Below are 72,089 nucleotides of genomic sequence, written 5' to 3'. Positions count from 1 at the left end.
TGAAACATGATTACTAACTCGAACTGTCACTCGGTCGAGCACTGGCTCGAGTTGAAGGTCGAGTCGACTGAGATGAGAAGTCTATTTGAATCCGGCTTCTGACTCGATCAAGTACTCGATCACTCACTCGGTTGAGTGGTGGTCGAGTGGGTGGTCGAGCTGGTACCTGAAACTCAATCACAGACAAGCAGAAGAAGAAACAAGATCAGTAGTGAACAAGGGGATTAAGGAACTTAATCTTAGACTAATATAGACCCTAATTGTCACAAATAAACACTCAAATGGGCAACAGCGCCAAATTGAAACTTGTATCTTTCTTGGTGTGTGAAATGGAATGTGAATGAATGATATGATGATAAACAATGGTGAAAGCAAGGTGATTCAATTCCCCTTATGCAATTGTAGTATAAGAGGTATCAGGATGTGCATAAATGTCTAAGTCAAGCCAAATGTAAAGGATGTTTGTCACTAACAATCCTATTGCAGAAATGTAAAATGCAGAAAGTAAAAACTACTAAGATAGATGCCAAATGTAAAGAGAACAGACAAATCAAAGCTATGATGAACCAAGAACAGAAATAGAACTATGATAATGCAAGTAATGAACTAATGCAAGACAAGTAATGAACAGGACACTAAGTGAATGCAGCAGAAATGCAACTAAAATGAAACAGGAAACAAGAAAGGACAACTACAAAGCATAAACAAGAATTCTGGGGATGAACTCGAGCAAGCACTCGATCGAGTGTAGATCGAGTTCAGGGTCGAGCTGGACAAATCCGGAAAACAGAGCAATGCAAGAAAAACAGAGCAATACAAAAGCAAATCAAACAACTATCAAACAACAGGATTTAAGCTAGGAAATCAATAAACAAGGAAAGTCTTGAGGAGGGATTCATGGGCTGGACTAATGATTGAGGTCATCTAACTTGGCCAACAAATCTCAAACAACTTGAGCTAATCTCTAGACAATAATTTCTAAGAACATGTTTAATCCACTCTCATGGCAAAAAACAATCAAACTCATATATTTCTAGACTTGTTCTCACAAAGTAAAGAACCTATGCAGGCAAGCATTAAGCAATATGTCAAAAATCAAACAAGACTTCTAATCTCTTAGCAAGCCTAATGATAGTCTCTAGATCTAGCCTTATCTATGCTCCTTAGACATTGGTGTGATGCTAAGATGCTTGAGATCAGATCCTACCCTCTCGGTTATAGGACCAGCATTAAGAACATCTAGCCTAGAAGAGATCTACAATAATCAAGCTTGACCATATCAAACAAACCTCAAATACAACCCAGCCTAACCTATCCTCAAGATCCTAAGCAACTACTCACAAGAACACATGATGAAGAACAAAGTAATAAACCCAGCAAATACCGAAACTTGCATCAATAGAAAGATAAAGGAAAGATCTACAATATTGAAGAAGGAATCAAACACGAATTCTTAATATCTTGAAAGTTATGGAACCAACAAAATCCAAGAATCTTATGTTTTTCTCCTTCAAGAAGGTACAAGATCTAAAAATAAAAGTGCAAAAGGAATAATTCCCAAAAGGGTAAAAACTAGGTTTTAGACTATCTAAAAAGCTGGACTCCTGGTGGATGCAGGGTACAAGGCCTTTAAATAGAAAAAGTAGTGGAAGCCCTAAAAATGCTAAAAGACAAAACAGCCAGGCGGCTCGGCCAACTCGACCCGGTGCTCGGTCGAGTGACCAGTCGATTTGGCTTTTCTCGTGCTCCTTCCACTCGGTCGAGTCACTCTCAGCACACGGTCGAGTGTCTGGTCGAGTGGGCACTCGAGTTGGACTCCGGACCTTGGTTCTCCAGCCTTAACTCCTTTGCTTTCTCCTCATGATTGCTTCACTTCTCCTTAGCATTGCTTCCATGCTCCTTAGGCTCCAAAATCACCTGTTTATGCAAGAAAAGATGCAAATGCAATGCAACTACACTCTAATGCAAGAACAATCCTAAAACTATGCAATAATGGTCAAAAAGGATAGCAAATGATGCAAAAGATGTGAATATATTAAGGGAAAACAGAGTAAAATATGTGAAAATCAGTGTAGTTGAGGTCTGGTTGGTGACTTTGAGGGGGAGATGGAGGCAACTCGAGGATGGGAATCGACTGGCACTCGGTCGAGTGCATGGTCGAGTGGGGGGGTCGAGCTGGGCTGCGAGTGCCAAAACTCTGACCTTGCTGCTGGTAGAACTGGTGCAAGAGTGCTGGATCCATGAAGTACTGGGATGGGAAGGGAGGGTAACCTGGATAGTTTGGATAAGCAGCTGGAGCTGGGAAGCCATAAGGTGTTCTGCGCTGGAACTCGGCCGAGTGCATTTGGGGTGCTCGGTCGAGTGGATGCTCGAGTGACCCGGTCGAGTGCCTTGAAAATTGTTGTTCTCGGCTACTTGAACTCCTCTTCCTCTGAATTGGCTCGTACATGGAGGCTCTAGCTGGTTCCACAGGGTTTTCAACTCTTGAAAGTGCTCTAGTTGAGCTACTCCTCCGCAAAGGGCTAGATGGTGTTAGTGAAGTATTTCCACTTTTCAACTCAGCAATCTCCTTCTTTAGGCTCTTGATGGACTTAGACATACTGTCCACCTTCTTCTTTAGCTTATCAAACTTCTTCCCATGCCACTTGTTCCACCTTTGTAGGAGTGTCAACCTCTTGCTAGTCTCCCTCACACCTCTACTATCTCTTGGGTTGGGCTCATAATCCTCAAAGTAAAACTGCTCCTCCCCATCAGCCATTTGCACATCTCCGGCTTCATCAACTCTAACTTGAACTATCCCATCAAACAAGAACTCATCAGCTGGCCAAAAGTCAATGTTTGCTCCTTCTTGAATGGTGGTGAGCTCTTGGTTATGTAAGATCAACTGTTTTTTCCCAACTGTTGGAAGCTCAAAGTTGAAAATGTGATTTCCTTGATGCATTTCCTTGGCCAATATGAGAGTAGAGGTGAGGTAGCTTGAGTCAATCCATCTTGGCAAAACCTTCTCTCCTCTAAGTGGGACCTTGGCAGCTTGTAGTATTGGAGTGATGATGCCTCCAATGGCTAAGGCTCCTCTTGACCCTTTGTTTTGTAGCTTGCCTACCCAACTTCTCAAATATATCATGTGGTCAATGAGCACCATTGCAAGGTCAGTCTCCACAGTGGTCCCAAGAATGATGGTTCCATCTCTTGCCTTAAGGATGATTCCATTGAGAGCCATATCAATCATCTTGAGCTCACCCTCATTGAGATTTTCAGTTTCCTTCCTAGCAAAGAAGGTTTTTGCTAAGGCCTTGTGGAAGTACCTTAGGACTGGGCTTCTTATCTTTGAACTCTTGGTCTTGTAGGATGAGTAAGTGATGTTGTCTCCAATGGTTTCCCAAACAGCAAAGAGCTCTTCTCTTGGTATCATTATGTTCCTATTACTCCAAACTTCAAAGCCAAAGATATTGGCTATCTTCTTCATTGGAAGCTCATACTTCTTCCCCTTGATAGTAAAGGCAATATGACCAGCTCCCAACTCATCATCCTTCCTTGCATATGTGTGCAACTTGACTGTGGCTAGAAACTCACAACTTTCTTCCTTATAACCCTCCATGCAAAGCCCCATGAACTTGGTTAAGTTGCTCTTTTTAAAAAGATACTCCACATCTTCATCAATGGCTAGCTTCTCCATGGTTTCCTTGTGTGGATATCTAGTCCCCAGAAACTCCATTCTCATGATGGCTTCATAAACTTGCCTCTTTGTCAAACCACAAGATTCTGCTTCTCCATCATCCTCTCCCTCTTCTTCTTCATCTTCTTGTTCACTCTCACTCTCAACCTCCTCTTGTTCAATCTCAACTGCTGGCCTCTTCACTTTGGTTTTGTTTCTCCTCATGAATTCCATAAGACTTGGCTCTCTTTCTTCTTCACTTTCAGTCCTCTCAGGATCTTCCTCAGCTGACTGGTTCCTTGAACTCGGCATCTGACTCGACCTACCACTCGGACGACCACTCGGTCGAGTGCTTGCTCAAGTGGATCGTCGAGTGGTTCTTCCAGTTTCTCCTCTTGATTCATGACTAGCATCACGACGATCCATGTAGCTTTCAGCCGCTTGTTGAGACTTCCTAGTAATCCTTGAAGACATTTTCGAATAGAACTGAGAGGAATAGACTCAAAGCTTAAAGTTAATAGGTTAGTGACCCAAAAACTAAAAAAAGCTAAGCTTGAGCAAAAAGATGAACTTTGAGAGAGATTTTAAACTTGAATTTAATTGTTTTGAGCAAAATGAGAGAGTGTGAGAGATACATGATCGAATCAAGCTCTATTTAAAGAAGCTAAGGGGACAAGGAGACAAGAGTGGAGCGTCCATACCATTCAAAATTAGAAATGGGAATCTTTGACCTGCTTTTTGCTGCCACTCGACCAGCACGTGGTCGAGCTCCGTGACCAAAGTTTGAAAATTCAAATTTTTCTTCTTTTTCTTCCCTCCACTCGATCATTCTAGAGAAATGGGAATCGAGTGGGCCTTAGTTCTTTGCCAAGTCGGTCGAGTACCACTCTTGGGCTGGTCCAGTGGGCTTGCGAGTCTACTTTCCCAAGTCCAAATCTCTCCATACCCATCTACACTTTTATTGAAAGGCCTATCCAACACAAACATAAAAGAAAACACATCAAAAGTACAAGGAAAATAAAGCTTATTTACAAAGGATACCTTAGGGACTTCCTCCCTAGTGAGCTTGTTTAGAGTCACTAAGCTTGACTTTGGTTGCCTTCTTAGGCTTTGTTTAGATACCAAGGAGGTGATAAAATCCTCCCTGGCACTTCTTGATCACTGTGAGTCTGATCCTTGATCACCTCACCCTTAACACACAAACCATATTTCTTCTTGATTTTGAGCTTTGGTCTTGCTTTCCTCAAAGACCTCTTGTTTAGCTTGACTTGGAGATCCTTAACCATACCAGTCAACTCTTGAACTGACCTCTTAAGCTTTTCCACATAATCTTCTTGAAGAGAGAGATTGTCCTTTGGAGTTGCCACTTCACTTAAACCTTCATGACCACCTTTTTCCTTGATAGTAAAAGGTTGATCATCAATGTTAGGAAGGTTGGTTGGGTTATAGATGTTAAACTTCATAGCTATACCCTGAGCAATGTTAAAGGTCACAAGACCTTCCTTAACATCAATAACAGCTCCAACTGTGGCTAAGAATGGCCTCCCAAGAATGATAGAACCTTCAGGTTCCTTGTCCATCTCCAATACCACAAAATCTGTATGAACCCTTGCTCTTCCTATCTTGACTGGAATATTCTCCAACTTGCCAACCACATCTCTGTTTGAACCATCAGCTAGGCATATATGAAGGTTGGTGGACTTGAAGTCAGTGTGCCCAAGCATTTGTGCTATAGAATAGGGCATCACACTGATAGATGCTCCCAAGTCACATAAGCACTGGTTGTAGTGAAGATAGCTAATTGTGCAAGGCAGATAGAATGGACCTGGATACTTAAGCTTAATTGGGATGATAACTCCTCCAAGGTCTTCAAGATCCTTCTCATCTTGAGCTTGATCCTTCTTCTTTGACAAATCAAGCAAAAAATCCTTGTAGAGAGGATATGGATCATACTGTTCCAAGGCAGGTCCTCTCTCTTCTTCTTGGTAAGCAATGATAACCTCTTTTATGGCCATCACTTCCTTTTTCTCAATCATAACTTCTTCCTTCAAAGCTTGCACTTCCTCTTGTTGCAAAGCCATCATTTCTTTTTTCTCAATGATCTCCCTTTGTTCCTTATGCTTCTGTGCCTTGAAACGCCCTGGGAATGGTAGTGGAGGCTTGTAAGCAGGAGGGATGTACTTAGCAGGCTTGACAGCTTCTGACTCTTCAGCTCGATCGACCACTCGAACACTCACTCGGTCGAGTGCTTGCTCGAGCACCTGGTCGAGTGCAATACCGGATTCAGTCTACTTTGCACAAACTTCACTCTGAGCTTCTTCTTCAAATATATGAATGGCTTTGGCAATAAACTCCCTTGGGTTTTGAACTGCTTTTCGAGGGAGTTGGCTGGGCTTAGGAGCTGAAGTAGAGGCAAGGTTGCTCTCCATAAACTTCACTCTAGAGTTGAGACCTTCAAACTTCATGTTCAGATCATTGTACTGGGATGTGAGCCTTTGGTTCAACTCAGCAAACTGTTTGGCTTACTCAATCTTTCCATTGGTTTGCCCAATCAATAGTTGTTGTATCATTGCTCTTAGGTCTTGTTCCTGGCCTTGGTTAGTCTGAAACCCTGGTGGGGGACACAATTGGGGCTGGAACACTTGTTGCTGCTGCTTGGGTGCATAGTTGTTCTGTTGCTGAGGCTGAGGAGGTGGATAGACTTGGTCTTGAGGGTTGGCTACATTGGTGCTCCTATAAGAGAGGTTGTTCTGCTTGAATCCTCCACCTGGTTGTAGCCTTTGTATCCTCCTCCTTGGTTCTGCATATAACAAAACTCAGCAAACTCCCTATCTCCTTCTTGCACTGGAGCTTCTTCTTCACCAATGAAGTGAATGGTTTTTGATTGGCTTAGGAGAATCTTGTCAAGCTTCTCATTGACCATCTTTAAATCCTGCTTGAATTTGTCCTCTTGATCAGTGGAGGTGATCCTTATGGTTCTATCATAATCTTCATTATAATTACCATCTGATTGAGCAAGATTCTCTACCAACTCCCAGCCTTCTTCCACATTCTTGTTGAGAAAGTTTCCATTGGAGGCTGTATCAAGTAGCATTCTAATCTTGGGTAGAACTCCTCTGTACAAAGTGTTGAGCAAAGACTCATTGCTGAATCCATGGTGGGGACACTGAGTTTGGAATCCTTTAAATCTCTCCCATGCCTCACAAAAACTTTCATTATTTCTCTGTGCACAACCTGAGATTTCATTCCTCAACCTAGCAGTCCTTGCATTGGAGAAGAACTTGGCCAGAAAAACTTTCTTGCATGCATCCCATGTGGTTATTGCTCCACTAGGAAGAGTCTTCTCCCAGAGATGAGCTTTGTCTCCAAGGGAAAATGGGAATAGCCTTAATTTGAAGCCATCTTCACTTACTACATTGATTTTTGTGAGTCCACATATCCTGTCAAACTCATCAAGGTGATCTAGAGGATCCTCCATTGGCAACCCATGAAATTTGTTGGCTTGTATCATGGAGATCAATCCACTCTTGATTTCATAATTATTATTGGCAACTCCAGGAGGCACAATACCAGCTCTTTGGTTGTGTGTGTTAGGTGCATCCCCAGCACCAATGTTCCTTGCCCTTGGAGCTTGTTGATCTTGTTGCTCCATTAGCACTTGTTGTTCTTGTTCCTGATTAACTCTTACAATTAGTCAAATGCATTGGTTTGTCACACATTCTGGCCCTAGTAACAGTAACAAAGCTGTTTACTGCTTTGAATCAATGTTTTCTCAGTTTTAGCCTGTTCCGGGATAAAATGGGTATAAGTGATGTCTAAACAATCCAAATTCATCCCAAATCTTACAATTAGTCAAATGCATTGGATTGTCACACATTCTGACTGTATAAACTATAACAAAGCTGTTCACTGCTTTTAATCAATGTTTTCTTGGTTTTAGTTTGTTTCGAGTTAAAACGGGTATAAGTGTTGTCTAAACACTCCAAATTCATCCCAACTATTACAATTAGTCAAATTCATTGGATTGTCTCACATTATAACCCTAGAAACAGTCACAAAGCTGTTTACTGCTTCGAATCAATGTTTTCTCGGTTTTAGCATGTTTCGGCACAAAATGGGTGTTAGTGGTGTCTAAACACTCCAAATTCATCCCAACTCTTACAATTAGTCAAATGAATTGGATTGTCACAGATTCTGACCCTAGAAACAGTAACAAAGCTGTTTACTGCTTCGAATCAATGTTTTCTAGGTTTTACCCTGTTTCGGGACAAAATGGTTATAAGTGGTGTCTAAACACTCCAAATTCAACCCGAACTATTAAAATTAGTCAACTGCATTGGATTATTATATATTTTGACCCTATAAAGAGTATCATAACTGTTTACTTCTTCGAATCAATGTTTTCTCTCGGTTTTAGCCGGTTTTCTCGGTTTAAGCCTGTTTTGGGATAAAATAGGTTTAAGTGTTGTCTAAACACTCCAAATTCAACCCAAATTGTTATAATTAGTCAAATGCATTGTATTGTTACATATTTTGACCCTAGAAAGAGTAACATAGCTGTTTACTGCTTCAAATCAATGTTCCTATCGGTTTTAAATTGTTTTCTTTGTTTTAGCCTGTTTCGGGACAAAATGGGTAAAAGTGGTGTCTAAGCACTTCAAATTCATCCTGAACTCTTAAAATTATACAAATGCATTGGACTGTCACACATTCTGATCCTAGAAATAGTAACATAGCTGTTTACTGCTTTGAATCAATTTTTTTCTCGATTTTAGCATGTTGTCTCGTGTTATGCCGATCTTGGGATATAACAGGTTTAAGTGTTGTCTAAACACTCCAAATTCATCCCAAACTCTTGAAATTAGTCAAATGCATTGGTTTGTTACACATTCTGACCCTAGAAACAGTAACAAAGCTGTTTACTGCTTCAAATCAATGTTTTCTCGGTTTTAGCCTGTTTCGGGTTAAAACGGGTTTAAGTGTTGTGTAAACACTCCAAATTCATCCCAACTCTTACAATTAATCAAATACATTGGATTGTCACACATTATGACCCTAGAAATAGTAACAATGCTGTTTACTTCTTCGAATCAATGTTTTCTCGGTTTTATCATGTTTTGGGACAAAATGGGTAAAAGTTGTGTCTAAACACTCCAAATTCATCCTGAACTCTTACAATTAGAAAAATGCATTGGAATGTCACACATTCTGACCCTAGAAATAGTAAGAAAGCTGTTTACTGCGTCGAATCAATGTTTTCTCGGTTTTAGCTTGTTTCGGGACAAAATGGGTATAACTGGTGTCTAAACACTCCAAATTCAACCCAAACTCTTATAAATAGTAAAATGCATTGCATTGTTATATATTTTGACGCCACAAAGAGTAACATAGATGTTTACTGCTTCGAATCAATGTTTTCTCTCGGTTTTAGCTTGTCTTCTCGGTTTATGCCGATTTTGGGATATACCAGGTTTAAGTGTTGTCTAAACACTCCAAATTTATCCAAACTCTTACAATTAGTCAAATGCATTGGTTTGTCACACATTCTGGCCCTAGAAACAGTAACAAAGCTGTTTACTGCTTTGAATCAACGTTTTCTTGGTTTTAGCCTGTTCCGGGATAAAATGGGTATAAGTGGTGTCTAAATAATCCAAATTAACCCTGAACTCTTATAAATATTCAAATGCATTGGATTGTCACACATTCTGACCGTATAAACTATAACAAAGCTGTTCACTGCTTTGAATCAATGTTTTCTTTGTTTTAGTTTGTTTCGGGTTAAAACGGGTTTAAGTGTTATCTAAACACTCCAAATTCATCCCAAATATTACAATTATCCAAATGCATTGTATTTGTCACACATTCTGACCCTAGAAACAGTCACAAAGCTGTTTACTGCTTCGAATCAATGTTTTCTCGGTTTTAGCATGTTTCGGGACAAAATGGGTGTAAGTGGTGTCTAAACACTCCAAATTCATCCCGAACTATTAAAATTAGTCAAATGCATTGGATTTTTATATATTTTGACCCTATAAAGAGTATCATAACTGTTTACTGCTTTGAATCAATGTTTTCTCTCGGTTTTACCCTGTTTTCTCGGTTTATGCCGATTTTGGGATATAATAGTTTTAAGTGTTGTCTAAACTCTCCAAATTCATCCCAAACTCTTACAATTAGTCAAATGCATTGGTTTGTTACACATTCTGACCCTAGAAACAGCAACAAAGCTGTTTACTGCATCGAATTAATGTTTTCTCGGTTTTAGCCTGTTTCGGGATAAAGCGGGTTTAAGTGTTGTCTAAACACTCCAAATTCATCCCAAACTCTTACAATTAGTCAAATGCATTGGTTTGTTACACATTCTAACCCTAGAAACAGTAACAAAGCTGTTTACTGCTTCAAATCAATGTTTTCTCGGTTTTAGCATGTTTCGGGATAAAGCGGGTTTAAGTGATGTCTAAACAATCCAAATTCAACCTGAACTCTTATAAATAGTCAAATGCATTGGATTGCTATATATTTTGACCCTTTAAAGATTAAATTAGCTGTTTACTGCTTCGAATCAATGTTTTCTCTCGCTTTTAGCCTGTTTTCTCGGTTTAAGCTTGTTTTGGGATAAAACGGGTTTAAGAGTTGTCTAAACACTCCAAATTCATCCCAAACTCTTCATATTAGTCAAATGCATTGGTTTGTTACACATTCTGACCCTAGAAACAGTAACAAAGCTGTTTACTGCTTCTAATCAATTTTTTCTCGGTTTTATCATGTTTCGGGACAAAGCGGGTTTAAGTGTTGTCTAAACACTCCAAATTCATCCCAACTCTTACAATTAGTCAAATGCATTGGATTGTCGCACATTCTGACTGTATAAACTATAACAAAGCTGTTCACTGCTTTTAATCAATGTTTTCTTGGTTTTAGCCTGCTTCGGGATAAAACGGGTTTAAGTGTTGTCTAAACACTCCAAATTCATCCCAACTATTACAATTAGTCAAATGCATTGAATTGTCACACATTCTGACCCTAGAAACAGTCACAAAGCTGTTTACTTCTTCGAATTAATGTTTTCTCGGTTTTAGCATGTTTCGGGACAAAATGGGTGTAAGTAGTGTCTAAACACTCCAAATTCATCCCAACTCTTACAATTAGTCAAATGAATTGGATTGTCACAGATTCTGACCCTAGAAACAGTAACAAAGCTGTTTACTGCTTCGAACCAATGTTTTCTAGGTTTTACCCTGTTTCGGGACAAAATGGTTATAAGTGGTGTCTAAACACTCCAAATTCAACCCGAACTATTAAAATTAGTCAAATGCATTGGATTATTATATATTTTGACCCTATAAAGAGTATCATAACTGTTTACTGCTTCGAATCAATGTTTTCTCTCGGTTTTAGCCTGTTTTCTCGGTTTAAGCCTGTTTTGGGATAAAATAGGTTTAAGTGTTGTCTAAACACTCCAAATTCAACCCAAATTGTTATAATTAGTCAAATGCGTTGTATTGTTACATATTTTGACCCTAGAAAGAGTAACATAGCTGTTTACTGCTTCAAATCAATGTTCCTATCGGTTTTCGCTTGTTTTCTTTGTTTTAGCCTGTTTCGGGACAAAATGGGTAAAAGTGGTGTCTAAGCACTCCAAATTCATCCCGAACTCTTAAAATTATACAAATGCATTGGACTGTCACACATTCTGACCCTAGAAATAGTAACATAGCTGTTTACTGCTTTGAATCAATTTTTTTCTCGATTTTAGCATGTTGTCTCGTGTTATGCCGATCTTGGGATATAACAGGTTTAAGTGTTGTCTAAACAGTCAAAATTCATCCCAAACTCTTGAAATTAGTCAAATGCATTGGTTTGTTACACATTCTGACCCTAGAAACAGTAACAAAGCTGTTTACTGCTTCAAATCAATGTTTTCTCGGTTTTAGCCTGTTTCGGGTTAAAACGGGTTTAAGAGTTGTGTAAACACTCCAAATTCATCCCAACTCTTACAATTACTCAAATACATTGGATTGTCACACATTATGACCCTAGAAATAGTAACAATGCTGTTTACTGCTTCAAATCAATGTTTTCTCGGTTTTATCATGTTTCGGAACAAAATGGGTAAAAGTTGTGTCTAAACACTCCAAATTCATCCTGAACTCTTACAATTAGAAAAATGCATTGGAATGTCACACATTCTGACCCTAGAAATAGTAACAAAGCTGTTTACTGCTTCGAATCAATGTTTTCTCGGTTTTAGCTTGTTTCGGGACAAAATGGGTATAACTGGTGTCTAAACACTCCAAATTCAACCCAAACTCTTATAAATAGTAAAATGCATTGCATTGTTATATATTTTGATGCCACAAAGAGTAACATAGATGTTAACTGCTTCGAATCAATGTTTTCTCTCGGTTTTAGCTTGTCTTCTCGGTTTATGTCGATTTTGGGATATACCGGGTTTAAGTGTTGTCTAAACACTCCAAATTTATCCAAACTCTTACAATTAGTAAAATGCATTGGTTTGTCACACATTCTGGTCCTAGAAACAGTAACAAAGCTGTTTACTGCTTTAAATCAACGTTTTCTCGGTTTTAGCCTGTTCCGGGATAAAATGGGTATAAGTGGTGTCTAAACAATCCAAATTAACCCTGAACTCTTATAAATAGTCAAATGCATTGGATTGCTATATATTTCGACCCTATAAAGAGTAAATTAGCTGTTTAAAGCTTCGAATCAATGTTTTCTCTCGGTTTTAGCCTGTTTTCTCGGTTTATGCCGTTTTGGGATATAATAGGTTTAAGTGTTGTCTAAACAGTCCAAATTCATCCCAAACTCTTACAATTAGTCAAATGCAGTGGTTTGTTACACATTATGACCCTAGAAACAGAAACAAAGCTGTTTACTACTTCGAAACAATGTTTTCTCGATTTTAGCCTGTTTCAGGATAAAGCGGGTTTAAGTGTTGTCTAAACACTCGAAATTCATCCCAACTCTTACAATTAGTCAAATGCATTGGATTGTCACACATTCTGACCGTATAAACTATAACAAAGCTGTTCACTGCTTTGAATCAATGTTTTCTTTGTTTTAGTTTGTTTCGAGTTAAAATGGGTTTAAGTGTTGTCTAAACACTCCAAATTCATCCCAACTATTACAATTATCCAAATGCATTGTATTTGTCAGACATTCTGACCCTAGAAACAGTCACAAAGCTGTTGACTGCTTCGAATCATTGTTTTCTCGGTTTTAGCATGTTTCGGGACAAAATGGGTGTAAGTGGTGTCTAAACACTCAAAATTCAAATGCATTGGATTTTTATATATTTTGACCCTATAAAGAGTATCATAACTGTTTACAGCTTTGAATCAATGTTTTCTCACGGTTTTAGCCTGTTTTCTCGGTTTATGCCGATTTTGGGATATAATAGGTTTAAGTGTTATCTAAACACTCCAAATTCATCCCAAACTCTTACAATAAGTCAAATGCATTGGTTTGTTAAACATTCTGACCCTAGAAACAGCAACAAAGCTGTTTACTGCATTGAATTAATGTTTTCTCGGTTTTAGCCTGTTTCGGGATAAAGCGGGTTTAAGTGTTGTCTAAACACTCCAAATTCATCCCAAACTCTTACAATTAGTCAAATGCATTGGTTTGTTACACATTCTGACCCTAGAAACAGTAACAAAGCTGTTTACTGCTTCAAATCAATGTTTTCTCGGTTTTAGCCTGTTTCGGGATAAAGCGGGTTTAAGTGTTGTCTAAACACTCCAAATTCATCCCAAACTCTTACAATTAGTCAAATGCATTGGTTTGTTACACATTCTGACCCTAGAAACAGTAACAAAGCTGTTTACTGCTTCGAATCAATATTTTCTCGGTTTTAGCCTGTTTCGGGATAAAGCGGGTTTAAGTGTTGTCTAAACACTTCAAATTCATCCCAACTCTTACAATTAGTCAAATGCATTGGATTGTCACACATTATGACCGTAGAAACAGTAAAAATGCTGTTTACTGCTTTGAATCAAATTTTTCTCGGTTTTCGCTTGTTTCGGGACTAAATAGGTATAAGTCAAATGCATTTGATTGTCACACATTCTGACCCTAGAATCAGAAACAAAGCTCTTTACTGCTTCGAATAAATGTTTTCTCGGTTTTAGCCTGTTTCGGGACAAAATGGGTAAAAGTGGAGTCTAAACACTCAAAATTCATCTCGAACTCTTAAAATTAGACAAATACATTGGACTGTCACACATTCTGACCCTAGAAATAGTAACAAAGATTTTTACTGCTTCGAATCAATGTTTTGTTGGTTTTAACCTGTTTCGGGACAAAATGGGTACTAGTAGTGTCTAAGTTTTCTCGGTTTTAGCTTGTTTCGAGATAAAGCGGGTTTAAGTGTAGTCTAAACATTCAAAATTCATCTTGAACTCTTACAATTAGTCAAATGCATTGGTTTGTCACACATTCTGACCCTAAAAACAGTAACAAAGCTGTTTAGTGCTTCGAATCAATTTTTTCTTGGTTTTCGCCTGTTTTAGGATAAACGGGTTTAAGTGTTGTCTAAACACTCCAAATTCATCCCGAACTCTTTCAATTAGTCAAATGCATTGGACTCTCACACATTATGAACCTAGAAACAGTAACAAAGCTGTTTACTGCTTCGAATCAATTTTTACTAGTTTTTAAACTGTTTCGGGACAAAATGGGTATCAATGGTGTTCTTACACTCCAAATTCATTCCAAACTCTTACAATAAGTCAAATGTATTGGATTGTCACACATTCTGACCCTAGAAACAGTAACAGAGCTGTTTACTGCTTCGAATCAATGTTTTCTCGGTTTTAGCCTGTTTCGGGATAAAGCGGGTTTAAGTGTTGTCTAAACACTCCAAATTCATCCCAACTCTTACAATTAGTCAAATGCATTGGATTGTCACTTATTCTGACCGTAGAAACAGTAACAATGCTGTTTACTGCTTTGAATCAAATTTTTCTCGGTTTTAGCTTGTTTCGGGACTAAATGGGTATAAGTGGTGTCTAAACACCCAAATTCATTCCAAACTCTTACAGTAAGTCAAATGGATTTGATTGTCACACATTCTGACCCTAGAAACAGTAACAAAGCTCTTTATTGCTTCGAATCAATGTTTTCTTGGTTTTAGCCTATTTCGGGACAAAATGGGTAAAAGTGGAGTCTAAACACTCAATATTCATCTCGAACTCTTAAAATTAGACAAATGCATTGGACTGTCACACATTCTGACCCTAGAAATAGTAACAAAACTGTTTAGTGCTTCGAATCAATATTTTGTTGGTTTTAACCTGTTTCGGGACAAAATGGGTATTAGTGGTGTCTAAGCTTTTTCGGTTTTAGCCTGTTTCGGGATAAAGCAGGTTTAAGTGTAGTCTAAACATTCCAAATTCATCTTGAACTCTTACAATTAGTCAAATGCATAGATTTGTCACACATTCTGACCCTAGAAACAGTAACAAAGCTGTTTAGTGCTTCGAATCAATTTTTTCTTAGTTTTAGCCTATTTCAGGATAAATGGGTTTAAGTGTTGTCTAAACACTCCAAATTCATCCCGAACTCTTACAATTTGTCAAATGCATTGGACAGTCACACATTTTGAACCTAGAAACAGTAACAAAGCTGTTTACTGCGTCGAATCAATTTTTACTAGTTTTTAACCTGTTTCGGGAAAAAATGGGTATCAGTGGTGTCTAAACACTCCAAATTCATTCCAAACTCTTACAATAAATCAAATGCATTGGGTTTTTACACATTCTGACCCTAGAAACAGTAACAAAGCTGTTTAGTGCTTCGAATCAATTTTTTCTTGGTTTTAGCCTCTTTCAGGATAAACGGGTTTAACTGTTGTCTAAACAATCCAAATTCATCAAGAACTCTCACAATTAGTCAAATGCATTGGACTGCCACACATTATGAACCTAGAAACAGTAACAAAGCTGTCTACTGTTTCGAATCAATTTTTACTAGTTTTTAGCCTGTTTCGGGACAAAATGGGTATCAATGGTGTCTAAACAATCCAAATCCATTCGAAACTCTTACAATAAGTCAAATGCATTGGATTGTCACACATTCTGACCCTAGAAACAGTAACAAAGCTGTTTACTTCTTCGAATCAATGTTTTCTCAATTGTAGCCTGTTTTGGGATAAAACTGGTTTAAGTGTTGTCTAAACACTCCAAATTTATCATGAACTCTTACAATTAGACAAATGCATTGGACTGCACACATTCTGGCCCTAGAATAGTAACAACGTTGTTAACTGCTTCGAATCAATGTTTTCTTGGTTTTAGCATGTTTCGGGACAAAAAGGATATAAGTGGTATATGAGCACTCCAAATTCATTCCAAACTCTTACAATAAGTCAAATGCATTTGATTGTCACATATTATGACCCTAAAAACAGTAACAAAGCTGTTTACTGCTTCGAATCAATGTTTTCTCGGTTTTAGCTTATTTCGGGACAAAATGGGTATTATTGGTGTCTAAACACTCCAAATTCAACCAAACTTTTATAAATAGTAAAATGCATTGGATTGTTATATATTTTGACCCTATAAAGAGTAACATAGCTGTTTACTCTCGGTTTTACCTTGTTTTCTCGGTTTTAGCCTGTTTCAGGACAAAATGGGTAAAAGTGGTGTCTAAACACTCCAAATTCATTCCGAACTCTTACAATTATAAAAATGCATTCGACTGTCACACATTCTGATCCTAGAAATAGTAACAAAGCTGTTTACTGCTTTGACTCAATGTTTTCTCGGTTTTAGCCTGTTTCGGGATAAAACGGGTTTAAGTGTTGTCTAAACACTCCAAATTCATCCCGAAATCTTACAATTAGTCAAATTCATTGGACTGTCACACATTATGAACATAGAAACAGTAGCAAAGCTGTTTAGTGCTTGGAATCAATTTTTTTTAGGTTTTAGCCTATTTCGGGACAGAATGGGTATAAGTGGTGTCTAAACACTCCAAATTTATTCTTACAATAAGTCAATTGCATTGGATTGTCACACATTCTGACCCTAGAAACAGTAAAAAAGCTGTTTACTGCTTCGAATCAATGTTTTCTAGGTTTTACCCTCTTTCAGGACAAAATGGGTAAACGTGGTGTCTAAACACTCCAAATTCAACCCGAACTATTAAAATTAGTCAAATGCATTGGATTTTTATATATTTTGACCCTATAAAGAGTATCATAACTGTTTACTGCTTCGGATCAATGTTTTCTCTCGGTTTTAGCCTGTTTTCTCGGTTTAAGCCTGTTTTAGGGTAAAACAAGTTTAAGTGTTGTCTAAACACTCTAAATTCAACCCAAACTGCTATAATTAGTCAAATGCATTGTATTGTTACATATTTTGACCCTAGAAAGAGTAACATAGCTGTTTACTGCTTCAAATCAATGTTTCTCTCGGTTTTAGCATGTTTTCTCGGTTTTAACCTATTTTGGGATAAAACGGGTTTACGTGTTGTCTAAACACTCCAAATTCAACCCAAACTATTTTAATCAGTCAAATGCATTGTATTGTTACATATTTTAACCCTAGAAAGTGTAACACAGCTGTTTACTGATTCGAATCAATGTTTTCTCTCGGTTTTAGTCTGTTTTCTTGGTTTAAACATGTTTTGGGATAAAACAGGTTTAATGGGTATAACTGGTGTCTAAACAATCCAAATTCACCCCAAACTCTTACAAATAGTAAAATGCATTGGATTTTTAAATATTTTCACCCTAAAAAGAGTAACATAGATGTCTACTGCTTCGAATCAATGTTTCTCTCGGTTTTAGCCTGTTTTCTCGGTTTATGCCGATTTTGGAATATACCAGGTTTAAGTGTTTCTCAACACTCCAAATTCATCCCGAACTCTTACAATTAGTCAAATGCATTGGTTTGTCATTCTGACACTAGAAACAGTAACAAAGCTGTTTCTGCTTTAAATCAATGTTTTCTTGGTTTTAGCCTGTTCCGGGATAAAATCGGTATAAGTGGTGTCTAAACACTCCAAATTCAACCTGAACTCTTATAAATAGTCAAATGCATGGGATTGCTATATATTTTGACCCTAGAAAGAGTAACATATCTGTTTACTGCTTCGAATCACTGTCTTCTCTCGGTTATAGCCTGTTTTCTCGGTTTATGCCGATTTTGGGATATAACAGGTTTTAGTGTTGTCTAAACACTCCAAATTCATCCCAAACTCTTACAATTAGTTAAATGCATTGGTTTGTTACACATTCTGACCCTGTAAACAGTAACAAAGCTGTTTACTGCTTCGAATCAATGTTTTCTAGGTTTTACCCTGTTTCGGGACAAAATGGGTATAAGTGGCGTCTAAACACTCCAAATTCAACCCGAACTATTAAAACTAGTCAATGCATTGGATTTTTATATTTTTTGACCCTATAAAGAGTATCATAACTGTTTACTGCTTCGAATCAATGTTTTCTCTCGGTTTTAGCCTGTTTTCTTGGTTTAAGCCTGTTTTGGGATAAAACAGGTTTAAGTGTTGTCTAAACACTCCAAATTCAACCCAAACTGTTATAATTAGTCAAATGCATTGTATTGTTACATATTTTGACTCTAGAAAGAGTAACATAGCTGTTTACTGCTTCAAATCAATGTTTCTCTTAGCTTTAGCTTGTTTTCTCGGTTTTAGCCTGTTTCGCGACAAAATGGGTAAAAGTGTTGTCTAACACTCTAAATTCATCCCAAGCTCTTACAATTATACAAATGCATTGGACTGTCACACATTCTGACCCTAGAAATAGTAACAAAGCTGTTTACTACTTCGAATCAATGTTTTCTCGGTTTTAGCATGTTCCGGGACAAAATGGGTGTAAGTAGTGTCTAAACATTCCAAATTCAACTCAAACTCTTATAAATAGTTAAATGCACTGGATTGTTATATATTTTGACCCTAGAAAGAGTAACATAAATGTTTTCTGCTTCGAATCAATATTTTCTCTTGGATTTAGCCTAATTTCTTGGTTTATGCCTGTTTCGGGTTAAAACGGGTTTAAAAGTTGTCTAAACATTCCAAATTTATCCCGAACTCTTACAATTAGTCAAATGCATTGGTTTGTCACACATTCTGACCCTAAAAATAGTAACAAAGCTGTTTACTGCTTCGAATCAATGTTTCTCGGTTTTAGCTTGTTTCGGGACAAAATGGGTATAAGTGGTGTCTAAACACACCAAACTCAACCCGAACTCTTATAATTAGTTAAATGCATTGGATTGTTACATATTTTGACCCTAGAAAGAGTAAAATAGCTATTTACTGCTTCGAATCAATGTTTTCTCGGTTTTAGCCTGTTTCAGGACAAAATGAGTAGAATTAGTGTCTAAACACTCCAAATTCAATCCAAACTCTTATAATTAGTCAAATGCATTGGATTGTTATATATTTTGACCCTAGAAAGATTAACATAGCTTTTTACTGCTTCGAATCAATGTTTTTTCTCAGTTTATGCCGATTTTGGGATATAACAGGTTTAATTGTTGTCTAAACACTCCAAATTCATCCCAAACTCTCACAATTAGTCAAATGCATTGGTTTGTTAAACATTCTGACCTTAGAAACAGTAACAAACTTGTTTACTGCTTCGAATCAATGTTTTCTCGGTTTTATCCTGTTTCGGGACAAAATGGGTATTAGTGTTGTCTAAGCACTCCAAATTCATTCCGAACTCTTACAATAAGTCAAATGCATTTGATTGTCACACATTCTGACCCTAAAAATAGTAACAAAGCTGTTTACTTCTTCGAATCAATGTTTTCTCAGTTTTAGCCTGTTTCGGGACGAAATGGGTATAACAGGCGTCTAAACACTCCAAATTCAACCCAAACTCTTATAAATAGTAAAATGCGTTGGATTGTTATATATTTTGACCCTATTAAGAGTAACGTAGCTGTTTACTCTCCGTTTTACATTATTTTCTCGGTTTTAGCCTGTTTCGAGACAAAATGGGTAAAAGTGGTGTCTAAACACTCCAAATTCATCCCAACTCTTACACTTAGTCAAATGCATTGGATTGTCACACATTATGACCCTAGAAACAGTAACAATGCTGTTTACTGCATCGAATCAATGTTTTCTCGGTTTTAGCATGTTTCGGGACAAAATGGGTATGAGTGTTGTCTAAGCACTCCAAATTCATTCCGAACTCTTACAATAAGTCAAATGCATTTGATTGTCACACATTCTGACCTTAAAAATAGTAACAAAGCTGTTTACTGCTTCGAATCAATGTTTTCTCGGTTTTAGCCTGTTTCGGGACAAAATGGGTGTAAGTAGTGTCTAAACATTCCAAATTCAACTCAAACTCTTATAAATAGTTAAATGCACTGGATTGTTATATATTTTGACCCTACAAAGAGTAACATAAATGTTTTCTGCTTCGAATCAATATTTTCTCTTGGATTTAGCCTAATTTCTTGGTTTATGCCGATTTTGGGATATAACGGGTTTAAAAGTTGTCTAAACATTCCAAATTCATCCTGAACTCTTACAATTAGTCAAATGCATTGGTTTGTCACACATGCTGACCCTAAAAATAGTAACAAAGCTGTTTACTGCTTCGAATCAATGTTCTCTCGGTATTAGCCTATTTCAGGACAAAATCGGTATAAGTGGTGTCTAAACACACCAAATTCAACCCGAACTCTTATAATTAGTCAAATGCATTGGATTGTTACATATTTTGACCCAAGAAAGAGTAACATAGCTTTTTACTGCTTCGAATCAATGTTTTCTCGGTTTTAGCCTGTTTCGGGACAAAATGAGTATAATTGGTGTCTAAACATTCCAAATTCAACCCAAACTCTAATAATTAGTCAAATGCATTGAATTGTTATATATTTTGACCCTAGAAAGAGTAACATAGCTTTTTACTGCTTCGAATCAATGTTTTTTCTCGGTTTATGCCGATTTTGGGATATAACAGGTTTAAGTGTTGTCTAAACACTCCAAATTCATCCCATACTGTCACAATTAGTCAAATGCATTGGTTTGTTACACATTTTGACCCTAGAAACAGTAACAAACCTTTTTACTGCTTCGAATCAATGTTTTCTCGGTTTTATCCTTTTTCGGGACAAAACGGGTTTAAGTGTTTTGTAAACACTCCAAATTCATCCCAACTCTTACACTTAGTCAAAGGCATTGGATTGTCACACATTATTACCCTAGAAACAGTAACAATGCTGTTTAATGCTTCGAATCAATGTTTTCTCGGTTTTAACTTGTTTCGGGTTAAAATGGGTAAGAGTGGTGTCTGAAAACTCCAAATTCATTCCGAACTCTTACAAAAAGTCTTTGATTGTCACACATTCTGACCATAGAAACAGTAACAAAGCTGTTTACTGCTTCGAATCAATTTTTTCACAGTTTTATGCTGTTTCGGGACAAAATGGGTAAAAGTGGTGTCTAAACACTCCAAATTCATCCCAAACTCTTACAATTAGAAAAATACATTGGACTTTCACACATTCTGACCCTAGAAATAGTAACAACGCTGTTTACTGCTTCGAATCAATGTTTTCTCGGTTTTAGCTTGTTTCGGGACATAATGGGTATAACTGGTGTCTAAACACTCCAAATTCAACCCAAGCTCTTATAAATAGTAAAATGCATTGGATTGTTATATATTTTCACCCTACAAAGAGTAACATAGATGTTTACTGCTTCGAATCAATGTTTTCTCTCGTTTTTAGCATGTTTTCTTTGTTTAAGCCTATTTTGGGATAAAACAGGTTTAAGTGTTCTCTAAAAACTCCAAATTCAACCCAAACTGTTATAATTAGTCAAATGCATTGTATTGTTACATATGTTGACCCTAGAAATAGTAAAATAGCTTTTTACTGCTTCAAATCAATGTTTCTCTCGGTTTTAGCTTGTTTTCTCGGTTTTAGTCTCTTTCGGGACAAAAATGGGTAAAAGTGGTGTCTAACACTCCAAATTCATCCCAAACTCTTACAATTATACAAATGCATTGGACTGTCACACATTCTGACCCTAGAAATAGTAGAAAAGCTGTTTACTGCTTCGAATCAATGTTTTCTCGGTTTTAGCATGTTCCGGGACAAAATGGGTGTAAGTAGTGTCTAAACATTCCAAATTCAACTCAAACTCTTAAAATAGTAAAACGCATTGGATTGTTATAGATTTTGACCCTAGAAAGAGTAACATAAATGTTTTCTGCTTCGAATCAATATTTTCTCTTGGATTTAGCCTAATTTCTTGGTTTATGCCGATTTTGGGATATAACGGGTTTAAAAGTTGTCTACACACTCCAAATTCATCCCGAACTCTTACAATTAGTCAAATGCATTGGTTTGTCACACATTCTGACCCTAAAAATAGTAACAAAGCTATTTACTGCTTCGAATCAATGTTTTCTTGGTTTTAGCCTATTTCAAGACAAAATGGGTATAACTGGTGTCTAAACACACCGAATTCAACCCGAACTCTTATAATTAGTCAAATGCATTGGATTGTTACATAATTTGACCCAAGAAAGAGTAACATAGCTGTTTACTGCTTTGAACCATTGTTTTCTCGGTTTTAGCCTGTTTCGGGATAAAATGAGTATAATTGGTGTCTAAACACTCCAAATTCAACCTAAACACTTATAAATAGTCAAATGCATGGGATTGCTATATATTTTGACCCTCGAAAGAGTAACATAGCGGTTTACTGCTTCGTATCAATGTTTTCCCTCGATTTTAGCCTGTTTTCTCTGTTTATGCCGATTTTGGGATATAAGAGGTTTAAGTGTTGTCTAAACACTCCAAATTCATCCCAAACTCTTATAATTCGTCAAATGCATTGGGTTGTTACACATTCTGACCCTATAAACAGTAACAAAGCTGTTTACTGCTTCGAATCAATGTTTTCTAGGTATTACCCTGTTTCGGGACAAAATGGGTATAAGTGGTGTCTAAACACTCCAAATTCAACCCGAACTATTAAAATTAGTCAATGCATTGGATTTTTATATATTTTGACCCTATAAAGAGTATCATAACTGTTTATTGCTTCGAATCAATGTTTTCTCTCGGTTTTAGCCTGTTTTCTTGGTTTAAGCCTGTTTTGGGATAAAACAGGTTTAATGTTGTCTAAACACTCCAAATTCAACCCAAACTCTTACAATTAGTAAAATGCATTGGTTTGTCACTCATTCTGACACTAAAAACAGTAACAAAGCTGTTTACTGCTTTGAATCAATGTTTTCTCGGTTTTAGCCTGTTCCGGGATAAAATCGGTATAAGTGTTGTCTAAACACTCCAAATTCAACCGAACTCTTATAAATAGTCAAATGCATTGGATTGCTATATATTTTGACCCTAGAAAGAGTAACATAGATGTTTACTGCTTCGAATCAATGTTTTCTCTCGGTTTTAGCCTGTTTTCTCGTTTTATGCCGATTTTGGGGTATAACAGGTTTTAGTGTTGTCTAAACACTCCAAATTCATCCCAAACTCTTACAGTTAGTCAAATGCATTGGTTTGTTACACATTCTGACCCTAGAAACAGTAACAAATCTGTTTACTGCTTCGAATCAATGTTTTCTCGTTTTTAGCCTTTTTCGGGATAAAGCGGGTTTAAGTGTTGTCTAAACACTCCAAATTCATCCCAACTCTTACAATTAGTCAAATGCATTGGATTGTCGCAAGGGATCACGCCGCAGACCCTCAAACCAGAGAGCGAGAGCTTATGTGAGAGAACTGAGCGACTCAAACATTTTCCTTTTCGTTTTGCATTTTTATTTCATAGTTTTTATAGTTTTCTTAGATTTCTATCTTGTACTCTTTCTACTCTACTCTATCTTTTAATACCATGCAAGTTTCATTCATTTTCATTATTTTGTTCCTTGTTATCATGTCCGAGTAGTGTAGTAAAGTTTCTAGGGATGGGATAGATGATTTTGTGTTCTTGATCGGTTAGGATGCCTTAGTTTGATTGTAAATGATTGATAGATTTCCTTCAAAGTTGGTGTTCTTAATGATGTCAACAAACCGAGAGGTTGAGATTAGATCTAGGGCGTTTCAGCGACCGAGAGGTGTAGATGAGATGCGTGAATTAGCCAATGCTAGAGGTTTACTTGACTCTGAGTAAGGGATTAGATGAGTTTGAGTTTACTGACAATAATGAATCGTTCTTAATGCCTGCTTGTTAATATTGCTAGTGCGAGAGTGTGGTAAGTGATCGAGGTTGATTGTCGCTAGTGCGAGAGTGTGGTGACAAGTTTTTAGAGATTCATTGTCTAGGAAATAATTACTTGAGGCATGTAAGGCATCTGTACTGGTCTAGAATACTTAGGATTCGATTATCCCATCCTTAGGTGCTTTCGTATTATATTTGTTTACATTTTCTTTACTTACTCGACCACTTACCCGATCAGGTACACGATAACCTGCATCGAGTAATACCTCGAGCTGTTCATATCTCATTTGCTTACTCGATCACCCCACTCGATCCCGTACTCGACTGCTTGCATCGAGTGCTTTGGTCGTGTGGTTTCTTTGTTTATATTCCTTTCTTTTATTTATTTTAGGACTGTTAGAACAAAAACATTATCTCCTTGGCTTGACTTGTATTGTCCTTCCTGCTAGAAATAAACAACCATTTGGATTGATAACCCTTTGTACTACAACTTCATAGGGAATTGATACCATGGGTGAAAACCCAACTATCAATTTGGCATCGTTGCCATTTGGTTGATTTCATTTTGCTACGTTTAGGATTTCAGCACTTGTTAGATCAAGTTCTTTTGTTTATATTTGGTTCAGATACTGACTTGTTTGCTTTCGCATCGTTTGTTTTGAATCTCAGGTACAACCCGAGCACCCACCCGACCCGTCATTCGATCACCTGGATCGAGTTGATCGTCGTGTACACACTCGGACAACTACCTGTGCATGCAAACATGATCCAGAGGTAGCCAGAACCTGAGTCCTTTCATTGACAACATCGACAGACCTAGGCTCCTCAGACAACAACAAGTTCAACCAAAACCATCAATCATTGAGGAGACGATGAATAATCAGAACGGTCCACCAGCTCCTCAAGCAAGGACCAATATAGGAGCAGGAGATGCTCCAACTACTCACACTCAAAGGAATGGCATTGTACCACCAGCTGTGCAGAACAACAATTTTGAGATCAAGAGTAGTCTTATCCAGATGATACAGAGTAATAAGTTTCATGGATTGCCAATGGAGGACCCATTGGATCATCTGGATGAATTTGATAGGCTTTGTAGCCTCACTAAGATCAATGGAGTCAGCGAAGATGGATTCAAGCTTAGGCTTTTCCCATTGTCTTTCGGAGACAAAGCACACATCTGGGAGAAATCGCTCCCTAAGGAGTCCATCACCACTTGGGAAGCGTGCAAGAAGGCATTCCTGGCCAAATTCTTCTCCAACTCCAGAACCGCAAGGCTGAGAAATGTCATTTCCGGCTTTGTTCAGAAGAACAATGAAACGTTCAGTGAAGCTTGGGAATGTTTCAAGGGATACACTACCCGATGTCCACATCATGGCTTCAACAATGCTTCATTGCTGAGCACACTTTACAGAGGAGTGGTCCCAAAGATACGGATGTTGCTGGACACCACAAGCCATGGTAACTTCCTCAACACGGATGTCGATGAAGGTTGGGACCTAGTGGAGAACTTGGCTCAGTCTGATGGCAACTACAATGAGGAATATGATCGCTCTGTGCGATCTACAGGAGAGGAAGATACCAAGTACAAGAGGGACATGAAAGCCCTTGAAACTTGTATCTTTCTTGTGTGTGTGTGTGATGGAATGTGAATGAATGATATGGTGATGAACAATGGTGAAAGCAAGGTGTTTCAATTACCCTTATGCTGTAGTAGTACAAGAGGTGTCAATCCAATCTGAGAGTTTGCAAGCAATTAGGATGTGCATAAATGTCTAAGTCAAGCCAAATGTAAAGGATGTTTGTCACTAACAATCCTATTGATGAAATGTAAAATGCAGAAAGTAAAAACTACTAAGATAGATGATAAATGTAAAGAGAACAGACTAATCAAAGCTATGATGAACCAAGAACAGAAATAGAACTATGATAATGCAAGTAATGAATTAATGCAAGACAAGTAATGAACAGGACACTAAGTGAATGCAGCAGAAATGCAACTAAAATGAAATAGGAAACAAGACAGGACAACTACAAAGCATAAACAAGAATTCTGGGGATGAACTCGAGCAAGCACTCGATCGAGTGTAGATCGAGTGCAGGGTCGATCTGGACAAATCCGGAAAACAGAGCAATGCAAGAAAAACAGAGCAATACAAAAGCAAATCAAACAACGATCAAACAACAGGATTTAGGCTAGGAAATCTAACTTGGCCAACAAATCTCAAACAACTTGAGCTAATCTCTAGACAATAATTTCTAAGAACATGTTTAATCCACTCTCATGGCAAAAAACAATCAAACTCATATATTTCTAGACTTGTTCTCACAAAGTAAAGAACCTATAGAAGCAAGCATTAAGCAATATGTCAAAAATCAAACAAGACTTCTAATCTCTTAGCAAGCCTAATGATAGTCTCTAGATCTAGCCTTATCTATGCTCCTTAGACATTGGTGTGATGGTAAGATGCTTGAGATCAGATCCTACCCTCTCGGTTATAGGACCAGCATTAAGAACATCTAGCCTAGAAGAGATCTACAACAATCAAGCTTGACCAAATCAAACAAACCTCAAACACAACCCAGCCTAACCCATCCTCAAGATCCTAAGCAACTACTTACAAGAACACATGATGAACAACAAAGTAATAAACCCAGAAAATACCGAAACTTGCATCAATAGAAAGATAAAGGAAAGATCTACAATATTGAAGAAGGAATCAAACACGAATTCTTAATATCTTGAAAGTTATGGAACCAACAAAATCCAAGAATCTTATGTTTTTCTCCTTCAAGGAGGTACAAGATCTAAAAATAAAAGTGCAAAAGGAATAATTCCCAAAAGGGTAAAAACTAGGTTTTTGACTATCTAAAAAGCTGGACTCCTGGTTGCTGCAGGGTACAAGGCCTTTAAATAGAAAAAGTAGTGGAAGCCCTAAAAATGCTAAAAGACAAAACAGCCAGGCGGCTCGGCCAACTCTACCCGGTGCTCGGTTGAGTGACCGGTCGAGTTGGGTTTTCTCGTGCTCCTTCCACTCGGTCGAGTCACTCTCAGCACACGGTCGAGTGTCTGGTCGAGTGGGCAGTCGAGTTGGACTCCGGACCTTGGTTCTCCAGCCTTAACTCCTTTGCTTTCCCCTCATGATTGCTTCACTTCTCCTCAGCATTGCTTCCATGCTCCTTAGGCTCCAAAATCACCTGTTTATGCAAGAAAAGAAGCAAATGCAATGCAACTACACTCTAATGCAAGAACAATCCTAAAACTATGAAATAATGGTCAAAAAGGGTAGCAAATGATGCAAAAGATGTGAATATATTAAGGGAAAACAGGGTAAAATATGTGAATATCAACACCCCCAAACTTAGTCTTTGCTTGCCCTCAAGCAAATAAACAAGACATAAGAAAGTAGGTGAGGGTTGAAAGTGGGATCTCAGCTCCTAAAGCTTGCAAATAAACCAGCTAGAATCAATGTCCAAGTTACTAGTACTATGATGCAAGTTGAATGAGCTGTACTTAAAGACTTTAGACAAACCTATCACAACCTTTACTAATTTGAGCCTTAGATGCCCACATGCATTCAAATCAACCATTTCCTTTAACATTCATTTAATCAAGAACATGGATCAATCTTATGCAATGTTTTAAACTCATTTGGCTTGCAAATAAAGGTTTAGAGACAATGATGGTCTCTGTTTAGAGTAGGGCTTATCAATATCAAGGTTCTCTCATAAAAAATGGATTGAGCTTTAGAAGAATGCTAAAGGTAAGAGCACTTAGACACATACAAGAACAAAACCTTATCTACCCAAAAGTAACCCAAGTGTTTGATCCTATCATTCTAAGCCCAAATGATCCTAGTTCTACCCTTTATCTTCTTCTCTTCTCAAATACCCTTTTCTCTTTTGTTTTCAAGCCTTAGGAGAGGTTTCTTATTTGATCTTTCTAGTGGAATGGGAGATTCTTACTTATTTGCTATGGTTCTCTTTTCTTCTTATTCTTAAGACATAAAAGCATTTTGCTATACTTTTCTTTTTCTTTCTTTCTTTTCTTTGACTGAAACCATTTTTAAACAATATCATACTTCCCATTCTTTCACTAGACTTTGATTTTACTTAAACACATTCCCCTCCTAAAGACTCTAACCTTTTCTTTCTCTTTTTCTCTTTTCTTTTCTTTCATTTTCAAACAACCAAATCCCAAACCCAACAACAAAATCACCTAGTCCTATCTAGTTTGGAAAATGCAAACTAGAACTACACAAGACATTATTCTTGTCAGTTCAAACCTAACACTTTCTACAAAGCTCAATCCTAAAATAGGCCTTACAGCCTCAAGAATAAACATGGCTTGAAAGAAGGGTTGGTTAAGGGTATTGGAAACTGATTTTAATGATTCAATCAACTACTTGGATCAACAAGAGTGGTAAAAAGGAGAAAGATGATCCAAATATGTATATGGTATCCATGAGTTTAAAGCAATGCACATACTGATAATTACAAGTCATTATTAGGTTCGTATAAATAGGAAATGGCATCAAATCACAACATCCTTCAATTTAGACCAAATGCAATGCAGGAATTCAAGGCTTGGTTCAATCTTATGCTTCTAACTACTCAACTAGCATCAAAGTACTATTAACTTGGGCATTGATCCTAGTTTAGTGAATTAAACAAGCTAACAAGGCCAAACTCATCATAGATCCCTAATGCAAATAATTAACAGTCCTACATGAAACATGCTAAACAAGATGCTATTATGCAATGCAAACTACATGAACACTCTTTTTATAAAGATTTTTGCAAACATTTTCAAATTTTTAGGGGTTTTCTATGCTTTAGATGTTATGCAAATACTAACATGATTATGCTATAAATTTGAAATAAGAAAGCAAAACACAATGTCAAATGCTATCTCAAACCCTCCCCCAAACTTAAATCACACAGTCCTCTGTGTGAAAGAAATTTGTAAGAGGATTTAAGATAGAAAACAAAACACAATGTCAAATGTTATGATATTTACAAGTGAAGGTGATAGTGGTCCCTCAAGGATTGGAGAAGAAGCTGTCCACATCCTCATTCATGCTGTCAAATGTGTAGTTGGGGTCTGGTTGGTGACTTTGAGGGGGAGATGGAGGCAACTCGACGATGGGAATCGAAAGGCACTCGGTCGAGTGCATGGTCGAGTGGGGGGGTCGAGTTGGCTGCCGAGTCTCCTTTTCTTCATCTGTTTTGACTCCCTTGCTTCCCTGATTATGAAAACAACAAAACAAATATCAAAATAACAAAATCCTAATCATTATGTACAGGGATACCTTAGGGACTTCATCCCTAGTGAGCTTGTTTAAAGTCACTAAGCTTAACTTTTGATGCCTTTTCAGGCTTGGTATAGGGACCAAGGAGGTGATGAAATCCCCCCTGGTTCTACTTGATAACCTTGGTGTTCCTTCTTGATCACTACTTCCTTGACACTTGAAACATGTTTCTTCTTAAACTTGAGTCTTGGTCTTGCCTTCTTCAAAGACCTCTTGTTGAGCTGCACTTGAAGTTCCTTCACTAAACCAGCTAACACTTGAACTGATTCCTTGAGCTCTTGGACAGTCTTGGCTTGGGCTGAACCTTTAATCCTAGGGTCCTCTCCATCCTCAAAAACTTCAGAACTAGCTTTTCTCTCTACCACAAAGTGCTGACCTTCAATAGTAGGTTGATATGTTGAATTCTTGATGTCAAACTTCATAGTGAAGTCTTTAGCAAAGTGGAGCTTGATGGTTGAAACAAGATTTATATTGTGGTGTGAATGATGATGTATGCAATGGTGAGATATGAATGGAATGATGGATGGGTGTTTCAATTCCCCTTATGCTATTGCAGTACAAGAGGTATCAATCCTAAATGAGTGTTTGTGAACAATTAAGATATGCATATGAATCTAAGTTAAGACAAATGTAAAGATTGTTTGTCACTAACAATCCTAGGAAGAAAATGTAAAATGCAGAAAATAAACTACAAGAGCTAACAACTAGATGCAGATGAAACTGAATGATTGAAACAGTGATAAAGCAAGAACAGAAACAGAGACTACTACTAATGAACTAATGCAAGATAATTAATGAACTGAAAACTAAATGTATGCAACTGGAATGAAACAGGAATGAAACAAGACAAACACAAATCATAGACACAGAGTTCTGGGGATGAACTCGAGCAGCACTCGACCGAGTGTAGGTCGAGTGGGTGGTCGAGCTAGACTAGATGCAGAAACAGAGCAATGCAATAAAAACAGAGTAATGCTAAATCCAATCAAACAACAAGCAAGCAACATGATTAAGACTAAGATTTCAATAAACAAAGAAGGTCCTGAGGATGGATTCATGGGATGGACTAATCATTGTGGTTATCTAACTTGGTCAACAAATCTCAAGCAAACTTTGAGCTAACCTCTAGACATATTAATCTAAGACAAGTTTCTCCCACTCTCATGGTCAAGAAACAATCAAACCTATGCAATTCTAGACTTGTTCTCACACAGTAAAGAATCTACACAAGCAGGCATTAAGCAATACATCTCAAACCAAACAAGACCTCTAATCTCTTAGCAAGCCTAATGGTAAGCTCTAGATCTAGCCTTATCTATGCTTCCTAAACATTGGTGTGATGCTAAGAAGCTTGAAATCAGACTCTACCCTCTCAGATATAGAATCAGCATTAAGATCATCTACCCTAGAAGAGATCTACAACAATCAAGCTTGACCAAGTCACACAAACCACAAGATCAATCCATCCTAACCCATCCTCAAGATCCTAAGGAAACTACTCACAACAATACATGATGATCAAAGTCAAAAACCCAGAAAATATTGAAACTTGCATTATTAGAAAGATTAAACAAAGATCTTTAATATTGATGAAAGGATGAAACTCAAATTCTCAATATCTTGAAAGTTATAGAACCAACAAAATATAAGAATCTAGTCTTCTTTTTTAAGGAAGTACAAGATCTTAAAAATAAAAATGCAAAAGGAATAAAACTAAAAAAAAGTAAAAACTAGGTTTAGGGAATATCTAAAAAGTTGCACACTTTGGTGGCTGCAGGTACAAGACCTTATATAGGTGAGGAGGTGGAAGCCCTAAAAATAGAAAAAGTCAAAGTAGTCAACGGCTCGGTCAACTCGACCAGTGCTCGGTCGAGTCCATGGTCGAGCTGGCTTCTCTCGTGCACACTCCACTCGGTCGAGTCCATCTACCCACTCGGTCGAGTGCTTGGTCGAGTTGGACTCTGGACCTTGGTTCTTCAGCCTTAACTCTCTTGCTTTCCCTTCAAGATTGCTTCACTTCTCCTCAGGATTGTTTCCATGCTCCTTAAGCTCCAAAATCACCTGTTTATGCATGAAAAGATGCAAATGCAATGCAACTAAACTCTAATGCATGATTAGTCCTAAAGCTACACAATAATGATGAAAATGGCTAGCAAAAGATGCAAAAGATGTGAATAAACTAAGGGAAAACATGGTAAAATATATGAACATCAACACCCCCAAACTTAGTCTTTGCTTGCCCTCAAGCAAATAAAAAAGACATAAGAAGGTAGATGAGGTTTGAAAATGGGATCTCAGCTCCTAAAGCTTGCAAATAGACTATCTAGAATCAATGTCCAAGTTACTAGTACTATGATGCAAGTTGAATGAGCTATACTTAAAGACTTTAGACAAGCATATCACAACCTTCACTGATTTGAGCCTTAGACATCCACATGCATTCAAATCAACCATTTCCTTTAACATTCATTAATCAAGAACATGAATCAATTCTATGCAATGCTTAAACTCATTTGGCTTGGCAGTAAAAGGTTTAGAGACAATGATGGTCTCTTTTTAGAGTAGGGCTTATCAATATCAAGGTTCTCTCATAAAAAAAAATGGATTGAGCTTTAGAAGAATGCTAAAGGTAAGAACACTTAGACACATACAAGAATAAAGCCTTGTCTACCCAAAGGTACCCAAAGTGTTTATCCTATCAATCTAAACCCAAATGATCCTAGTGCTACCCTTTAACTTCTTCTTTTCTCTTTCACCCTTTTCTCTTTTGGTTTTAAAGTCTTAGGAGAGGTTTCTTAATTGATCTTTCTAGTGGAATGGGAATTTTGTTTTTTTTATTGCTATGGTTCTCTTTTCTTCTTATTCTTAAGACATATAAGCTTTTTGCTAAACTTTACTTTGCTTTCTTTTCTTTTCTTTAACTAGAACCATCTTAGATAACCTTATTCTTCCCATTCTTTCACTAGACTTTAAATTTACTTAAACACATTCCCCTCCTAAAGACTCTAACCTTTTCTTTCTCTTTTTCCTCTTTTCTTCTCATGACAGCCAAGTCCCAAACCCAACAAGTGAACCACCTAGTCCTATCTAGTTTGAAAAATGCAAACTAGAACTACACAAGGTTTTACTCTTGTCAGTTCAAACCTAACACTTTTTACCAAGCTCAATCCCAAAAATAGGCCTCACACACACAAGAATAAACATGGCTTGAAAGAAGGTTTGGTTAGGGGTAGGGAAACTGATCTAAAAGTGAAATCAGCTACTTGGATCAACAAGAGTGGCAAAAGGAGTAAGATGATCCAAATAAGTATATGGTATCCATGAGTTTAAAGCAATGCATACATTGATAATTAACAGTCAATATTAGGTTCTTATAGATTGGAAATGGCATCAAATCACAACATGCTTCAATTTAGACCAAATGCAATTCAGGAATTCAAGGCTTGGTTCAATCTTATGCTTCTAACCACTCAACTAGCATCAAAGTACTATTAACTTGGGCATTGATCCTAGTCTAGTGAATAAACAAGTTAACAAGGGAATACTCATCATAGATCCCTAATGCAAATACTATACAATCCTACATGAAACATGCTAAACGAGATCCTAATGTGCAGTGCAAACTACATGAACACTCTTTTTTTATAAAGATTTTTTCAAAAATTTTCAAATTTTTAGGGTTTTTCTATGCCTTAGATGATTATGCAAGTGCTAACATGATGATGATAAAAATTTGAAATAAGAAAACAAAACACAACATCAAATGCTATCTCAAACCCTCCCCCAAACTTAAATCACACAGTCCCTTGTGTGAAAGAAATTTGCTTGAGGATTCAAGACTTAAAACAAAACACAACATATGAAATGCTATGGTATATACAATGGTAAGGTGATAATGTTACCTCAAGGATTGGAGAAGAAGCTGTCCACATCCTCCTGCATACTATCAAAGGTGTAGCTGGGATCCTGCTGGTGACTGGAGGAAGGTGATTGGGGCAGCTCGACAATGCCAATCGACCGTGACTCGGTCGAGTGCATGTCCGAGTGGGGGGGTCGAGCTGGACCGCGAGTCTCCATATCTTGAGTCTGGTACTGCTGGTACTGATGGTATTGTGCTGGATCCATAAAGTATTGGGGTGGTATGGGGGGGTAACCTGGATAGCCTGGATAAGCAGCTGGAGGTGGGAAGCCAAATGGTGGTCTAGGCTGGAACTCGGTCGAGTGGCTCCAAGGTGCTCGGTCGGGTGGGTGCTCGAGTGACCCGGTCGAGTGCCTCGAAAACTGTTGTTCTCGGGTACTTGAGCTCCTCTTCCTCTGATTTGGCTCATACATTGAAGCCCTAGCTGGTTCCACAGGGTTTGCAACTCTTGAAAGTGCTCTAGTTGACCCACTTCTCCTCAAAGGGCTTGATGGAGTTGGTGAAGAGTTTCCACTCTTCAAGTCAGCAACTTCCTTCTTCAGGCCTCTAATGGACTTAGCCATGTTGGTCACCTTCTTCTTGAGCTTGTCAAACCTCTTCCCATGCCATTTGTTCCACTTTTGCAGCAATGTCAACCTCTTGCTATGCTCTCTCACTCCTCTACTATCCCTTGGATTGGGCTCATAGTTCTCAAAGTAGAACTGCTCCTCTCCATCACCCATCTCTACATCTCCAACTGAATCAACTCTAGGCTGTACTACTCCATCAAATAAGTACTCATCAGCTGGCCAAAAATCAATGTTGGCTCCTTCTTGAATGGTAGTGAGCTCTTTGTTTGGTAGGATCACTTGTTTCTTCCCAACTGTTGGCAGCTCAAAGTTAAAGATATGGTTTCCTTGATGCATCTCCTTGGATAGGATGAGTGTAGAGGTTAGGTAGCTGGAATCAATCCATTTTGGTGAGACCCCTTCTCCTCTAAGTGGAATGTTAGCAGCTTGAAGAATTGGAGTAATGATGCCTCCAATGGTAAGTGCTCCTCTTGAACCCTTGTTCTCAAGCTTGCCTACCCAACTTCTCAAATATATCATATGGTCTATCAGCACCATTGCAAGATCAGTCTCCACAGTGCTACCAAGGATGATGGTTCCATTCCTTGCTTGAAAAAGAACTCCATTGAGAGCCAAGTCAATCATCTTTAGCTCTCCCTCATTGATGTTTCCAGTTTCCTTCCTAGCAAAGAAGGTGTTGGCAAGAGCTTTGTGGTAGTACCTCAAGACTGGGCTCCTAATCCTTGAGCTCTTGGAGTTGGAGGATGAGTAGAGCTTGTTATCCCCAATGGTTTCCCACACAGCATACAGTTCTTCTCTTGGCACAATCAGGCTCCTATTGCTTCCAACCTCAAAACCAAACACATCAGCCAGCTTCTTCATTGAGAGCTCATGCTTCTTCCCTTTGATTGTGAAAGAAATGTGACCAGCTCCTACTACAGCATCCTTCCTCACATATGTGTGCAGCTTGACAGTGGCTAGGAACTCACAGCTTTCCTCTCTATACCCCTTCATACAAAGCCCCATGAACTTGGTAAGGCTGCTCTTCTCAAAGAGACACTCCACATCTTCATCAATGGCAAGCTTCTCCATGGTCTCCTTATGTGGATATCTGGTTCCCAAGAACTCCATCCTCATGAAAGCATCATAAAGCTGCTTCTTTGACAATCCACAAGACTCAGCTTCTCCATCATCCATTAGTTCTTCTTCCTCACTTTCTTCTTCCTCACTCTCACTTTCACTCTCCTCTTGTTCAACCTCAACAGCTGGCCTCTTTCCTTTGGCCCTTGCTCTCCTCATAAACTCATTGAGTGTTGGCTCCCTTTCCTCCTCTGATTCAGTTCTCTCAGGATCTTCCTCAACAGCTGGGTTTCTGGAACTCGCACGCTGGCTCGGTCGATCACTCGGACGGCCACTCGGTCGAGTAGATGCTCGAGTGGGACGTCGAGTGGACCTTCCAGCATCCTCTCTTGATTCTAAATCAACATCATGACGACCCTTAGAGATTGCAGCTGCTTGCTTGGACTTCTTAGTGATCTTGGAAGACATTTTTGAACAAAAACTGAGAGGAATAAACTCAAAGCTTAAAGTTAATAGGTTAGTGACCCAAAAACTAGAAAGAACTAAGCTTTGGGCAAAAGATGAACTTGAGAGAGACTTTAAAGCTTGAATTTAGATATTTTGAGCAAATGAGAGAGTGTGAGAGGTGTGATCTCGTGCTAGGAGTATATAAAGAAGCTAAGGGGACAAGGAGACAAGGGTGGAGCGTCCATACCATTCAAATTTGAAATGGGAATCTTTGACCTGCTTTTTGGCTACCACTCGACCCCACACTCGACCAGCACGTGGTCGAGCTCCTTGACCAATTTAAAGTTTCAAAATTTTTCTTCCTTTTCTCCCTCCACTCGATCGTTCTAGAAGCTTTGGAAACCAAATGGGCCTTAATCCTTACCCAGCTCGATCGAGTACTTCTCGTGGCCTGGTCGAGTGGGCTTGCGAACCTCTTGCCCAAGTCCAAATCTCTTCTTACCCAACTACATTCTTAATAAAAAAGCTTGTCCAACAAAAACATAAAAGAAAACACATCAAAACTACTAACAAATTAAACCATATTTACAAAGGATACCTTAGGGACTTCCTCCCTAGTGAGCTTGTTTAAAGTCACTAAGCTTGACTTTGATTTCCTTCTTAGACTCGATCTAGATACCAAGGAGGTGATGAAATCCTCCCTGGAACCTCTTGGTCACTGTGAAGTTGATCCTTGATCACCTCACCCTTAGCACACAAACCATATTTCTTCTTGATTTTGAGCCTTGGTCTTGCTTTCCTCAAAGACCTCTTGTTCAGCTTTACTTGAAGATCCTCAACCATACTGGTCAACTCTTGAACTGACCTCTTAAGCTTTTCCACAGAATCCTCTTGAAGTGGGAGCTCAGCTTTTGGAGTTGCCTTATCACTTAACCCTTCTTGACCACCTTTGTCCTTGATAGTAAAAGGCTGGTCATCAATGGTGGGAAGGTTGGTTGGATTGTAGATATTGAACTTCATAACTACATCTTCAGCAATGTTCAAGGTCACAAGACCTTCCTTGACATCAATAACTGCTCCAACAGTAGCTAAGAATGGCCTCCCTAGTAAGATTGGATCTTCAGGCTCCTTGTCCATCTCTATCACCACAAAGTCAGTGTGGATCCTTGCTCTTCCTATCTTGATTGGGACATTCTCTAACCTCCCAACTACCTCTCTATTTGTCCCATCAGCTAGGCACACATGGAGTTTAGTAGATTTGAAGTCAGTTCTCCCAAGCTTTTGAGCTATGGAATATGGCATGACACTTGTTGAAGCTCCCAAATCACAAAGGCATTGATTGTAGTGGAGGTAACTGATTGTGCAAGGCAAGTAGAATGGCCCTGGATCCTTAAGCTTTATTGGAATGATCACTCCTCCGAGGTTCTCAAGATCCTTCTCATCTTGAGCTTCAGCCTTCTTCTTTGACAAATCAAGCAAAAAGTCTTTGTAGAGAGGATATGGATCATACTGTTCCAAGGCAGGTCCTCTCTCCTCTTCTTGGTAAGCAATGGTGATCTCTTGTATGGCCAACACTTCCTCAACAACAGATTCTTCAATCACAACCACTTCCTTCAAATCCTTCTCTTCCTCTTGTTGCTTAGCCATCATCTCCTTTCTCTCAATGATTTCCCTAAGCTCCTTAATCTTTTGTGCTTTGAAACGTCCTGGGAATGGAAGAGGAGGCTTGTAGGCAGGAGGAATGTACTTGGCAGGTTTGTCAGCCTCGGACTGTCCAGCTCGATCGACCACTCGAGCACGCACTCGATCGAGTGGCTGCTCGAGTCCATGGTCGAGCTCAGGTGCGAGCTCCAATTGCTTGTTACAAACATCACTTGGGGCTTCAGTAACTAATGAATTCCCCCAAACTTGAACTGCACTGTCCTCAGTGGCTTCTGCCTCATGAACCTGAATGGCTTTGGCTGTGAACTCCCTTGGATTTTGGACAGCTTTTCCAGGGAGTTGGTTGGGTTTTGGAGCTGAAGAAGAGGCTATGTTACTCTCCATGTACTTAACTGTGGAATTCAGACCCTCAAACTTCATATTCAGATCATTGTATTGAGATGTGAGCCTTTGGTTTAGCTCAGCAAACTGTTTGGCTTCCTCTATCTTCCCTTGTGTTTGACCAATCAACAGCTGTTGTACCATGGCTCTAAGGTTTTGTTCCTGGCCTTGGTTAGTCTGAAACCCTGGTGGGGGACACAACTGGGGCTGGAACACCTGTTGCTGTTGTTTGGGGACATAGTTTTGGTGCTGTTGAGGCTGTTGAGGAGGGTAGACTTGATCTTGTGGGTTGGCCACATTTGTGCTCCTATAGGACAGATTATTGTTCCTAAACCCTCCTTGGTTATAACCCTTGAAACCTCCTTGGTTTTGCATATAGCATAACTCAGCAAACTCATTCTCTCCCTCTTGAACTCGAGGCTCCTCTTCACTAACAAAGTAAATAGACTTTTGCTGACTGAGCAAGATCCTATCAAGCTTTTCATTCACCATTTTCAGATCCTTCTTGTACTTGTCTTCTTGATCAGTTGATGATGACCTTATGGTTCTGTCATATTCTTCATTGTAGTTCCCATCAGACTGTGCAAGGTTCTCTACTAACTCCCAGCCTTCTTCCACATTCTTATTGAGGAAGTTTCCATTGGAGGCTGTATCAAGAAGCATTCTGAACTTGGGAAGCACTCCTCTATACAATGTGCTCAACAAAGACTCCACACTGAAACCATGATGAGGACACTGAGTTTGGTACCCTTTGAACCTCTCCCAAGCTTCACAAAAGCTTTCATTACTCCTTTGAGCAAATCCAGAGATCTCATTCCTTAGTCTTGCTGTCCTAGCATTGGAGAAAAACTTGGCCAAGAAAGCCTTCTTGCATGCATCCCAAGTAGTGATTGCACCAGTAGGGAGAGTCTTTTCCCATAAATGAGCCTTGTCCCCAAGTGAGAAAGGGAACAACCTCAGCTTGAAACCATCTTCACTTACTCCATTGATCTTGGTAAGACCACAGATTCTGTCAAACTCATCAAGATGATCTAGTGGATCCTCCATAGGCAATCCATGGAATTTATTGGCCTGAATCATTGAGATCAATCCACTCTTGATCTCAAAGTTGTTGTTGGCAACAGTTGGTGGCACCAATGTTCCTTGGTCTCTGAACCTGATCCTGTTGATCCATAGCTACTATAACCTCTTGTTGTTGCTGAACAACTCTCCTTTGCTTAGCTCCTAAACTCTTGGTCTTGTTGTTGATGTTGTCAATAGGCCTAAGAAGATTGTCCTTTCCTTTAGACCTTGTGTGCATTAACAGACACAAACGATTTTTGCTAGGCAAGCGACTGAGCACAGGCTCAAGTAGGAGGTCAAGTCGACTGGAAAATGATGGTTATAGAGATCCGGCTTCTGGCTCGAGCAGGTGCTCGATCACGACTCGGTCGAGTGGTGGTCGAGTGACTGGTCGAGTGGTACCTGAAATGGAACTTCAACCCAGAAACAGAAGATTCGAGTACAGCAACCTCACAAGCGTATAAAAGAACTTAATCTTAGACTAATATGGATCCTAAATGTCACAAAAACACACTCAAATGGGCAACGGCGCCAAATTGAAACAAGATTTATATTGTGGTGTGAATGATGATGTATGCAATGGTGAGATATGAATGGAATGATGGATGGGTGTTTCAATTCCCCTTATGCTATTGCAGTACAAGAGGTATCAATCCTAAATGAGTGTTTGTGAACAATTAAGATATGCATATGAATCTAAGTTAAGACAAATGTAAAGATTGTTTGTCACTAACAATCCTAGGAAGAAAATGTAAAATGCAGAAAATAAACTACAAGAGCTAACAACTAGATGCAGATGAAACTGAATGATTGAAACAGTGATAAAGCAAGAACGGAAACAGAGACTACTACTAATGAACTAATGCAAGATAATTAATGAACTGAAAACTAAATGTATGCAACTGGAATGAAACAGGAATGAAACAAGACAAACACAAATCATAGACACAGAGTTCTGGGGATGAACTCGAGCAGCACTCGACCGAGTGTAGGTCGAGTGGATGGTCGAGCTAGACTAGATGCAGAAACAGAGCAATGCAATAAAAACAGAGTAATGCTAAATCCAATCAAACAACAAGCAAGCAACAGGATTAAGACTAAGATTTCAATAAACAAAGAAGGTCCTGAGGATGGATTCATGGGATGGACTAATCATTGTGGTTATCTAACTTGGTCAACAAATCTCAAGCAAACTTTGAGCTAACCTCTAGACATATTAATCTAAGACAAGTTTCTCCCACTCTCATGGTCAAGAAACAATCAAACCTATGCAATTCTAGACTTGTTCTCACACAGTAAAGAATCTACACAAGCAGGCATTAAGCAATACATCTCAAACCAAACAAGACCTCTAATCTCTTAGCAAGCCTAATGGTAAGCTCTAGATCTAGCCTTATCTATGCTTCCTAAACATTGGTGTGATGCTAAGAAGCTTGAAATCAGACTCTACCCTCTCAGATATAGAATCAGCATTAAGATCATCTACCCTAGAAGAGATCTACAACAATCAAGCTTGACCAAGTCACACAAACCACAAGATCAATCCATCCTAACCCATCCTCAAGATCCTAAGGAAACTACTCACAACAATACATGATGATCAAAGTCAAAAACCCAGAAAATATTGAAACTTGCATTATTAGAAAGATTAAACAAAGATCTTTAATATTGATGAAAGGATGAAACTCAAATTCTCAATATCTTGAAAGTTATAGAACCAACAAAATATAAGAATCTAGTCTTCTTTTTTAAGGAAGTACAAGATCTTAAAAATAAAAATGCAAAAGGAATAAAACTAAAAAAAAGTAAAAACTAGGTTTAGGGAATATCTAAAAAGTTGCACACTTTGGTGGCTGCAGGTACAAGGCCTTATATAGGTGAGGAGGTGGAAGCCCTAAAAATAGAAAAAGTCAAAGTAGTCAACGGCTCGGTCAACTCGACCAGTGCTCGGTCGAGTCCATGGTCGAGCTGGCTTCTCTCGTGCACACTCCACTCGGTCGAGTCCATCTACCCACTCGGTCGAGTGCTTGGTCAAGTTGGACTCTGGACCTTGGTTCTTCAGCCTTAACTCTCTTGCTTTCCCTTCAAGATTGCTTCACTTCTCCTCAGGATTGTTTCCATGCTCCTTAAGCTCCAAAATCACCTGTTTATGCATGAAAAGATGCAAATGCAATGCAACTAAACTCTAATGCATGATTAGTCCTAAAGCTACACAATAATGATGAAAATGGCTAGCAAAAGATGCAAAAAATGTGAATAAACTAAGGGAAAACATGGTAAAATATATGAACATCAATGGTTCCCATCTTAACATCAATTACAGCTCCAGCTGTGGCTAAGAATGGTCTCCCCAAGATGAGAGGATCTTATGGCTCTTGATCCATGTTCATGATCACAAAATCAGTTGGAATCCTAGCCTCCCCTATCTTAACTGGAAAATTTTCAATTAATCCAAGCACATCCCTCTTTGATCCATCTGCTAGGCCAATATAGAGATTGTAGGGCTTAAAATGATCATACCCCAACTTCTCAGCAACTGAATATGGCATTAAGCTCACTGAAGCTCCCAAGTCACATAGACACTTGTTGAAGTGCATATAGCTGATGGAACAAGGTAGGTTAAATGTCCCTGGATCTTCAAACTTTGTTGGGATAATAGCTTTCTTAATCTCTTTCAAATCCTTCATGTCTTGATCTTGAGCCTTCTGGTTGGATAATTCAAGAAGCGTGTCCTTGAGGACAGGATATTGAGCATATTTTTCCAAGGGAGGTCCTCTTTCTTCCTCTTTCTTCTCAATGAAAACCTCTTGTTGTATAGCCATCACTTCCTTCTTTTCATTCACTTCCTCTTGTTGCAAAGCCATCATTTCTCTTTTCTCAATAATTTCCATTAGTTCCTTCAGCTTTTGTGCCTTGAAACGTCCTGAGAATGGTAGAGGTGGTTTGTAAGCAGGAGGAATATACCTAGCAGGCTTAACAGCTTCTGTGTCTTCAACTCGATCGGTCACTCGGTCATGTACTCGATCGTGTGTGTGGTTGAGCACCTGGTCGAGTGGTTTCTCTGCTTCAGTCTGCTGAGTAAAACCTTCACTTTAGGCTTCAATTAGTGACGAATCCTCCCCACCTCGAACCTACTGTCCTCAGTGACATCTTCCTCATTGAGATGGATAGCTTTAACAGTGAACTCCCTTGGGTTTTGAATAGCCTGTTCAGTAAGATGGTGTGGCTTAGGAGCTGAAGTAGAGGCAATGGAGCTCTCCATGTACTGGAATGTAGAGGTCAGACTCTCAAGCTTGTTACTCAGGTCATTAGAAAAAGAATTCAACTTGTGGGTCAGCTCTCCAAACTGCCTTGCTTCCTCAATCTGCTTATTGGCTTGCCCAAGCAAAAGTTGTTGCATCATAGCTCTTAAGTCAGGTTCTTGGGCTTGTGAGGTCTGAAACATTGGAGGGTGACACCATTGAGCCTGGAACCCTGGTCGCTGTTGCGTGGGTACATAATGGAACATGCTGCTTTGAAACATGATTACTGACTCGAACTGTCACTTGGTCGAGCACTGGCTCGAGTTGAAGGTCGAGTCGACTGAGATGAGAAGTCTATTTGAATCCGGCTTCTGACTCGATCAAGTACTCGATCACTCACTCGGTCGAGTGGTGGTCGAGTGGGTGGTCGAGCTGGTACCTAAAACTCAATCACAGACAAGCAGGAGAAGAAACGAGATCAGTAGTGAACAAGGGGATTAAGGGACTTAATCTTAGACTAATATAGACCCTAATTGTCACAAATAAACATTCAAATGGGCAACAGCGCCAAATTGAAACTTGTATCTTTCTTGGTGTGTGAAATGGAATGTGAATGAATGATATGATGATAAACAATGGTGAAAGCAAGGTGATTCAATTCCCCTTATGCAATTGTAGTATAAGAGGTGTCAATCCAATCTGAGAGTTTGCAAGTAATCAGGATGTGCATAAATGTCTAAGTCAAGCCAAATGTAAAGGATGTTTGTCACTAACAATCCTATTGCAGAAATGTAAAATGCAGAAAGTAAAAACTACTAAGATAGATGCTAAATGTAAAGAGAACAGACTAATCAAAGCTATGATGAACCAAGAACAGAAATAGAACTATGATAATGCAAGTAATGAACTAATGCAAGACAAGTAATGAACAGGACACTAAGTGAAGGCAGCAGAAATGCAACTAAAATGAAACAGGAAACAAGAAAGGACAACTACAAAGCATAAACAAGAATTCTGGGGATGAACTCGAGCAAGCACTCGATCTAGTGTAGATCGAGTGCAGGGTCAAGCTGGACTAATCCGGAAAACAGAGCAATGCAAGAAAAACAGAGCAATACAAAAGCAAATCAAACAACGATCAAACAACAGGATTTAAGCTAGGAAATCAATAAACAAGAAAGGTCTTGAGGAGGATTCATGGGCTGGACTAATGATTGAGGTCATCTAACTTGGCCGACAAATCTCAAACAACTTGAGCTAATCTCTAGACAATAATTTCTAAGAACATGTTTAATCCACTCTCATGGCAAAAAACAATCAAACTCATATATTTCTAGACTTGTTCTCACAAAGTAAAAAACTTATACAAGCAAGCATTAAGCAATATGTCAAAAATCAAACAAGACTTCTAATCTCTTAGCAAGCCTAATGATAGTCTCTAGATCTAGCCTTATCTATGCTCCTTAGACATTGGTGTGATGCTAAGATGCTTGAGATCAGATCCTACCCTCTCGGTTATAGGACCAGCATTAAGAACATCTAGCCTAGAAGAGATCTACAACAATCAAGCTTGACCAAATCAAACAAACCTCAAACACAACCCAGCCTAACCCATCCTCAACATCCTAAGCAATTACTCACAAGAACACATGATGAACAACAAAGTAATAAACCCAGAAAATACCGAAACTTGCATCAATAGAAAGATAAAGGAAAGATCAACAATATTAAAGAAGGAATCAAACACGAATTCTTAATATCTTGAAAGTTATGGAACCAACAAAATCCAAGAATCTTATGTTTTTCTCCTTCAAAGAGGTACAAGATCTAAAAATAAAAGTGCAAAAGGAATAATTCCCAAAAGGGTAAAAACTAGGTTTTTGACTATCTAAAAAGCTGGACTCCTGGTGGCTGCAGGGTACAAGGCCTTTAAATAGAAAAAGTAGTGTAAGCCCTAAAAATGCTAAAAGACAAAACAGCCAGGCGGCTCGGCCAACTCGACCCGGTGCTCGGTCGAGTGACCAGTCGATTTGGGTTTTCTTGTGCTCCTTCCACTCGGTCGAGTCACTCTCAGCACACGGTCGAGTGTCTGGTCGAGTGGGCAGTCGAGTTGGACTCCGGACCTTGGTTCTCCAGCCTTAACTCCTTTGCTTTTTCCTCATGATTGATTCACTTCTCCTCAGCATTGCTTCCATGCTCCTTAGGCTCCAAAATCACCTGTTTATGCAAGAAAAGATGCAAATGCAATGCAACTACACTCTAATGCAAGAACAATCCTAAAACTATGCAATAATGGTCAAAAAGGATAGCAAATGATGCAAAAGATGTTAATATATTAAGGGAAAACAGGGTAAAATATGTGAACATCAGTGTAGTTGAGGTCTGGTTGGTGACTTTGAGGGGGAGATGGAGGAAACTCGACGATGGGAATTGACTGGCACTCGGTCGAGTGCATGGTCGAGTGGGGGGGTCGAGCTGGGCTGCGAGTGCCAAAACTCTGACCTTGCTGCTGGTAGAACTGGTGCAAGAGTGCTGGATCCATGAAGTACTGGGATGGGAAGGGAGGGTAACCTGGATAGTTTGGATAAGCAGCTGGAGCTGGGAAGCCATAAGGTGTTATGGGCTGGAACTCGGCCGAGTGCATTTGGGGTGCTCGGTCGAGTGGGTGCTCGAGTGACTCGGTCGAGTGCCTTGAAAATTGTTGTTCTCGACTACTTGAACTCCTCTTCCTCTGAATTGGCTCGTACATGGAGGCTCTAGCTGGTTCCACAGGGTTTTCAACTCTTGAAAGTGCTCTAGTTGAGCTACTCCTCCTCAAAGGGCTAGATGGTGTTGGTGAAGAATTTCCACTTTTCAACTCAGCAATCTCCTTCTTTAGGCTCTTGATGGACTTAGCCATATTGCGCACCTTCTTCTTTAGCTTATCAAACTTCTTCCCATGCCACTTGTTCCACCTTTGTAGGAGTGTCAACCTCTTGCTAGTCTCCCTCACTCCTCTACTATCTCTTGGGTTGGGCTCATAATCCTCAAAGTAAAACTGCTCCTCCCCATCAGCCATTTGCACATCTCCGGCTTCATCAACTCTAACTTGAACTATCCCATCAAACAAGAACACATCAGCTGGCCAAAAGTCAATGTTTGCTCCTTCTTGAATGGTGGTGAGCTCTTGGTTATGTAAGATCAACTGTTTTTTCCCAACTGTTGGAAGCTCAAAGTTGAAAATGTGATTTCCTTGATGCATTTCCTTGGCCAATATGAGAGCAGAGGTGAGGTAGCTTGAGTCAATCGATCTTGGCAAAACCTTCTCTCCTCTAAGTGGGACCTTGGCAGCTTGTAGTATTGGAGTGATGATGCCTCCAATGGCTAAGGCTCCTCTTGACCCTTTGTTTTGTAGCTTGCCTACCCAACTTCTCAAATATATCATGTGGTCAATGAGCACCATTGCAAGGTCAGTCTCCACAGTGGTCCCAAGAATGATGGTTCCATCTCTTGCCTTAAGGATGATTCCATTGAGAGCCATATCAATCATCTTGAGCTCACCCTCATTGAGATTTTCAGTTTCCTTCCTAGCAAAGAAGGTGTTTGCTAAGGCCTTGTGGAAGTACCTTAGGACTGGGCTTCTTATCTTTGAACTCTTGGTCTTGTAGGATGAGTAAGTGATGTTGTCTCCAATGGTTTCCCAAACAGCAAAGAGCTCTTCTCTTGGTATCATTATGCTCCTATTACTCCAAACTTCAAAGCCAAAGATATTGGCTATCTTCTTCATTGGAAGCTCATACTTCTTCCCCTTGATAGTAAAGGCAATCTGACCAGCTCCCAACTCATCATCCTTCCTTGCATATGTGTGCAACTTGACTGTGGCTAGAAACTCACAACTTTCTTCCTTATAACCCTCCATGCAAAGCCCCATGAACTTGGTTAAGTTGCTCTTTTCAAAAAGATATTCCACATCTTCATCAATGGCTAGCTTCTCCATGGTTTCCTTGTGTGGATATCTAGTCCCCAGGAACTCCATTCTCATGAAGGCTTCATAAAGTTGCCTCTTTGTCAAACCACAAGATTCTGCTTCTCCATCATCCTCTCCCTCTTCTTCTTCATCTTTTTGTTCACTCTCACTCTCAACCTCCTCTTGTTCAATCTCAACTGCTGGCCTCTTCCCTTTGGTCTTGTTTCTCCTCATGAATTCCATAAGACTTGGCTCTCTTTCTTCTTCACTTTCAGTCCTCTCAGGATCTTCCTCAGCTGACTGGTTCCTTGAACTCGGCATCTGACTCGACCTACCACTCAGACGACCACTCGGACGACCACTCGGTCGAGTGCTTGCTCGAGTGGGTCGTCGAGTGGTTCTTCCAGTTTCTCCTCTTGATTCATGACTAGCATCACGACGATCCATGTAGCTTTCAGCCGCTTGTTGAGAGTTCCTAGTAATCCTTGAAGACATTTTCGAATAGAAATGAGAGGAATATACTCAAAGCTTAAAGTTAATAGGTTAGTGACCCAAAAACTAAAAAAAAGCTAAGCTTGAGCAAAAAGATGAACTTTGAGAGAGATTTTAAACTTGAATTTAATTGTTTTGAGCAAAATGAGAGAGTGTGAGAGATACATGATCGAATCAAGCTCTATTTAAATAAGCTAAGGGGACAAGGTGACAAAAGTGGAGCGTCCATACCATTCAAAATTAGAAATGGGAATCTTTGACCTGCTTTTTGCTGCCACTCGACCCCACACTCGACCAGCACGTGGTCGAGCTCCGTGAACAAAGTTTGAAAATCCAAATTTTTCTTCTTTTTCTTCCCTCCACTCGATCATTCTAGAGAAATGGGAATCGAGTGGTCCTTAGTTCTTTGCCAAGTCGGTCGAGTACCTCTCGTGGGCTGGTCTAGTAGGCTTGCGAGTCTACTTCTCCAAGTCCAAATCTCTCCATACCCATCTACACTTTCATTGAAAGGCCTGTCCAACACAAACATAAAAGAAAACACATCAAAAGTACAAGGAAAATAAAGCTTATTAACAAAGGATACCTTAGGGACTTCCTCCCTAGTGAGCTTGTTTAGAGTCACTAAGCTTGACTTTGGTTGCCTTCTTAGGCTTTGTTTAGATACCAAGGAGGTGATGGAATCCTCCCTGGCACTTCTTGATCACTGTGAGTCTGATCCTTGATCACCTCACCCTTAACACACAAACCATATTTCTTCTTGATTTTGAGCTTTGGTCTTGCTTTCCTCAAAGACCTCTTGTTTAGCTTGAATTCGAGATCCTTAACCATACCAGTCAACTCTTGAACTGACCTCTTAAGCTTTTCCACAGAATCTTCTTGAAGAGAGAGATTGTCCTTTGGAGTTGCCACTTCACTTAAACCTTCATGACCACCTTTTTCCTTGATAGTAAAAGGTTGATCATCAATGTTAGGAAGGTTGGTTGGGTTATAGATGTTAAACTTCATAGCTATACCCTCAACAATGTTCAAGGTCACAAGACCTTCCTTAACATCAATAACAGCTCCAACTGTGGCTAAGAATGGCCTCCCAAGAATGATAGGACCTTCAGGTTCCTTGTCCATCTCCAATACCACAAAATCTGTATGAACCCTTGCTCTTCCTATCTTGACTGGAATATTCTCCAACTTGCCAACCACATCTCTGTTTGAACCATCAACTAGGCATATATGAAGGTTGGTGGACTTGAAGTCAGTGTGCCCAAGCATTTGTGCTATAGAATAGGGCATCACACTAATAGATGCTCCCAAGTCACATAAGCACTCGTTGTAGTGAAGATAGCTAAGTGTGCAAGGCAGATAGAATGGACCTGGATCCTTATGCTTAATTGGGATGATAACTCCTCCAAGGTCTTCAAGATCCTTCTCATCTTGAGCTTGAGCCTTCTTCTTTGACAAATCAAGCAAAAAATCCTTATAGAGAGGATATGGATCATACTGTTCCAAGGCAGGTCCTCTCTCTTCTTCTTGGTAAGCAATGATAACCTCTTTTATGGCCATCACTTCCTTTTTCTCAATCACAACTTCTTCCTTCAAAGCTTGCACTTCCTCTTGTTGCAAATCCATCATTTATTTTTTCTCAATGATCTCCCTTAGTTCCTTAAGCTTTTGTGCCTTGAAACGCCCTGGGAATGGTAGTGGAGGCTTGTTAGCAGGAGGGATGTACTTAGCAGGCTTGACAGCTTCTGACTCTTCAGCTCGATCGACCACTCGAACACTCACTCGGTCAAGTGCTTGCTCGAGCACCTGGTCGAGTGCAATACCGGATTCAGTCTGCTTTGCACAAACTTCACTCTGAGCTTCAAGAAATGACCAATCCTCCCCAACTTGAACTTCACTGTCCTCAGTGACTTCTCCTTCAAATATATGAATGGCTTTGGCAGTAAACTCCCATGGGTTTTGAACTGCTTTTCCAGGGAGTTGGTTGGGCTTAGGAGCTAAAGTAGAGGCAAGGTTCCTCTCCATAAACTTCACTCTAGAGTTGAGACCTTCAAACTTCATGTTCAGATCATTGTACTGGGATGTGAGCCTTTGGTTCAACTCAGCAAACTGTTTGGCTTCCTTAATCTTTCCATTGGTTTGCCCAATCAACAGTTGTTGTATCATTTCTCTTAGGTCTTGTTCCTGGCTTTGGTTAGTCTGAAACCCTGGTGGGGGACACAATTGGGGCTGGAACACTTGTTGCTGCTGCTCTGGTGCATAGTTGTTCTGTTGTTGAGGCTGAGGAGGTGGATAGACTTGGTCTTGAGGGTTGGCTATATTGGTGCTCCTATAAGAGAGGTTGTTCTGCTTGAATCCTCCACCTTGGTTGTAGCCTTTGTATCCTCCTCCTTGGTTCTGTATATAACACAACTCAGCAAACTCCCTATCTCCTTCTTGGACTGGAGGTTCTTATTCACCAATGAAGTGAATGGTTTTTGATTGGCTTAGGAGAATCTTGTCAAGCTTCTCATTGACCATCTTTAAATCCTGCTTGTATTTGTCCTCTTGATCAGTAGAGGTGATCCTTATGGTTCTATCACAATCTTCATTATAATTACCATCTGATTGAGCAAGATTCTCTACCAACTCCCAGCCTTCTTCCACATTCTTGTTGAGAAAGTTTCCATTGGAGGTTGTATCAAGTAGCATTCTAATCTTGGGTAGAACTCCTCTGTACAAAGTGCTGAGCGAAGACTCATTGCTGAATCCATGGTGGGGACACTGAGTTTGGAATCCTTTTAATCTCTCCCATGCCTCACAAAAACTTTCATTATTTCTCTGTGCAAAACCTGAGATTTCATTCCTCAACCTAGCAGTCCTTGCATTGGAGAAGAACTTGGCCAGAAAAGCTTTCTTGCATGCATCCCATGTGGTTATTGCTCCAGTAGGAAGAGTCTTCTCCCAGAGATGAGCTTTGTCTCCAAAGGAAAATGGGAATAGCCTTAACTTGAAGCCATCTTCACTCACTCCATTGATTTTTGTGAGTCCACATATCCTGTCAAACTCATCAAGGTGATCTAGAGGATCCTCCATTGGTAACCTATGAAATTTGTTGGCTTGTATCATGGAGATCAATCCACTCTTGATTTCATAATTATTATTGGCAACTGCAGGAGGCACAATACCAGCTCTTTGGTTGTGTGTGTTAGGTGCATCCCCAGCACCAATGTTCCTTGCCCTTGGAGCTTGTTGATCTTGTTGCTCCATTAGCATTTGTTGTTCTTGTTCCTGATTGATTCTTGTTCTCTGCTGTCTCAGGTCCCTTGGTGGTCGGTTGATGTGATCAAGGAGTCTCTGAAGATTGTGATGACCCTTGGATCTTGTTTGCATCAACAGACTCGAGTACAGACTCGGACCGACACTCGGTCGAGCGCAGGCTCGAGTGGAAGGTCGAGTCGATTGGGAGGTGAGGTCTATTTGTATCCGGCTTCTGACTCGATCACGAACTCGAGCACTCACTCGGTCAAGTGGCGGTCGAGTTGAAGGTCGAGTTGGTACCTGAAACTCAATCACAAACAAGCAGTAGAAGAATCGAGATCAGTAGCGAACAAGGGGATAAAGGAACTTAATCTTAGACTAATATAGACCCTAATTGTCACAAATAAACACTCAAATGAGCAACGGCGCCAAACAGCGCCAAATTGAAACTTGTATCTTTCTTGTGTGTGTGTGATGGTGATGAACAATGGTGAAAGCAAGATGTTTCAATTCCCCTTATGCTGTAGTAGTACAAGAGGTGTCAATCCAATCTGAGAGTTTGCAAGCAATCAGGATTTGCATAAATGTCTAAGTCAAGCCAAATGTAAAGGATGTTTGTCACTAACAATCCTATTGATGAAATGTAAAATGCAGAAAGTAAAAACTACTAAGATAAATGCTAAATGTAAAGAGAACAGACTAATCAAAGCTATGATGAACCAAGAACAGAAATAGAACTATGATAATGCAAGTAATGAACTAATGCAAGACAAGTAATGAACAGGACACTAAGTGAATGCAGCAGAAATGCAACTAAAATGAAACAGGAAACAAGACAGGACAACTACAAAGCATAAACAAGAATTCTGGGGATGAACTCGAGCATCCACTCGATCGAGTGTAGATCGAGTGCAGGGTCGAGCTGGACAAATCCGGAAAACAGAGCAATGCAAGAAAAATAGAGCAATACAAAAGCAAATCAAACAACAGGATTTAAGCTAGGAAATCAATAAACAAGGACGGTCTTGAGGAGGGATTCATGGGCTGGACTAATGATTGAGGTCATTGAGTAATACCTCGAGCTGTTCATATCTCATTTGCTTACTCGATCACCCCACTTGATCCTGTACTCGACTGCTTGCATCGAGTGCTTAGGTCGTGTGGTTTCTTTGTTTATATTCCTTTCTTTTATTTATTTTAGGACTGTTAGAACAAAAACCCTATCTGTTTGGCTTGACTTGTATTGTCCTGATCATATCCTTCCTGCTATCAATAAACAACCATTTGGATTGATACCCTTTGTACTACAACTTCATAGGGAATTGATACCTTGGGTGAAAACCCAACTATCAATTTGGCGTCGTTGCCATTTGGTTGATTTCATTTTGCTACGTTTAGGATTTCAGCACCTGTTAGATCAAGTTCTTTTGTTTATATTTGGTTCGGATACTGACTTGTTTGCTTTCGCATCGTTTGTTTTGAATCTCAGGTACAACCTGAGCACCCACCCGACCCGTCACTCGATCACCTGGATCGAGTTGATCCTCGTGTACACAATCGGACAACTACCTGTGCATGCAAACACGATCCAGACGTAGCCAGAACCTGAGTCCTTTCATCGACAACATCGACAGATCTACGCTGCTCAGACAACAACAAGTTCAACCAAAACCATCAATCATTGAGGAGACGATGAATAATCAGAACGATCCACCAGCTCCTCAAGCAAGGACCAATATAGGAGCAGGAGATGCTCCAACTACTCACACCAAAGGAATGGCATTCTACCACCAGCTGTGCAGAACAACAATTTTGAGATCAAGAGTAGTCTTATCGAGATGATACAGAGTAATAAGTTTCATGGATTGCCAATGGAGGACCCATTGGATCATCTGGATGAATTTGATAGGCTCTGTAGCCTCACTAAGATCAATGGAGTCATCTAACTTGGCCAACAAATCTCAAACAACTTGAGCTAATCTCTAGACAATAATTTCTAAGAACATGTTTAATCCACTCTCATGGCAAAAAACAATCAAACTCATATATTTCTAGACTTGTTCTCACAAAGTAAAGAACCTATACAAGCAAGCATTAAGCAATATGTCAAAAATCAAACAAGACTTCTAATCTCTTAGCATGCCTAATGATAGTCTCTAGATCTAGCCTTATCAATGCTCCTTAGACATTGGTGTGATGCTAAGATGCTTGAGATCAGATCCTACCCTCTCGGTTATAGGACCAGCATTAAGAACATCTAGCCTAGAAGAGATCTACAACAATCAAGCTTGACCAAATCAAACAAACCTCAAACACAACCCAGCCTAACCCATCCTCAAGATCCTAAGCAACTACTCACAAGAACACATGATGAACAACAAAGTAATAAACCTAGAAAATACCAAAACTTGCATCAATAGAAAGATAAAGGAAAGATCTACAATATTGAAGAAGGAATCAAACAGGAATTCTTAATATCTTGAAAGTTATGGAACCAACAAAATCCAAGAATCTTATGTTTTTCTCCTTCAAGGAGGTACAAGATCTAAAAATAAAAGTGCAAAAGGAATAATTCCCAAAAGGGTAAAAACTAGGTTTTTTACTATCTAAAAAGCTGGACTCCTGGTGGCTGTAGGGTACAAGGCCTTTAAATAGAAAAAGTAGTGGAAGCCCTAAAAATGCTAAAAGACAAAACAACCAGGCGGCTCGGCCAACTCTACCCGGTGCTCGGTCGAGTGACCGGTCGAGTTGGGTTTTCTCATGCTCCTTCCACTCGGTCGAGTCACTCTCAGCACACGGTCGAGTGTCTGGTCGAGTGGGCAGTCGAGTTGGACTCCAGACCTTGGTTCTCCAGCCTTAACTCCTTTGCTTTCTCCTCATGATTGCTTCACTTCTCCTCAACATTGCTTTCATGCTCCTTAGGCTCCAAAATCACCAGTTTATGTTAACTACATCAACAACCAAGGAGGTTACAATAGAGGGTACAACAACGTCAAGTCAAATCCGAATCTGTCTTATCTGAACCCGAATGTTGCCAATCCTCAGGACCAAACTTACCCATCTGCAGTTCAAGGGAACCTGGTCTAACAGAAGCCTTTTGTCCAGTACAACCCAGGCTATGCACCTAAGCAGCAGTACTCTGGGACCTACAACCAACCACCTGGATTCCAACAACAAGGTCAGCGGAACCAATCACAAGAAGCTGAATTACGCGGTCTCATTCAACAATTGATTCAGAATCCGGCTACAGCATCTATGGACATCGCCGAAACGGTTCGCAGAGATGAGCAACAAAATCGACTCAGGATACAATGATCTGAACGCCAAGTACGAATCACTCAACACTAAGTTTAGATACCTAGAAGGCCACCATAACAACCAACCAGCTCCAAAGATTAACCAACTCCCAGGTAAGGCTGTTCAAAACCCCAAAGATTATGCCACTGCTCAAGCCATCTTCCTTGATGATGACTATGAGGACTACCTCACTGGGGACAGTGACGAATCAAGATGAGGAGGATGTGGAACACCCGATGAAAAATGAGGCCAAGTACTATATATTCGAGTATGAACCCGAGCCTTCACTCGAGGAGCCTGATCGAGTTAATGATCGAGCACTGGTTCGAGGATCACAAACTGAAGAACAACCCGAAGTGGAACCCGATGACCTACACGATGGTGGTGATCGGATGATGCATCGAGTAGATGTTGAGAAGCGAGATCAGCCTCAACCACCTGCAACAGCAGGAGGGGAGTTAGAGGAAAGGGTCAACGCTGCGCTTGACATCCAGCTGGAGGCGCTTGCAGAGAGAATGGCTAAGCGTAAAGCTCCACCACCTAAACTTTTGCCACCACACGAGCTTCAGGAGGAAATTGCCAAGGAGACAGCTCGATTGGAGGATGAGGTTAAGGAAGCTGTCAAAGAAATTGGGTTTGAGATTCTCATAAGTGGAGTGTGCCTGGATCCTGAGCTGCGAATTGAGGAAAAACTGGGAGATCCTGGCTCTTTCACCTTGCCATGTTCGATAGGACTTCGGATCTTCAAGAACTGTTTGTGCGACCTTGGAGCTTCAGTTAGCATTATGCTGCTGTCTGTTGCCAACAAGATGGGATTCACTGATTTTAAACCAAGTAATCTGTTTTTGGTTCTGGCTGATAGAACAGTGAGGCATCCGATTGGGATCCTGGAAAATCTGCCTCTCCGTATTGGAAGAGTGGAAGTACCTACCGACTTCATGATCCTAGATATGGACAAGGAATCAGACGATCCACTGATTCTAGGGAGACCATTCTTAGCAATAGTTGGTGTTGTGATCGAGGTGAAACAAGGTAATATCAGAATAGAACATGGTGAGCATTTCAAGATGGAGTTCAACGTGAAGAAAGGGATTAAGAGGCCAACCATTGATGGTCAAGATTTTTCTACTAAGACCAAACAAAGGAAGGTGCAACATCTTGAAGTGGTCAACACCACATTTGCCTTAGAACCTGGATAAAACCTGGAAAATCTGTTGAACCAGCCTGCTACAGTGGAGAGGATTCCAGAACCTCTTCCACATGGACCCCATGCTTAAGGAGCATGAAGAGTCAAGCTTAGTGAATTTAAACAAGCTCACTTGGGAGGAAGTCCCAAAGGTATCTTTTGTTTTGTTTTAATTTTGATTTATTTGTTTTATCTTATTTTTCTATTTTTGAATTTTCGAAAAAAAAAATGGAAAAATTGAAAAGAGGAAATTGGGGAATCCAAGGATCAACCCGACACCGTACTCGACACGCCTGATCGTGTCCCTGCTCGGGTGGCGAGTGGAGTCTGAATTCCACAAGGAAGCCCACTCTCGGTGAAGCCCACTGATGTCACTATATTTTACCATATTTTAGACCTTGTTTAGTTCATGTTTTTCATCATATAAAAGTGATTCCTTAAGTTTTATAGCCATTTCTGTCCAAATATGCACTTAGGATGTTTAGAAGCATGCACTGCATACATTTGTGCATTTGGAGTATTATTAGGTGTTGTGGAGCTCTAAAAGGGTAAGGAAGAACTTTGTGTTATTTCTGGAGCTAAACAAGAGGATTGGATGTATCAGGAAGGGAAAATAAGGCACTCGACCATACCAGTCGAGCAGGCACACGGTAGAGTACATTGTCGGATTCATAACGAGCTCCTCAAAGATCCATTCAAATGAAGATCTTCTGTTGCGATTCAGCTTCAGCCGTCTTCACGAGAGTTGTATTAAATTGAGTTATCTTTCCAATGCCGGTGGTTTCAAGTCAATCGGAGGTTTAGTTACAGAGTTATCCCGATTTTACTGAACAGATATCATCCCAGATCGAGGACTCGACCGTTGGAAGAAGCAGTAGAAGAGGTCACTCGACCATGCACTCAACCGAGCACATGGTCGAGTTGTGAGCCTCCTCTCTATTTTGTCCTCTAGCCATTTTAGGGCTTCCCTTCCTTCTTATATAAACCTATTGTACTCTATGGCCGCGAAGAGAGCCACTTTACAGAGGAAAAATATCTAAACCTAGTTTTTACCCTTTTGGGGATTGTCTACTTTTTCTTTTCTTTTTGCTTAGATCATTAGCCACTTTTTTACTAAAAACCAAGAAATCTTTGATACTTGTTGGTTCCACAACTTTCTAAGTATTGAGAATTTGAGTTTGATTTCTTCTTCAATATTGTAGATCTTCATCTCATCTATCTAATCATGCAAGTTTCATTAATTTCTAGGTTTATGACTTTGTTCATCATGTTTTGTGATTCTTAGTAGTGTGTAGAGATCTTAAGGATGGATTAGGCTGGATAAAGGTTATGGGTGTTTAGATTGATCAAGCTTGTTTGTTATATATCTCTTCTGGATTAGATATGCTCTATGCTATCCTTATACTGAGAGGGAGAGGATAGATCGCAGGCTTCTTAACATCACACCAATTTTTAAGTTGCTAGATAAGGCTAATGCTGGAGATTATCATGAAGCATGCTAAGAGATTAGATGTTTTGTTTGATTTTTGACAATAGTGATCTGGGTTTTTAATGCCTGCTTTTATATGTAATAGCTAGTGAGAGCTAGTCTATGAGTATCTAAGCTCAATTGTTATTGCCATGAGAATGGATTAACAAGTCTTGGAAGATCACTGTCTAGAGATAGATCATTTTTGATTGAGGTTTGTTGATCAATCTAGATAACCATAGCTTAAGCCGAGCCCATGAATCCATCCTTAGGACCTTTCTTTGTATATTGATTTCCTGTTTAAATCCTGTTAATCGCTTGCTGTTTGATTCACTTTTGCTTGCTCTGTTTTCATTGTTGTCCTATCTCTGTTTTTCATCCGCAAGTTAACTCGACCACCCACTCGACCATGTACTCGACCGAGTGCAAGGTCGAGCTCCAGTTTACTTACTTGTTTATGCATTGTTCTGTTTCATTTCATTTTGCTCTTAGTTGCATTTGTTAGTAGTTTTCTATTGCTTAGCATAGTTCATTGCACTTGTTCTATTGTTTAATTATGCATTAGTACTATCTTAAGTTGCTTTAATCTTTTGCATTTACATTTCTTTCACTAGGTTGTTAGAAACAAATCAACTTGATATTTGGCTTAACTTGAATGAATTGATCACATCTTGACTGCTTACATATCACACTCTTTATGGATTGACATCCTTTATGCTACAACATATAAGGGTATTGAAACACCTTGCATACCATTTAATTTGATCATCTTAGCCTATGTTTGTTTGTTTGTTCATCACACTTTCATTCATAGGTTAAGATAGAGAAAAAATCCATGTTTCAATTCCACCAACCAAACCCTACTCTATTTAAGGGAGTCGAACCCTTCTCCCTCATTATCACCGATAAGTTGTCTCTAAACCCTAGAGTTTCTTTAGCTTCCATACTTTCTATTCTCTTTACAACTCGAGCTTTATTCGATTTCTTTGGGACTAACCCTATTAACCTCGAGACTTAGCCTTTTTCTTTTCAAGGAATTCAAACATGGAGCCAATCGCTAAGAAGATCAACCTCCACTGCTGTTACAACCGGAGGTGATGCCGTCGAAGCTCGAGAGTCTCAAGGGAGAGGAAATGTTCCACATTCCCAACCGCTGGCTGGACGTTATGCCTCCCCAACCCGATCCACCACCCGATCTGATGCTCGAGTAACCGATCGAGTGGGCCACCGAGTTTGCTCACCGAGTCCAATGGCGAGTGCTGTCCGTCGTTCTCCTCAACGTAGGGACCTGTCTACGTCCGAAAGAACCGTAACCGACCCCACGGAGGTCGATTCTGATGCTGGAAGAGAAGAGCAAGGAGAGATCCAAATCTCTCGATCAAGGAGCAGAGCTACGGTTGCAAGAGGGAAGATACCGGCTTCAGAGAAGGGTGATAAGGTAGCTGAGAGAGCAGCTAAGGAAGAGGATCAACAAGGAGAGGAGGAGAACCAAGAGAGAGAAGACGAACAGAGAGAGAGGACACGCCAAGCCTCGCGGAGGCTGAAGCAGAAAGAGGTGGACACTCCGACAAGACTATTCAAGGTCTTCAAGAAGATGAGTTTTGTTGGTACCCGATACCCTCACCGTGAGACCATGAAGCAATTGGGCATCGCTAGGGATGTAGAGTTTCTGTTCGATGTTTGCCACCTGGGCCATATGATGCGAGCTCACCTTGAAGCATATGAGGAGGAGACGGTCTATTTCCTTTTGACCTTGAAGCTGCATTATTTCGAGTACCATCCGACCCTACTACCCGATGGAGGGATCGGGTTCATCACCTTTTCCATGAGGAACAAGGTGTACCGGCTCACTTTCAAGGAGATGCCGAAGCTATATGGCTTCAAAGCTGGTAGTGGAGAAGGAATGGAGGTTAGCAAGAATATGATGAGGTCCCTATGGCTGACAATAGGAGACAAGCTCCCCTACAAGTCCACATGCTCCAAATCCGCTCAAATAAGGAGCCCTATTTTGAGGTATTTTCACAAGTCCCTTGCATGCACTCTTTTTGCTAGAAAAGAGACTGGGAATGTGAACGATCATGAGCTCTAGCTGTTAGACATTGCACTGTGTGGAGTTTTGGATAGCACTAGGGATGGCTAACCACTAGTAGGAGATGTTGCGGATACTACTATGGTGTTTGTGCTACTCGATCAATCCCTCTATCTGAAATCGTGGGCCGTGAAAAGAAGAGAAGGAGGCGGAGAGATCTCCATTGGAGGACTGATTACACCGATCCTAGTGGCATGTGATGTGCCCTTGAAAGGAATTGTGCACGAACCAATAGGGTTGGATGCGGATTACCTCGTGCTGGCGAGATTTTTGGCCCATGAGAGGCCTAATGACATGATGCTGTTCAAGTTCGTCCATCCAACCGCCGGAGCTGCCCAAATGGTCCTACCTAATGTCATATGCACCAATGTTCGGCTGGGAAACAACATTGACTTTGCACCACCTTTGGAGGAGTTTTACAACCCGGAGGAAGAGTCCGAAGCGGAGAAGAGAGAGGAGACCGGGCAGAGACAGGGAGATAGCTCGGAGGACTTTGATTTTGAAGAGTATGTTTGCTCGCAAAAGCAACCGGTTAGAGTAAGGGAAGCCCACAAAAGGATCGGATGGCTAAAGAGGATGAACAAGTTTTTGGCGAGAAAGGTGAAGGATCTTACCGGTTCGGTGAAGACAATGGGAGGTCAGATCAAGGAGCTGCAAGACAAGGCAAGTTGTGCCTCAGCTCCTACCTCGGCACAGGCACCAGCTTGGATGGGGAGAAGCGGACCGCTACGAAGAACTCGAGGACTGCCACCTCCGGAACCTTACAGAGCATCATCATACGAGCCCCAAGCTGAGGAGAACATTACCCGACCTGAAGCATCTCCGAGAAGCTATTCAGACGCCTATTTGATGCCTAACCCGATGGGATACACGATGAACTACCCGATGCACCCATCGAGCACACAATCGGGTGATTACTCAGGTATTTTCCCTCCGCCTTACCAGATGCCATACACGATGCAGCCTGCGAGTGGATACACGGGTGATCATTCTGGACCTCTTCCACCATTTCCGTCGTACTACCCGATACCCTACCCGATGAGCTACGCGATCCCACCCTCGATCAACCCCTCGGATGCTGGTCCGAGTAAGTCGTCCGTGCGTATTTCTGAACTCTTTGACGAGCAAACACCGGCACCTTCTGAAGCCGGAGACGACCCAGGCTACACGTTGGCGAGTATGGAGGCTGCTACGACCTCGTTCTTCACCAACCCATGAGGTACCACTTTCATTTGATCCTTGTAAATAACATTGCATTTAGTTTATTTCATTTTGTGTGGTTCTTGGATTATTTTTTTAACTTTTATTTACACATAGACTGTGTAATTTAAGTTTGCGGGAGGGTCCTAGAAGGTATTTAACACTGTGTTTTATTTTCTTAATTTTCTTATTTCTAATCTTTGCATGCTAGTTTTATTCATTTGAGTCTGCATCTATTTGCATAAAAAAAAAAAAAAAGAGTGTTCATGTAGTTGCATTTACATATTAGGATTGAGTCTAGTTTGTTTCATATAGGATTGTTGCATTTGCATCTTAGGGGACAATGATTAAAACTACCTTGTTTAAAATCAAACCTTAGGATTGAAGTTATAGCCCTTAGTCACAGTTCAATGTTGCTAGATCAATCTTTGGAAAAAAATGAAAAATCTTTGCTAAGAACCTTGTGTCTTTTGAATGCTTCCTCCACTTGCTTGAACATTAGAACATCTCTATATTATCGGATTTAATTTGAACTTTAATTGTCTTGCTTATGGAACTTGAATACTTGCTCATGGTAACTCTAAACTCGGGTTAGCACTCCATTTTTATCAATCTTTTCGTTTAACCCGATTCATTTGTCCTACCCATGAACCCAAACTTTTCATTCAAACCTTGTTGTGAATTGTTGAGTGAGGCCTCTTTCATTGTGCTATAGGTTGTGAAACCTTGAGAGTATTGAGAACTACAAAGAACTGCCTCTTGATTTAGCTAAGTTAAAATTTGAACTAGCTAATAGATTCGGTTTTGAAAGATAGGTGGTTAGAATGTTTATTTGGGGTTGGGTTGTGGAATAAAAAAAAAAGAGGAAGAAAAGAGAGAGAGCTAGAAGTTTAAAGTCTGAAAGTCTAAACCTTAGGAAATATATATAAAAAAAGAGAGTTAAAATCAAGGATGTGGGTAGTTTAATTCTAGGGGGTTTAATAAAAAAAAAAGAGGTGAATGAGAAAAGGGTAGATCATCAAGAGTTAAGCTTTGTATGCCCACATTGTTCTCAGTCTTAGATAGTTTTCACAACTATCTAGCATTCCTTCTTTTGAGAGAAAACCACCCAAAGAATTTGTTTGAAACCACCTTACTAAAAAGCCTTACCCTTAAACCGATTGAGCTTGATTCACCTTCCATCTGCAAGAATTCGCCAAACACTTAATTGAATGTGAAAGAGATGTTCTTTATCTTTAGTTGGAGGTTGAACTAGATCGATGCATGGTAATAAGCATAGAAAAATATTTGTAAGTATGTTGATTGATCTTAGCACCATTAAACTATCTTTAAGGACTATAGCTTGAATCCTTCGCTTAGCATCTTAAGGTTATGAGTCCCCACTTTAAAACCGCACCCTCTTACTTCCTTGATAGAGGACTAGCAAGATTTAAGTTTGGGGGTCTGATAACTCTCTAATTTATATGTTTTTAGCATCCCTTTTTGTCCATATTTTGCATTGTTCATACCTCTAACTTAGCATTTTTAGATCATTAACTGTAGGCATTCACTTTTAGACCATTTAGGGTGTTGCATTTCAGCATTTGCATATTTTGGATGAAAACAGGAGCTAAAGAGCCAATAATGGGGAAAAACAAGGACAATCTGAGCATGTACCCAAAGGAGCCATCGAGCTGCAAGAACAAGTCCGAACCCCAACACGATCAAGTCCTTGTTATCATGTCCGAGTAGTGTAGTAAAGTTTCTAGGGATGGGATAGATGATTTTGTGTTCTTGATCGGTTAGGATGTCTTAGTTTGATTGTAAATGATTGATAGATTTCCTTCTAGGTTGGTGTTCGTAATGCTGTCAACAGACCGAGAGGTTGAGATTAGATCTAGGGCGTTTCAGCGACCGTGAGGTGTAGATGAGATGCGTGAATTAGCCAATGCTAGAGGTTTACTTGACTCTGAGTAAGGGATTAGATGAGTTTGAGTTTACTGACAATAATGAATCGTTCTTAAAGCCTGCTTATTCATATTGCTAGTGCGAGAGTGTGGTAAGTGATCGAGGTTGATTGTTGCTAGTGCGAGAGTGTGGTGACAAGGTTTTAGAGATTCATTGTCTCGGAAATAATTGCTTAAGGCATGTAAGGCATCTGTACTGATCTAGAATACTTAGGATTCGATAACCCCATCCTTAGGAGCTTTCGTATTTTATTTGTTTTCATTTTCTTTACTTACTCGACCACTTACCCGATCAGGTACACGATAACCTGCATCGAGTAATACCTCGAGTTGTTCATATCTCATTTGCTTACTCGATCACCCCACTCGATCCTGTACTCCACTGCTTGCATCGAGTGCTTAGGTCGTGTGGTTTCTTTGTTTATATTCCTTTCTTTTATTTATTTTAGGACTGTTAGAACAAAAACCCTATCTGTTTGGCTTGAATTGTATTTTCCTGATCATATCCTTCCTACTAGCTATAAACAACCATTTAGATTGATAACCTTTTGTACTACAACTGCATAGAGAATTGATACTCTGGGTGAAAACCCAACTATCAACACTCCAAATTCATCCCGAACTCTTACAATTAGTCAAATACATTGGAATTTCACACATTCTAAACGTAGAAACACTAACAACGTAGTTTACAGCTTAGAATCAATGTTTTCTCGGTTTTAGCATTTTTTTTAGACAAAATGGGTTGTCTAAACACTCCAAATTCCTCCCAAACTCTTACAATTAGTCAAATGCATTGGTTTGTTACATATTCTGACCCTATAAACTGTAACAAAGCTGTTTACTGCTTTGAATCAATGTTTTCTCGGTTTTAGCCTGTTTCGAGTTAAAACGGGTTTAAGTATTGTCTAAACACTCCAAATTCATCCCAACTATTACAATTAGTCAAATACATTGGATTATCACACATTCTGACCCTAGAAACAGTAACGAAGCTGTTTACTGCTTGTAATCAATGTTTTCTCGGTTTTAGCATGTTTCGGGACAAAATGGGTATAAGTGATGTCTAAACACTCCAAATTCATTCCGAACTCTTACAATAAGTCAAAAGCATTTGATTATCACACATTCTGACCCTAGAAACAGTAACAAAGCTGTTTACTGCTTCGAATCAATGTTTTCTCGGTTTTAGACTGTTTTGGAACAAAATGGGTAAAAGTGGTGTCTAAACACTCCAAATTCATCCCGAACTCTTACAATTAGAAAAATGCATTGGACTGTCACACATTCTGACCCTAGAAATAGTAACAAAGCTGTTTACTACTTCGAATCATTGTTTTCTCTCGGCTTTAGCCTATTTTCTCGGTTTAAGCCTATTTTGGGATAAAACGAGTTTAAGTGTCGTCTAAACACTCCAAATTCGTCCCGAACTCTTACAATTAGTTAAATAGATTGGAGTGTCACACATGCTGACCATAGAAACTGTAACAACGCTTTTACTGCTTAGAATCAACGATTTCTCGGTTTTAGCTTTTGTCGGGACAAAATGGGTATAAGTGGTGTCTAAATACTCCAAATTAATTCCGAACGCTTACAATAAGTCAAAGCATTTGATTCTCACACATTCTGACCCTAAAAACAGTAACAAAGCTGTTTACTGCTTCGAATCAATGTTTTCTTCGGTTTAACCATTTTTTGGGACAAAATGGGAAAAGTGGTGTCTAAACACTCCAAATTCATCCCGAACTCTTACAATTAGAGAAATGCATTCGACTGCCACACATTCTGACCCTAGAAATAGTAACAACGCTGTTAACTGCTTCGAATTAATGTTTTCTCGGTTTTAGCATGTTTCGGGACAAAATGGGTAAAAGTGGTGTCTAAGCACTCCAAATTCATTCCGAACTCTTACAATAAGTCAAATGCATTTGATTATCACACATTCTAACCCTAAAAACAGTAACAAAGCTGTTTACTGCTTCGAATCAATGTTCTCTCGGTTTTAGCCTGTTTCGGGACAATATAGGTATAACTGGGGTCTAAACACTCCAAATTCAACCCAAACTCTTATAAATAGGAAAATGCATTGGATTGTTATATATTTTGACCCTATAAAGAGTAAGCTGTTTACTCTCGGTTTTACCTTGTTTTCATGGTTTTAGACTGTTTCAGGACAAAATGGGTAAACGTGGTGTCTAAACACTCCAAATTCATCCCGAACTCTTACAATTAGAAAAATGCATTGGAATGTCACACATTCTGACCCTAGAAATAGTAACAAAGCTGTTTACTGCTTTGAATCAATGTTTTCTTAGTTTTAGCTTTTTTCGAGATAAAACGGGTTTAAGTGTTGTCTAAACACTCCAAATTCATCCCGAACTCTTACAATTAGTCAAATGCATTGGACTGTCACACATTTCGAACCTAGAAACAGTAACAACGCTGTTTAATGCATCAAATCAATGTTTTTTAGGTTTTAGCTTATTTCGGGACAAAATGGGTATAATTGGTGTCTAAACACTCCAAATTCATTCCAAACTCTTACAATAAGTCAAATGCATTGGATTGTCATACATTCTGACCCTAGAAACAGTAACAAAGCTGTTTATTGCTTCTAATCAATGTTTTCTCGGTTTTAGCCTGTTTCGAGATAAAATGGGTAAAAGTGGTGTCTAAACACTCCAAATTCAACCCTAACTATTAAAATTAGTCAAATGCATTGGATTATTATATATTTTGACTCTATAAAGAGTATCATAACTGTTTACTGCTTCGAATCAATGTTTTCTCTTGGTTTTAGCCTGTTTTCTCGGTTTAAGCCTGTTTTGGGATAAAATAGGTTTAAGTGTTGTCTAAACACTCCAAATTCAACCAGACTCTTATAATTAGTCAAATGCATTGGACTGTCACACATTCTGACCCTATAAATAGTAACAAAGCTGTTTACTGCTTCGAATCAATGTTTTCTCGATCTTAGCCTTTTTCGGGATAAAGCGGGTTTAAGTGTTGTCTAAACACTCCAAATTCATCCCAACTCTTACAATTAGTCAAATGCATTGGATTGTCACACATTCTGACCCTATAAACAGTAAAAATGCTGTTTACTGCTTCGAATCAATGTTTTCTTGGTTTTAGCTTGTTTCGGGACTAAATGGGTATAAGTGTTGTCTAAACACTCCAAATTCATTATGAACTCTTACAATAAGTCAAATGCATTTGATTGTCATACATACTGACCCTAGAAACAGTAACAAAGCTCTTTACTGCTTCGAATCAATGTTTTCTCGGTTTTAGCCTGTTTCGGGACAAAATCGGTACAAGTAGAGTCTAAACACTCCAAATTCATCTCGAACTCTTACAATAAGACAAATGCATTGGAATGTCACACATTCTGACCCTAAAAATAGTAACAAAGCTGTTTACTGCTTCGAATCGATGTTTTCTCGGTTTTAACCTGTTCTGTGACAAAATGGGTATGTGGTGTCTAAGTTTTCTCGGTTTTAGCATGTTCGGGATAAAGCGGGTTTCAGTGTAGTCTAAACACTCCAAATTCATCTCGAACTCTTACAATTAGTCAAATGAATTGGTTTGTCACACATTCTGACCCTAGAAACACTAACAAAGCTGTTTACTGCTTCGAATGAATTTTTTTCTCGGTTTTAGCATGTTTCAGTATAAAACGGGTTTAAGTGTTGTCTAAACACTCCAAATTCATCCCGAACTCTTACAGTAAGTAAAATGCATTGGACTGTCACACATTATGAACCTAGAAACAGTAACAAAACTGTTTACTGCTTCGAATCAATGTTTACTAGTTTTTAGCCTGTTTCGGGACAAAATGGGTATCAGTGGTGTCTAAACACTCCAAATTCGTTCCAAACTCTTACAATAAGTCAACTGCATTGGATTGTCACACATTCTGACCCTAGAAACAGTAACAAAGCTGTTTCCTGCTTCGAATCAATGTTTTCTCAGTTGAGCCTGTTTCAGGACAAAATAGGTATAAGTGGTGTCTAAACACTCCAAATTCAACCCGAACTCTTATAAATAGTAAAATGCATTAGAATGTTATATATTTTGACCCTAGAAAGAGTAACATAGCTGTTTACTGCTTCGAATCAATGTTTTCTCTCGGTTTTAGCCTTTTTTCGGTTTATGCCGATTTTGGGATATAACAGGTTTAAGTGTTGTCTAAACACTCCAAATTTATCCCAAACTCTTACAATTAATCAAATGCATTGGTTTGTTACACATTCTGACCTTAGAAACAATAACAAAGCTGTTTACTGCTTCAAATCAATGTTTTCTCGGTTTTAGCCTGTTCTGAGACAAAATTGGTAAAAGTGATGTCTAATTACTCCATATTCAACCCGAACTCTTATAAGTAGTCAAATGCAATGTAGCTGTTTACTGCTTCGAATCAACGTTTTCTCTCGGTTTTAGCCTGTTTCTCTGTTTAAGCTTATTTCGGGACAAAATGGGTAAAAGTGGTGTCTAAACACTCCAAATTCATCCCGAACTCGAACAATTAGTCAAATACATTGGAATGTCACACATTCTAAACGTAGAAACACTAATAACACAGTTTACTGCTTAGAATCAATGTTTTCTCGGTTTTAATATTTTTTCGGGACAAAATGGTTTGTCTAAACACGCCAAATTCAACCCAAACTCTTATAATTAGTCAAATGCATTGGTTTGTTTACTTCTTTGGATCAATGTTTTCTCTCGGTTTTAGCCTGTTTTCTCGGTTTAAGCCTGTTTTCTCGGTTTAAGCCTGTTTTGGGATAAAACTGGTTTAAGTGTTGTCTACACACTCCAAATTCATCCCAAACTCTTACAATTAGTCAAATGCATTGGATTGTGACACATTATGACCCTAGACACAGTAACAAAGCTGTTTACTGCTTAGAAATAATGTTTTCTTGGTTTTAGCCTGTTCCGGGACAAAATGGGTAAAAGTGGTGTCTAAAGAGTTCAAATTCAACCCGAACTATTATAATTAGTCAAATGAATTGAATTGTTACATATTTTGACCTTAGAAAGAGTAACAGAGCTGTTAATGCTTCGAATCTATGTTTTCTCTTGGTTTTAGCTTGTTTTCTCGGTTGAAGCATGTTTTGGGATAAAATAGGTTTAAGTGTTGTCTAATCACTCCAAATTCATCTTGAACTCTTAAAATTAGACAAATGCATTGGACTTTTACACATTCTGACCCTAGAAACAGTAACAAAGTTGTTTACTGCTTCAAATCAATGTTTTCTCGGTTTTAGCCTGTTCTAGGACAAAATTGGTAAAAGTGGTGTCTAATTACTCCATATTCAACCTGAACTCTTATAAATAATCAAATGCAATGTATTATTACAGTTTTTGACCCTAGAAAGAGTAACATAGCTGTTTACTGCTTCAAATCAACGTTTTCTCTCGGTTTTAGCCTGTTTTCTCTGTATAAGCCTATTTCGGGACAAAATGGGTAAAAGTGGTGTCTAAACACTCCAAATTCATCCCGAACTCTTACAATTAGTCAAATACATTGGAATGTCTCGCATTCTAAACATAGAAACACTAAAAATGCTGTTTACTGCTTAGAATCAATGTTTTCTCAGTTTTACCATTTTTCGGGACAAAATGGGTTGTCTAAACACACCAAATTCAACCCAAACTCTTATAATTAGTCCAATGCATTGTATTGTTGCATATTTAGACCCTAGAAAGCATAACGTAGCTGTTTACTTCTTTGAATCAATGTTTTCTCTCGGTTTTAGCCTGTTTTCTCGGTTTAAGCCTGTTTTGGGATAAAACTGGTTTAAGTGTTGTCTACACACTCCAAATTCATCCCGAACACTTACAATTAGTCAATTGCATTGGATTGTGACACATTAAGACCCTAGACACAGTAACAAAGCTGGTTACTGCTTAGTATCAATGTTTTCTTGGTTTTAGCCTGTTTCTGGACAAAATGGGTAAAAGTGGTGTCTAAACAGTTCAAATTCAACCCGAACTATTATAATTAGTCAAATGAATTGAAATGTTATATATTTTGACCTTAGAAAGAGTAACAAAGCTGTTTAATGCTTCGAATCTATTTTTTCTCTTGGTTTTAGCTTGTTTTCTCGGTTGAAGCATGTTTTGGGATAAAATAGGTTTAAGTGTTGTCTAAACACTCCAAATTCATCCTGAACTCTTAAAATTAGACAAGTGCTTTGGAATGTCACACACTCTGACCCTAGAAATATTAAAAAAGCTGTTTACTGCTTCGAATCAATGTTTTCTCGGTTTTAGCCTGTTCCGGGACAAAATGGGTATAAGTGGTGTCTAAACTCTCCAAATTCAACCCAAACTCTTATAATTAGTCAAATGCATTCAATTTTTAGATATTTTGACCCTAGAAAGAGTAACATAGCTGCTTACTTCTTCGAATCAATGATTTCTCTTGGTTTTAGCCTGTTTTCTCGGTTTCAACATGTTTTGGGATAAAACGGATTTAAGTGTTGTCTAAACACTCGAAATTCATCCCAAACTCTTACAATTAGTCAAAGGCATTGGATTGTCACACATTCTGACCCTAGAAAAAGTAACAAAGGTATTTACTGCTTCAAATCAATGTTTTATCAGTTTTAGCCTATTTCAGGTCAAAATGGGTAAAAGTGGGGTTTAAATACTCCAAATTCAACCTGAACTCTTATAATTAGTCAAATGTATTGGATTGCTGCTTGGATCATAACCTTGATTGTACTGGAGAAAAGGCTACTGCGCAGCTTGGTTGCCCTGAGCTGATGAAAGGCAGACCTGGTCTTGAGGATTAGCAACATTGGTACTCATGTAGGAGAGATTTGGGTTTGGTTTGAATTGGTTGTAGCCCTTATTGTATCCACCATGATTGTTAATGTAGTTGAAATCCTCAATCTGAACATTCTCCCCATCTCATTGCTGAAACGGCTCTTTTTGAGAAAAAAAGCTGATGTTGTCTTAAGAGCGATTAAATGGATTGGTGTTGATATCAATAGAACAAGATTTCGTGGAAATGCTGACTACTCAAAGTTGATCAATGATTTTTCAAGCATGAAAGCAAGGAGGATTTTTTTTGGTGACTCATGTACCGACAATGCTTTTTCTTTTGACAACATGTGATGATGTTTATGTACAATTGTTTTTAAAACAAGTGAACTTTTTGGTCATATTTTGCATAGTTATATGCTTTTGTTAAAAGGAAAAAATTTGGGGTTAAAGGGCACCATTTTCATATGTGCTTTAGGCATCATACACCTACGGGCCAGCACAGCAGGTAGATCACAATCAAGTCAAAAATAAGCATCTTCATCCCATTTTAGATAGGCTTCTTCAATTTAAGTATCCTCAGCAATGATCGTTTTATCCTCCTCTGGAACTTGGTTTTCTTGAAACGATGCATCCATGTCTTCGTCCCATTTTAAGTAAGCCTCTCGTCCTTGATCACGACCTGTATAACAAAGGTTGTATGGCTCTTCTTGACAAGAATCTTCTTTGTGCTCTTCTTCTAAAAACTCACTCATTGTTTCATAGTCTTATTGATGGCCTTCCATGGATTAGTCTTCCTCAAAGTTACTCTCGGCTTCATTTAAATATGCTACATCATTGTCATCTCTTCCAGCCTCACTTATGACTTCTTCCTCTTCGATGATGTCTCCTTCGAAATCATCTCTTCCAGCCTCACTTTCGGCTTCACTTTCCTAGGCAAATTTTCTTCACGTTCTGGTTTGGCACCAAAACTTGCTTCATGCTCTTCTAAACTCTTTTGTGATTCAGTTTCTTCTTGGAACCTTCCTCGTGGTCAAAGTAAGGTATCTAACACCAGGGTCTATTCTCCTCGAATGACTCTTCTTGTTGACTGAACTTTCCTGGTTCTGGATAAGCTTTGTTTTGTTGATCCTCTGTGCTGAGGTGAGATTCATCTGCTTCACAATTTGATTAAACTCCAACGCTTGTTTTGTTTCATGAATGATCTGCTTCGATCTCAGCATCAACTTGTCTTTCTTCTACTTCGAAATCATCTTTTGAATTTGTCTCTTCATACCAAGGTCGTTCATCATCTTCATCTACTTCCTCTCCACTGATTTCAGAATCAGTGTTTCCTCTCCGAGAGCCAGCCCCGGCTCAAAGGCATGGCGAGAGGGGCGAAAAACTAGGAGACCACAAAATTTTGGCGTCCAAAATTTATTTTTTCCTTAAGAATTATGATCGATTGTTTTTTAAAAAAATCATAACAGATATTTTCTTTGTTCCACAGTCTATAAAAGACCCGCTAATGGTTAAAATTATTTTATTTTTCATTTTTTTCATCTAAAGGGGTCCATAATTGATAAAACATTGACCCTTTTTATAAAAGACCCATTTTTTGTGTTTCGCCGAGCCATAGTCGTAATCTCTTCTCCACTCGATGTAGGCTCAGGTTCTTTTCCCCAATAAACCTCTGAAGTGTTGTATTCACTACTCTCATCTTCTTCATCTCCATAGTCCATGGCTGCTAAAAAGTTAAGGGAATAGACCTCGTAAAATAAAAGGAACAAAGGAAGAAAGCGTATCAAGTTTCAATCACCAAAATAAGGTTTCAAAAATATGATAATTTCCCTTTTTTAACTAAATTAATTCGAAATTAAATAAATAGAAGGAATAAAAATAATTTTTTATTTTATTTTCTGATTTAAACAAAATAAAATTACGAAAGATAATTAAAATAACAAAATATTATTTTTATGGGTTTTCTTTTAATACAAGGGAAATAAATAATAAACTGAAAAAAAATAAAAAAATTATAAGAAACTGAAGCAAAGAAACAAGAACAAAGCAAGAAACATTTCTTTTTTTTGGATTTATTGGAAGCAAACTAGCAAAAACAGAAAATTAAAAGAGATAAAAGGTTGGATGAACACAACCTAATGGATAGGAGCTTTTGAAGCTCTAATACCAGATGATACAAGATCGGAACTCACTCCACAAACTTATGAATAAACGGTGATCAAGAACTGATCAACAAGCATCGATGGAAGATGGAAAAGATGGTAGAAGTGGCAGTGATGCTTTGATTGACTCTCTCAATCAATGGGCTTCATTGACTCTCTCAATCGATGGAGAACTAGACTTGTTTGAATCACACAAAAAATCGTAATCCTGTAATCTCAAGAATCAAATGAATCTCTCAAATGAAACTTAAGACAAATTTGCTTAAACATAGAAACTCTTTGAATAAAACAAAACAAACTTTGTATATTTTTTGAAATGATTGAAATGTGGTTTTACAAGGGGGAACGAACGGAGCTTATATAGGTAAAAATAATGCTATTATGACCTTCTAAAAGTGTAAATAAATAAACATATAAATCAAACTTAATGCATATGGACGTTGGAGTAGATTGCTTGGCCAAATATGTTAAGTGAGTGAACACCTTGTATCTTGATGAGAATCTCTGGTTTTTGTAGATTCTTTCAAAATCGTGCTTGTCAAGTTGTCGAAAGGAAAAGAACCGTTGAAGATTAATAGCTCCAAGTATAAATTCTCTTGGCGCTGGATATGGAAAGTGTTGAAGTTTAAATGGGAAGATTAAATCCATTTGATCTGAGGCCAGAAAATGAAGCTTGAGGTCTTCTTAGGAGTCTCTAGTTGCAATAGATACTCTCCTGGATGGCAAACATCAGACTGAAGTCTCTTAAAACCGAAAGGTTCCAAATAAGACAAGTGTTTCCTCCCTACACTTTGGTTGATGATGACTTGATGTCCTCATCAGTAAGTGTCCGTTCGGAGATGGAAGATTCAGAGACTATGAATGTATAAGGTAAATATGTTTGTAAGTTAATGTTTTATTGCATAAAAATGTGTAAGTAATGTTCAGCTTTAGTTAAGCTGCGTTTTAAAGTGCTTTGTGTGACGTTGAATCGTCACCGGAAGTCTGGCCGGAAAGTTTATTCCCCGGTGAGACCGTATCACCTCATGGTATGTGGCCGAGGGATAGGGTGTTTCAGAATCCTCCTTGATTGATCACCAAAAACAGCCTAGATTTACCATAAAATAGTAAATTCAGCGACTCCAACATGAGATGGTGACAACAACTGATGTGATCCTCCCAAGGAATCGACGCTCTAAGGTAGGTAGACTGATAATGCTAGAACTCCGATGGCTCGCGAAGCTGGATGATAAGGCGTGAGATAAACTCGAAAATCCTTATGCCCCAAACTCTCTTAAAACAAACCAAACAAAGCAAGGCGGTGGAACTTTAGATAGAAGCTTCGCGGAGACAGATGACAAGGCATGGGACGAATCCCGAAAATCCTTGTGCCCTAGACTCTCTTGTAACGACTCTTCAATCCTCAGCTAGTGAATGGCAATGTTAAGTGCTGTGGAATCACTTGATATACCGAAACCTCTTTGATCTAACCTACCAAGGAGAAAGAACAAGTTCCAAAGGAACAAAGGAGTTTACCACTCTCAAATAAAACATAAAAGATTTTTTGATTGAATGATTTTCTCAAATGAGATTACATGTGTTTATATAAAGATATAAAATTTGGTCACAAAGTCAAGTATTGATTATTCCTGAAACTAAAAACGTTAAAGATACTAAGTTGAATGAAGACCAAACTCTTGGTGCATGTTTCCTTCCTCCAAAGTGACTTTTGGTGCATGTATCTCTTATTTTCGTCACTCTTCTTAGACCACAAAATAAAGTGATTATTTTGGGTTTTCTTGTTCTTGTATAAGGCTCAAAGTGGACTGGACTTGATAGATATCATCCCCAATACAATTTCTCATGTTATCTTTGCTCCAAATATCTTCAAATATCAACTGAATAGCTCCAGCAAGCTGTTTGGTTCTTGCCCTTGTCATTGGTCCAACTGGTACAAGCATAGCATCCTCAGGAACAAGCTCGGCTTCCACTTGATCATCCTCATTGCTTTCCATTATCATATCAACAACGGTTTCTTTGGTGAGGGGTGAAGATGATTTGTGGTGCTTTGTTGGTTGAGTTGATGTGGCGATCGGTATTGAGACAAGGTGAGGAAGATTACTAGATGAAGATGGGTTGTGGCGATAAGGTTTTTTTTCGTGGCCGGAAATTAACACAAATTGAATTTAAACTCAGTAGAACATAATATTAAACATGGGATTATTACAGAAATGAGCCTTTGTTGGCCCAGAACTTAGAGAAAAGGTAGGATTACCCAGACTCTCGTTTTTAGGCCTTTCTCGGCAACTTGCAATTACGATTTTGTCCTTTTGTTATGAGCGGGAGTGTTGTCTATTGAATTAAAGAGATTTAGGGGCGAGACGACATCACATACTGTAGCTAGGTTTTTATGTGGTTGAGAAAGTGCGATGAGTTAGGATTAGTGGTGGTTTAGGTAAAAGCTCCATACTTCGAAGGATATATAACAGTTGTTATAGGTAGGTGTGGATATAAGATCTGTTATAGTCTGTTATTGTATTTTCGATCTGATAACTGAAGGTAGAAAAATTTGGCGAAAGAGACGACCAAATCTGGGTGTGTTTGAAAGCGGCGTCGTGGAAAAGCGGTGGTTGAAATGAATGCTGGGGTAAGGATTCTAACCTCTCGTTTGAAGAATTGTTATATAGGAGGTTGTAGTAGATTACATAATTCTAGATGTTAGAGCTTTATTATGTGGAGAACTAATTAGTTGTATGGTTATATAAAAATTTCAGTAGTTTAGACGAACCATGTTGTAGAGAAGTTAGTA

At 39.1% G+C, this 72,089-nt stretch overlaps 4 non-coding genes across 4 annotated transcripts; 3 read left to right on the top strand and 1 right to left on the bottom strand.

Annotated features, from left to right (window-relative positions):
• Positions 1-6,804: 6,804 nt before the first annotated feature.
• Positions 6,805-6,911, top strand: LOC147950090 (small nucleolar RNA R71). The gene has a single exon (XR_015565412.1). It is a non-coding gene; the product is annotated as a small nucleolar RNA R71 (small nucleolar RNA).
• Positions 6,912-25,122: 18,211 nt separating this feature from the next.
• Positions 25,123-25,229, bottom strand: LOC147950089 (small nucleolar RNA R71). Its single transcript, XR_015565056.1, has one exon. It is a non-coding gene; the product is annotated as a small nucleolar RNA R71 (small nucleolar RNA).
• A 12,686-nt stretch (positions 25,230-37,915) lies between these two features.
• LOC147950088 (small nucleolar RNA R71) lies at positions 37,916-38,022 on the top strand. The gene has a single exon (XR_015565725.1). It is a non-coding gene; the product is annotated as a small nucleolar RNA R71 (small nucleolar RNA).
• A 10,660-nt stretch (positions 38,023-48,682) lies between these two features.
• Positions 48,683-48,789, top strand: LOC147950087 (small nucleolar RNA R71). Its single transcript, XR_015565342.1, has one exon. It is a non-coding gene; the product is annotated as a small nucleolar RNA R71 (small nucleolar RNA).
• Positions 48,790-72,089: the final 23,300 nt, after the last annotated feature.

Source organism: Camelina sativa, chromosome 1, assembly GCF_030686135.1.
Source record: "Camelina sativa cultivar CO46 ecotype springtype chromosome 1, ASM3068613v1".
Classification (NCBI taxonomy): Eukaryota; Viridiplantae; Streptophyta; class Magnoliopsida; order Brassicales; family Brassicaceae; genus Camelina; species Camelina sativa.
Note: the sequence above shows the minus strand (reverse complement) of the source record. Positions and strands in the feature narration are given on the sequence as shown.